Source organism: Scatophagus argus, chromosome 19 (assembly GCF_020382885.2).
Source record: "Scatophagus argus isolate fScaArg1 chromosome 19, fScaArg1.pri, whole genome shotgun sequence".
NCBI lineage: Eukaryota > Metazoa > Chordata > Actinopteri > Scatophagidae > Scatophagus > Scatophagus argus.
In genome coordinates this window covers 11,878,256-11,938,093 of record NC_058511.1, presented here as the reverse complement: position 1 = coordinate 11,938,093, position 59,838 = coordinate 11,878,256, and the positions used below count along the sequence as shown (strand labels likewise).

At 40.5% G+C, this 59,838-nt stretch overlaps 3 protein-coding genes and 1 long non-coding RNA gene across 8 annotated transcripts; 2 read left to right on the top strand and 2 right to left on the bottom strand.

Moving 5' to 3' along the window:
- Positions 1–27,546: 27,546 nt before the first annotated feature.
- On the top strand, positions 27,547–39,053 carry tmem63a (transmembrane protein 63A). Of its 5 annotated transcripts, none has more exons than XM_046372885.1 (23): positions 27,547–27,686; positions 29,289–29,455; positions 30,071–30,150; positions 30,314–30,383; positions 30,759–30,796; positions 30,921–31,063; positions 31,861–31,903; positions 31,999–32,107; positions 32,321–32,391; positions 32,513–32,593; positions 33,037–33,157; positions 33,373–33,506; positions 33,801–33,944; positions 34,856–35,009; positions 35,100–35,206; positions 35,585–35,671; positions 35,966–36,031; positions 36,331–36,493; positions 36,597–36,702; positions 36,867–37,034; positions 37,531–37,646; positions 37,732–37,782; positions 38,266–39,053. In XM_046372885.1, the coding sequence occupies exons 2-23, from the start codon at positions 29,291–29,293 to the stop codon at positions 38,398–38,400; spliced, it is 2,352 nt and encodes a 783-aa protein (XP_046228841.1). In that variant the 5' UTR covers positions 27,547–27,686; positions 29,289–29,290; the 3' UTR covers positions 38,401–39,053. The 5 variants fall into 5 exon arrangements, with proteins under 5 accessions (XP_046228841.1, XP_046228840.1, XP_046228844.1 ...); XM_046372884.1 differs by having other exon boundaries at positions 27,565–27,686; positions 29,261–29,455; XM_046372888.1 differs by having other exon boundaries at positions 27,594–27,715.
- Positions 28,926–45,243, bottom strand: LOC124050402. Its single transcript, XR_006841610.1, has 4 exons — positions 44,913–45,243; positions 36,345–36,470; positions 29,238–29,469; positions 28,926–29,123 (listed from the first exon to the last, which is right to left on the bottom strand). It is a non-coding gene; the product is annotated as an uncharacterized LOC124050402 (long non-coding RNA).
- A 135-nt stretch (positions 45,244–45,378) lies between these two features.
- rsph9 (radial spoke head component 9) lies at positions 45,379–48,493 on the top strand. Its single transcript, XM_046372890.1, has 5 exons — positions 45,379–45,746; positions 45,837–45,993; positions 46,407–46,536; positions 46,740–46,886; positions 48,240–48,493. The coding sequence occupies exons 1-5, from the start codon at positions 45,520–45,522 to the stop codon at positions 48,398–48,400; spliced, it is 822 nt and encodes a 273-aa protein (XP_046228846.1). The 5' UTR covers positions 45,379–45,519; the 3' UTR covers positions 48,401–48,493.
- Positions 48,494–48,582: 89 nt separating this feature from the next.
- Positions 48,583–52,254, bottom strand: mrps18a (mitochondrial ribosomal protein S18A). Its single transcript, XM_046372891.1, has 6 exons — positions 52,050–52,254; positions 51,404–51,435; positions 50,045–50,149; positions 49,803–49,926; positions 49,232–49,304; positions 48,583–49,103 (listed from the first exon to the last, which is right to left on the bottom strand). The coding sequence occupies exons 1-6, from the start codon at positions 52,195–52,197 to the stop codon at positions 48,959–48,961; spliced, it is 627 nt and encodes a 208-aa protein (XP_046228847.1). The 5' UTR covers positions 52,198–52,254; the 3' UTR covers positions 48,583–48,958.
- Between the last annotated feature and the right edge of the window lie 7,584 nt (positions 52,255–59,838).

The window sequence follows — 59,838 nt, the reverse complement described above, 5'->3', positions numbered from 1 at the left end:
TCTGCCCGGTTGCCATGGCGAACGCGGTGAATGGAACAACGCCCACGTCACAGCTGCAAATCGCTCCTTCTTTTCGCTCCGTTCCAAAGGGCTCATTGGGGCCGCGCGCTCGGCCGTCGGGACAAATAATGGGGGGCGAGCGGAGAGGGCAGCTCGGGGCCAAAGAGAGGAGGCTGAAGAATGGATCCTTCAGCCTACTCTGCGCCCACCGTAAACTTTGAGATGGATGCACCCGCAGTGGCACGCGAGGATTGGTTTCCCAAACCTCCTACAAAAAAGGCCTTCGGGAATATTAAAATACTGCTGATAAGAAATAATCCAGCAGTGTATATTAATTTTACACTCAAATCCTGTTTATTTTGCATGTTGACTATTTTATTTTCAATATTAAAACTGTATTTTGTTGATAAATTCAAAAGGTTTACATGCATTTAGGCATTATACTGTGATATTTACTGATAATGCAGTTTTGTCATCTCTTGGTTCTGTTGGCAAAAAAACAGAGGATAATTCATTGGCCCTATCTTTAAATGAATGCAATGATACTGAAATTAAACTAATCCTCATTCTGCTGAGTCCCCCCCCCCCCCCCCCGAAACCCTTTCAGACCCCTGGGGGGTCCCTGGACCTACTTTGGCAACTACTGGTATTTAGGAGATGTGATTTTATTGGCTCAAAGTGGGACACAAGTTGTAAAACATAACAGCTATTAAGAGGTTAAAGGAACCTCGAAGGACAAAAAATATGCAAGTTTCACCTTCAAACAGAGGTGCTGTGCAAGATCATGGGCACCAATGAAAATATGCGTACATTTTTTCTTTTTTGCTAGTTATACAGTCATAGCTATACCCAATGCACACAAAGACAATACAATTTGTCTTGTATTGCTGATTAATTAAAGACCACAGTAAAATAAAATTCCACACAGGAAGTGATGTGCTAATTGATAAATACTTTGAATCTAATCAGTCTGAGGATGCGTAGGCATAAACTGACGCACATTGAATTATGGGGATCGAAAGAACACTGGTTTATGATTAGGGTGTAATTCTGAGAATTACCAAATGTGTCGCCAGGGGCTCTGGCTAGCCGTGTGTTGAGACAGGCAAAACATATTACACTAATAGACTAATATGCAAACTACTGGCTGCCCAATTACAGGACTTAATAATGCATAAACGATGCGAGTCCTGTTCTTACAAGACGAAGAGGTCACTGTTAATTCAGTCAAAGGGCTGGGTATGCTGTCAACACATGCTGCGGTTCCCCACACATACTGTCTGTGTTTCCTTGTCCCTCGTTCTGTATTCAAGAGTGGGAGTTAATGATGGAGAATCTGAGCGTTAAATTAACAGTAATTATATGGCCCCAGTGCTGTAAAGATTCAATTTCTTCCCAAGTCTAATGGGCCTAAGTGTCCCTATGCGCTGGCACAACTCTCTATGAGATATTTATGGTTGAAACGCACACAGACGGAACAAAAACAAACACACACACCTTGTGAACACGCCCATAGAGTAAAAGCATCTATGGGTTTTAAGATGTCCATCTGAAGTGTGATTTTTTCTCTGGTGTAGAAGTATTGCACTATCATCATGTTCAAAGCCAGAACTCTTCAGATCCAGATGTGAAAGGCCACTTTTTTGCTGTTGTGCAAATAGTGACAGTCGCTCTCCCACATTAGTGTAAGAAAGAATGGTTCAAGTGTGAGGTGACTGTTTGCAAGCGAACCAGTACTCTGGTTGCTTTCACTTTCTCCAAGCTAGTGTGTGTGTGTGTGTGTGTGTGTGTGTGTGTGTGACCGGCCCGTGTCCCTCCCCCTATGGGAACTCCAACACAGGGGTAACTGGGGCAAGGGGGCTTCTTTATGCTGCTGGACACAGGGAGATAATGGCCATTCCTCCACAGCTGGCCCACACAATCAAAGGGAGAGGGGGCTCGAAGGATTCCAGCTTTAACCAGACCATTGTCTGGGCTAATTACATCTGAATGAAAGACCCCAAGAACTCACCTCCCCCCTGAGCACAACCTGCACAGAATACCCCAAACAACCCTTCAGGGATGAGGGAGAGTGCACACAGACACAGAGCACAAACACAGAAATATATAAACCCGGGACTCCTTCATTACCCCTAAATGTAAGCACACAAGCATACACACGCGTGTGCGCGCACACACACACACACACACACACACTGGACTCGCTCATTACTCATAAACACTCACATCCCCAGCAGGCTCTCATCAAAGTCTTGTTTCTCTCTCACAAACACACTCACATGTGGCACTCGGCATTAGATCAGATCTCAGCTTGCTGCTCTCAGAAGAGATGAGGAGGTCTTAGAGGACTTAGGTTGAATAGAAAACACGCTGAAGAGCCTTTCCCCAATGCACCCCTGTAATCCCAATCTATACACTCCCTCTGCCCCCCAACCGCCGGTGCTTGGCTCCATCTGTAGCCTGAGCTGTGTAGCCTCAGCTCAGTACAGTGCAGTTTGTGTCTGCATAGACTGCAGAGCGATATCAGGATGTTGCAGGATGGTGCTCAGTCTTTTGCAGTCAGAAGATACATCTGCTTGTTTCCTCACACTCACTCATACATTGATTTTTTTTCCTATATGATGAGCACTGCGGTGGGTTTGTTGCTGTGCAAGAAAGAAAGTCGTGTAGGACAGTCCTTAGGATATCCAACAAGAGACTAAAATTTAAGTGTGCTGGCTTTTTGATGAAAATTTATGAGGTCTTAAAATGTTAATTGTTCACATCTGAGATGCTGAATGGGAATTTAAGTTGAAGCACTTAAAGCAGCTGAAGTGTCAGCTGAAGTTTAAGCACAGAAATTTAGATTTTAATTTAGCAGTGAAAGCAGTTGAACTGTCATTTAAAGAGTAAGAGAAAGAATCAGTAAAATGTCAGTTGAACTGGAAATGATAAAGCTGAATATGCAGTTTTAATACAGTGTAAATAGTTGAAATATAACAACGGACAAGATGAATTCTTGTAGACACTGAACATGCTGTCTGATTTCCATTTGGTTTACTGTAATGACACATTTGGGCTGTTTTTTTACCTGCCAAAGTAAGCAGCGATCACGCTGTTTAACCTAATTTCACCACTGAACTCGCAACTGCAATATTCTCAGATTCCCTGACCTGTTGAGTCAGGAGAAACTTTTCAGCAGTGAAACTACGATAAGAAACTCTTCATCATTTGCTCCTTCTAAATGCAGTACTTAAAACTGTTTCTTTCACTGTAGTGTGTTATCAATGTACTGGCCTGTCAGCCACTCCATGTCTTGTTCTCTCTACCTGCCAACATTTACCAGTGTTTTAACACCTTGCTTTCAACTGTTTTCACCATTTACACTAAATTTATGAAAGAAGATAGCACTTTGTTGTTGGTAAACGTGTCAGATTTTACAAATTCACCAAACAGTTAACAATATAGGCTACTTTTTTGTTGCAGGCAGAGAAAGTGTCCAGAATGCCTTATAAAAAAATTTGCAAATTTGTGAATTTTTCAGTTGGATGAAACTTTAGAAACTTTGTGAAATGCTATATTGGACAAATTATTTTGACTATCTTGTGAATGTGGCAAATGTTATAGGTTAAGTTATTTCTTTCTTTGTGACATGCCAACTTGTCCCAGCAATGTATGTGTTTATCTGCACATTCGAATGTGAGCTGACATACTTAGAGTTGTCCACTTGTGATTGGATCATCCTTGTTTACGCCAGGTGCAAACACGGCCAGTGTGTCTGTGGACACTGAAAGAATGAACAGTGAAAGCAGATGAGCTGTCAGGTAAAGTGTGACAGATGAAAGCAGTTGACAGTTGAAGCGTGTGTACTGTAAATAGTCGGAATGTCAGGAAGTTCAATAACCGAGGATGAATGTGTGTGACGAGTGTGATGATGATCACAAACTTAAATATTCTGTGCAACACGCACAAGTGCAGAAGCTGCCCGCCCAACTAGCCCCTATTTTCCCTTCTCTTAGCTTGTGTGTGAGTGAAGGTTTGCATGGATATATAGACTTATACACCATTTTCCCTGGACACGTTTCACATTGTGTGTGTGTGTGTGTGTGTGTGTGTGTGTGACACTTTCAGGGTTAGGAGGTCTCACTGGTGCTCAGTTTAGCATTGATTTATTCTCTTTCTCCAATTTATTTCCCCTTCGCCTGATCTGCCTCTGGGAGGACAAATGGAGGAGAAACGCCAAGCACAGTAACCATCCCTCACATACACACACACACACACATTCACACACATTCACACACGCCTCTAGACCGTGTGCACAGTGACGAATGTTTCCATAAGCATCAATAAACTTAAATTTGTATTTCTGCAAAGGGTTGGCAAGAAAACTCTCTCTCTCTCTCTCTCTCTCTCTCACACACACACACACACACACACACACACACACACACACACACACACACAATTTCTAACATTACTGTGCTGGACCAATAGCAGTGGTGACCATTCTGTAGAACTATAAATTCACAGCACTCCCCAAGTCCCAAGACACCGGGTCTCCTATAAGACTTCCCATGTTGTCCCATATAACTGTCTTCAGAGAACCCATAAAGACATAAAGGGACGCTCCTACCTCTAGGTGAGTGGTCGTAATTCACAAGCAGGTATTTTTACCGTGACATTGCTGTCGAGGTACACAGATTCATCTCGTCTTCTGCTTTATAATGTCCAACACAAACTCCAGATAGGAAAAGTATGAGTGCAGTCATATTTTATGGGCAGCTTGCTGTCACATCCTACTGTAATGGTGTTGGTGGAGAGGTGTGCTAGAAGAGGACTGTGTGGGCTCGTGGGTACAAGCCTAACACCTTGTGTCACTTCTGCTTTGAGATGTAATAACAAACCTTTCCCTTTCCTTCTCAAGCAGAAAAAGAGGGCGGGAGGAGGGGCAGGTAGGCCGTTAAACCCACTTGAAAGCTCAGCACCCTGATCGATAGTCTTGGGCCAAGCAGGGATTAAAATCAGGCTAAGTCTGTTTCAATCAATACTGATGGCTAACCCTGGGGTTAAAACAGGAGTAAATCTCCATACATGTCCATACACAAGTCTGCACTGTGGCCCAGAGTACAGATAAATCTACAGCTATCCATGCAAATGGACACACAATGGGTTACCCTGTGAGTGTACTCGATAAGAATGAGTACACTATAGGCCTTCAGCAATGACATATCTAGGAGGACATACACTCCATCTAGTTAGGAGACTGAGGGCAGTAAATTCAGACTCATCAGCGGAGATGAGCAGAGTGAGTAAAGCTCTCATAAATGTGTTTGAAGAGTTGCAGCGTGTGTCTGTGTATAAGGAACAAACAGTAATGTGTCTGCAGTTATACACACAGCACAGCAATGATGGAGGGGAGAGTGACTTATAGACAGAGAGCTGACATGCATGATTGACTGCTTCACAACCTGATGGAGGACGGACATCACTGCTCAGATTGATCTTACAAGCACAGGTCTGAGTATCAATTTCCGATGCTGATCAATGTAGCTGCGGACAGACAACAGCAAGGAATAACTGTTGTACATCTATACTGTGATCAGCTAATTCTACCAATGCAGAGGTTTATATCTCTTTCTTAAATGGTTATCTGGTTATCTGAATCCCTTAATCATCATGGGCAGATTTCTGAGCACAAAACAGTCCCTAGCTCAGGAAAAGTGCAATTGATAATGTCGACAAATGCAGTCATTCGCTTTCTTACTGAGATTTACATGACAAAATTGATTCCATTCTCATGTCTGTACACTGAAAGTGAAGATACAGCCGGTAGTTATGATAATCTTAGCTTAGCATAAAGACTGGAAACAGGGGAATACAGCTAGTTAGCTAGTGTAAAACCATAATTTATGGTTTTTACTCTGCTCACAGACTAAAGGAAAGACATGTTAATGAGTGAACTTCAGAACTGCTGGAAGGCAGACTATGTTACTTTTGGGTAGAGCTAGGCTGACCGCACAGAAACGAGCCTTGATCTTCTCATGTGACTCCAAACAACATTGTTGTAACGTGTTCTGAAAAAATGTAGACAGTTTGTCCAACATGTATCAACAGTAAATTTCAAAATAGCGTATTAAATAGACCAGGTATCGTTTGTGTGTTTTCATACATTTTGTGTCTGAACAGTTTACATGCTAACACCTGAACCTGAAACACAATGACACAAAACCTGACACCCCTGTCGCAAACCCTTAAAACCTGTTCTCCCAAAATACAAGCACGTTTTCCGCTTTTCACTCAGACGCCAATGCTAAAATCGCACTTTCAAATCCACCCCACAAAATTCACCACATTTGGCACAATCTTCATAACTAAAGTCTGTTATGCTCATACTGACAGCACTGTCCTTCAAAATGCTGAAGCAAAATGACCACACTGATGGCTCACAGGTGCAAACACTAGTTACTAAATTGGTCAATTACACATCAGAGAAGGGGCTGAAGGGTGAGCTCTCCTGTTTTGGAGTTGAATGGATGGCAATGCTGCAGTTAGTTATGTAGGGAGAGGACAGTCAGGGTGAGAGGAAGAAGAGGAGGAGGATGGCCAATAAAGAGGAAGAGGGAGCTGTATCTTGTATGAGGTCCGGGCCACTTCAGTTGATTATGCTGTCACTGACAATTCAATGCCACTCCCATTATTTGTACTTCTAAAAGCGAGAACACTGTACACAATGTGATATTTTACTCATAGGCTTACACAGTTTTCTTGTATGTATTGTAAATGGAGCATATTGTTGGGATTTGGTAGGCTGGTATTTTTGTTTGTATTAATGGTCAATAGTTTGTATGTGTCGATTGTTTTTATGTCACCATTGTTGTATACTGACATAAAGCTGAAATGAATATATACACTTTCTGAAGTTGAATATGTGAAGCTGCATTTTATCTCTTATTTAAGTTTTCAGGTTTGTTTCTTTCACCGCTACAGCTGGAGGTTGAATCGTGTTGCCGTTCAGCAGATATCGTCATGGAAATAGTCTGGAAACACTCAGGACTGTATGGAATTAATACACAAAACAGTGATGACTGAAGAATAATTGTATTGTAATTTCAAGCTTATCACTAAAAAAATTAAGGAAAAGACAAACACACTATCTTCTATCTTTCATAATTCTCTAACAAGTTAGGTAATCATTGGCTACTTTCCAAATAGAGTAAAGAAATGTTAATTCCCGGACCTCCTCGCAGAGAAGCAACAGGATATAGGAGATAATACAGAAGAATTAATGTTTTTTAAATCTGCAATGTGTTTAACGTGTGTCTGCATTAGCCATGTTTTTCATGGTTTCACTTCTCCTTCCCCTCACCAGAGATTCCAGCTGTCCCTCCATCACATTGCGTCCTCCATTTTTCCTACAAGCTGGGGGGGCAGGGCAGAGGGAAGCCTATTCAGTGGACCTCTCACTTTTGTGTTGCCTCACGAAAACACAGACCCCCTCTGCCGGAACATGCAGCACCCATGGCAGACCTGGCAGTTCGGAGAAAGTAAGTCATGCTCTCCTGAACTGATAAGAAAACTAAAATAGTAGTTTTCACCTCACTGACTGTGAAAATATGCAGACTGAAAAGTGAAGATGATAAACATAAAGTACTTAAAGTTTTCCCACATCGCATTATTCTTACTTAAAATAACCTGAGCACGTCATATTATTTATAATAAATCCCAGTAACCTTACCTAAGTGTTTGTGAGCATGAGGTACCTTGGTTATTAAGTACAGTACCAAAACTGTTTTTAACCCATTTTTAACCCTAAGTCAAGATCAAGGTCAAATGTGATATATAGAGGGTGCTACCCAATAATGACAGCATGAGGCTTGTTTTTTTTTATTCACAACTGCATTTAAAGACCTTGAAACTGAGCCAAGATGTATGTCCAGGGATTGAACCAAGATAGATAGCGGGGAGACCTGGTTGTTCTCAGTGTGGTAATCAAACTAATCTCTGTCTTCCTCTCTTAGCTGTTTTCTATCTTTAACACACAAGCAGAAATTGAGAATTTCTCTTTCCTATCAAGATATCTTCTTCCCTTTTTTGTTCTCCTTGCATTGCCTCCTCTAAATGTGTCTTTACTAGCAGCAACAGATTTCAGGAACTCATATTTTCAAGGTATAGTCCCTCAGTATTTCCAGTCTCTAGTTACCATGGGATACAGATTTGCTCAAGTTCATTACAGCATCTCTCAGCACATGGAATTTGTGTGACTCCTAATGATCATACTGACTAATTCACCTTCAAATACTGAGTCAAAGCAGTGCAGTAGGTGCAATATTTTGGTTGGGGGAGTATTTTATATAGTCCTGACTGTGATCCTATGTATTATTAGCCTATACGATCATAAAATTAAACACGTACAACGAAATAACCCCTACTCTCCTTATATGAGTGGCAGATGCACATAAGTGAAGGAATGAAAGCAAACATTGCTTTTGTGAAGAGCAGTGCTTTACATGCCTTTTTCCCCATGCATACCAAATGTGCTTCGGCAATGTGAAAGCATAATTCAGGGTGGAGGGAAAACAGAGGAGCTACTCTTCGAGGCAACCTATCCAATTAATTTGCAGCTCAGATCTCAAAGCCTCACTGGAGAGGTGCTAGGCTACATACCACTAAGCTAATTTGTGTAGCAAGTCCATATTAAATATATGCATGAGGCTAATTCAGTTAGCGTCGTAGCCCTGTAGCTGTGGTGAGTGCGGCGCTAGTTCCCATTAGCGATGTTTCTGCCTCCAGTGAAAATCAACAGAAGTCAAAGCAGACGCCGCTTTTTTGCATAAAGCAAACAAAATTAAATTTACTTCGCTAAATCAAAGTGTAGTGTCAAATGTGGGTCTCTCTCACTCTCTCTCCCTCTGTATGTCCGTCTGTCTGTCTCTCTCTGAGGGATAAATTACTCCAGAATCATAAAAGAGTGGAAAAAAAAGAGGGAGGAAAAGAGAGATTTCAGTCAAGTGGGATTTCCCCTCCCAAACAATCCCTGCATGCTCCTGCTTACTGAGATGTTGGCTTATGTGTCTTCGGCATGTTGTGAGTGTTTTTCTGATTTCGTCTGTCTGTCAGTGCATATTTCCCTGCTTGTATTCACAGGATTTGTGTGTTTTTATCAGCCCAATCTCACAGGAAAATTACCACTTATTTGTACAAAAATAAATGTCATGTTTTGTGTGTGATGTGTACAAAAAACAGAAGCAGATGGTTAGATCTCATCCAGGGTGCAGTTTTACTTTTACATAAATTAATCCATAACCAAAATGTGATCCAGACTTAAACAAATGACATTAACCAAAATATTTCAATATGTAATTTGATTTATTTGATTTATGACCATAAGATTTTTCTGCCTTCTTTGGACTGAATATGTTAAAGTTAAAGTTGATGGATGCTTGAGAATGTAATTTAATCGTGCAACTATATGATAATTCAGGCGTAATTTTTTGTTGTCAAATTCAGAGATCAGAGACTGTGTGTGTAAAAAGAGAGTATGTAATGCATTAGTGTGTGTGTGTGTGCATGTGAGAGAGAGAGAGAGAGAGAGAGAGAGTTCTTTGCGATATACTGCAGAGCTAGTCTGTGAAAAAAAGGGCCCGCTTGGCTGTTCCTATTGAACTTGACCTGCGGGCCAGATCAATGTATGTGTGTGTGTGTGTGTGTGTGTTTATGAGTGTGAGAGACAACCCGTGTGTGTGTGTGTGTGTGTGTGTGTGTGTGTGTGTGTGTAGATGCGTGTCCACAAGCGTGAGTGCACGCTGCCAGATCAATGTGTCTCCGTGTGCCACGGAATGAGAGAGCACACTGATTACCCAGGGGTGGCGGGTGGGAGGGGAGGAGGAGGGGGGGGTGAGGGAGGTGGGAGGGATGAGAGGATGGAGGAGGAGGAGGATGATACGGGGTGGTGGTGGTGGGGATGGGGGGACGGGATTGAGCAGAGGACAGAGCTGAGACCAGGATCAGGAGAGAAGCTCAGATCATTTCATTTTCATTTTCCCTTCATTCAGAGTTGTGTGTCGGGGCATTCCACGTGGATGAGGTGCCAAAATTTAGATGTGCAGCCAGATGGCATAGATCAGTTGGGAAATAGCAAGACAATCTGAATGGAATGGGGTGGTTGGGGAGGGGGGGGGGGGGGGGGGGGGGGGGGGGTCTGTGATCTATGCTCCTGTCTTTTCTTTTTCCTTTTTTCCCTCTGTTTCTCTAACACAGCTGCACATTCATAAACTCCAAACTCATACAACCAAGGAGACGTGATTCTAGTTTACAAGGTAGACATCAAACCTTGCAAGCCTCGAGGCCACTGACAGTATTTCTTCATGTTCATATCAAGACGTTTGCTGTCTGTGTCCTCGCTTGTGTGTCTCGTCTTCTTTTTCGATGTTTTCATCATTAAGAGTATGAAGGACTGTGGTCCAGTCCTTCAGCACTGTGGGGGCTACTCTCATCTCTCTCTCGCTCAGTGTAGTTCCTGTCACTAACAGTTCTGCTTGCAGACCCCTGCCCGTGTCCAATCAGCACGTAGTCAGTGTAAAATGTATCCCTGTATCCCTGTGTGTAGGAGGGGGGGGTGTCAGTGGATAGTCTGCCTTCTTTTTGCAGGGCTATAATTCATTTGTGATGTATTCTGTAGGTGTGTATACAGCCCATGAAAATTGTACCCCACATCCTAAATGTATAAGAATGTAACAATGTGATTTTGTGTGTGTATGCAACCCCTCAACCTGTAGGAGAAAAAGAATTCCCAGATATTGCATTAAAGGGCATCGTGACCTTTCACCAGGCAAATGCACAGCGTTGTGGAGGGTAAGACTGTTATTTTCCAAACCAACTGCACCAGCCATAGAAGCAAAGTGCCATCACTTTTCAGCTAAATTAAGCCTTGACTTACAAATACATTGTAATGCATGGGGATCCCAGGCCACAGGATTTATTTAGTGGTTGTTTAAATTCTACAATTAGCTGCTTGACGTATTTCATCTTGTACTCTTCCTCACACAAATTATGGATGCTTGTGACTTTACTGCAAGACGTTTATATTAAAGCTGCTCAGGCTCTTCCTGAGGTTGCTGTCTTAGTTTAGATGAAGTTGACAAAATTGTGATTTCTGGCCTCAAATGTAGACCAACCAATGACCGATGAGATCATGGTGATGTCAGAGCGAAGGAGAGAGAGCACTGTCTGTCATCCAACTACTTTAAGAAAGTGTGTGAGTCAAAATCATGACTTCTGACTCCTGGACTACTACAAGCTATAAGCAATAATGAATCTTTCAGTCTTTGAAATGCGGCCTTTTTACAGAGGGTGGCGTGATTGTGCATTTGATAAAAATCCACTATAGCTTACTGCTGATTGGAGGAGCTTTATTGAAGCTTTACTGAAGCTACACCAATCAGCATACACACACACACACACACACACCTGTAACGTGTGTCTCTGTACCTCTGGAGGAAACTGAATTGGAGAGATGACCCTAGCTGACATAAGGCAAGCACCATTGATTTTTATTGAAACATGAGCCATCGATACTGAAATTGCTTTTGATTCACAGTGTATTTGTTTCCCCAATGAGTGGATTTGTCATTACAGTCATCTGCTGTCATCGTCTGAGTTGTGGCAGACATTTGCAAGTAAATCCCACATCCCATAAATTATTACAGGAACCATTTCAGCTTGTAAGTTAATATCAGATATTTAAAAAATAAAATCGGATTGGGTTCCAGTGTTTTTGCATAATCAAATGAAAGTACTTGACAGTAATAATGTTATTTGCCACATGTAACTATGAACTATGAATTTCATGAAGAATGAAAAAATTTATTATGACCTTGAAAACCACAGCTGAAAAAACGGTTTTACCTCAAGCTCAATTTCATAGCAATTCTGGAGCTTTCAGTCCTATCACATTCTTCATTAGAAGATGGAATTTGCTCTGTGTTATGAAAATTGTCAATTGTAAAATTTAGCCTTATCTTAAAACATTTGAAAGGACATATACTGCACAATTCCATGACACTGAGCAAATTTCATTCCTTCATTTGAGTGGACCATGGTGTGAGAAATGTTACGTCATCAAATCCAGGACAAATTGGCATTGTGACATTCTGTGGATCTAAAATGATTCTTTTTGAGAATTTTGTTAATTATCATGCTGCTAACAATTCAGTAGTGCAGCTAGTTTATTTTGTGATCTATTTTATTCAGTTCCAAAGTGTGGTTTTCATTTTCAGTCTTCTTACACAGTTTAGATTCAGTAACTGGATTAAGAGGAGAAAAGGGTATGCAACTTTTCACAGAATTCCTTCAAGAAACACAAATTTCCGTATCCAAACTTTGCTGTCCCATTAATCATCTTGTGAACACGCTGATGTACGACCTTACAACCTTTTGACTCCCGGGTTGGAAACCACTGACTAAATACTGTCATGCCTCTTGAGAGAGAACCTCACTATGCTGCTATCAAGAGTGGGGAGTTGGTGAGCTCCATACAAACACAGAGGCAGATACAAAGACACAAAAAACACACACCGAAAATCTAAAATAATTACAAACACGCAGTTCAGGAATTTAGCATAACACACACACACACACACACAAGCACACACACACACACACACACACACTCGACTGATGAAATCCAGTGCAGAGAGGCTGTGGTGGTGCATATTGATGCCCAGCCAAGAGCTCTCTGCTGGGCTTAGCTTGATCCTGATGCACAGCTGGTTGGCTTTGCAACTCTGGAGACCAGCTCTTTGGTTAACCTGCAGCATATATCCACATACACATACAAATTCACTCACACACATACACACACACGCACTTCAAACATAGCACTGCGAAGCTTTTGCTCTGGTATGCTTTATAGTTATGAATTTGGCTTTCAGCACACGGCCACAATTCATTGTCACTAGAGAACAAAGCACAGCAACCTGTGTGTGCATGTGTATTCACTTGGCTCACATACACGTACTGTAAGTGAGCAGAGTGTGTGTGAAGCTGTCAGTGCTGCTTGCAGTCGGGACTCTTTCCCTCTCTAACACATGCTGATAGACACCCATATTTCCTGTGGTAACAAGCGTGAAAATGGCCTCATAAATCCAAAGTGGTTTTACAGAGACCACATCAGCGGTCTAAAGAAGACGTATTATGTAAATAAAACAACACACCATCAGTAATACTGGCTTGTTGCAGCCATCGGATCATAATGACTCAGTGGGAGACTTTTAGAGGAATACGGCAACAGTTCGATTAGGTGCGCTGTCATACAGTGTATATGTGTGTGTGTGAGCCCTCACGCAGACACACTCCTCAGCTACATAATTTGATATTTCATCATAACTCTCCATCCCAGCATGGCGTGACTCTTTGCAGCCTGCCATGGTCCAACGATCTGTCAGCAGAGGACAGGGAAGGCAGGGCCAATCCACTTCCTTGGTGTCACACACACACACACACACACACACGCATCAGTCACACTGTTTATTAAAGGTGAAGGGGTTAGGAAAGGTGTGTGTGGCATGTGTGTGTGTGTGAAAGCTTGCAAACAAACATAAAATGGACTCATGCGCACACCAGGTATTCAGTGTGCGTCACAGTGGTACTTTGATGCACGAACACAACTGAGACTCACATATTCAGTCACTCACAAACACGCACACAACACACACGCCCTAACGGCTCGCCTCGCTCCGACCTGTGATGGATTGGCTGCACTCCTGCCGTGACAGACGAGCGATGGATGGAGAACTGAGAAGATGAAGGGAAGAAAGGGACGGAGGGGGGAGTGTGTGTGTGTGTGTGTGTGTGTGTGAGGGCGTGTTGGAGGAGAGAAAAGAGCTGAGTGCAGTGGTCTTGATGCCAGGGAGGATCTTACATGGGGCCAAGCAGATCATTTCCTCTTCGGTTGCACGTGTCATTTCCTCTAAACAAACAGTCCTTCTGTGGACAGGAGAGCGGATGGAGGCCTGGCTTGTCAGTCTCTCTCTCCACTCTCTCCTCTGTGTGTGTGTGTGGGAGGAGGTGTGTGTGCATGTTTTGTGCCTCTGAATACCATCTATGTGTGAATACAGTATCAGCACTACCATGGCAATTGTTCATGAACTTTGGGGTTACATTGTTTTTTTGCTCTAAAATGAATGCTGAAATCGTGAACTCAATTTTGAGACTGGTTCACAGACAGAAATTACTAAACATCTTTGATTTATTAAAGGAGCATTCCACCAACTCCACTGTGACTCACAGCCAAGTATATCCTAGCCTCTTCATTTCAATTTCTCCTGTTTTTATTCTGTCTGAGTCTCCTAACTTTTTGGAAGAGGAAAAATAAACCTCTGGAGGTGCACCAGGCTCTAAAGTACAACCATCACCAATGTACACCCATCTGTGTCAGTATGATACGATCACAGAAAGCTACAACCCAGTGTAATTTACAAAGCAAGAAAGTCCCAGTGCGGTTGGGTACTGGGGCTGATTGGCAGGTCACACACACAACTTTCATTCATGAGACTGGAGTTATCGTCCCATGTAGAATAAAACCTCATCAGTCTTACCGAAATCTAATCAAGAATCAAGTATTTTTTGTGCCTAAATCGAACCAAAGTGATGTTTCACCATGTTTTAACCAAGTGTTAAAAATGCTTTATGCCAGGAAGGTTTTATTTGGCTTATTTGTTAATGGAAAACAATCTCGCAGTCATATGCAAAACTAATACATAAGACACGGTACGTACGTGCACAGAGAACCTCCGTGCGAGTGCCTGTACCACCTGTGGTTGCAGTAATAGCCATGTTAGGCATTGTGTCAGACATGATTTGTGTTTTCCAGCCAGGAGTGTGTTGTGTATGCAAACCACCAATTACATTTGCTCCTAATTACACACTTAAAGATGTAATTAGGTCTGCCTGTACCATTGCTACAGCAAGAGGTATCACACACTACACCAAGGCACTCTGTGGAGGGAGAAGGTTCTCACACGTGTTTTAATTAACATATTAATCGTGCACACTTAACATTTACCAAACGAACTTGGAAACAAATATAATGGCTCGTTAGTTGCTTCATATGGGTTCAGTTCTAACAATGGCCAAGAGAACTCAGTGCACTGCAACATAAAAAATACATGCAAATGAGTAAAAAAGAAAAGGAAAATGCCCTCACTACTTTGACAAAGTAAAAAAAAAAAGCTGCAAGTAAATAAACAGAAGCAAATTAGGAAGTGCAATCACATGCGTGACAACAACACAAAGAAATGCTTTGCAAAGACAGGAGAAAAACAAGCCAGCCAGCCACTGATCAGATACTGATAGATGCTGGATATACAATATTTATTAGCATGTTTGTCAGAATGTTATTCAGAATGTCTCAGAAACAATTGTGTTGTAATTCATTTCTGTGACTTGCACTTTCTGTATTTGTTTGGCTTTTGTATTTGCAGAATCATTATTTAATGTGATGTGTTTTTATTACTTTTTAGCCATTTTGGAGGCAGTAGAAACACAGGATTGACATATTACTACCTTGAAACAGTTCCTCCTTGTCTCTCCTTTAGCTGCCAAATGTTCCACTATGTTCACCAGCTAGTTGCTAACTTTATCTGTCTGTTGTTTAGTGCTGGCCTTTTCACCTTTTGTGGCCCAAAAAAGCTGCCACTGTATCTGTAGATGACTCTGCTCAGACTGTGAGAATTAATCAAATTGTCAGTCAAAAATAATGAGCTGAAAGACACTAAAATGCTCCTCAAAGCCGAGGGGAACTGCAGGGCTTTGTGATAATTCTCTGTGAGTTTCTCACCACGAGCCACACCTTTCATACACACAGTACATTTCATCCATTTTAAAGATAAAAACATTGATTGAAGCAGCTATGAAACACAGTCCTTTAAGCTCCTTTGGTCACCTGAATTTCTAACAAATTGCATCATTCAGGATGCCCTTGCATGTACTGAGCTAAAGGTGGACGCTTTATGCTTAAACCTCCCCTTCTCCATCTTCTCTCACATCTGTCTTAACTATATCGTCTAATAAAAATGTCACCTCCTCACAAAAATAACTTAAAAAGTGAATAAATGTGATCAAAATAATGATATGACATTCTGGGAAATCACAGACGTAAGTGCAAACACACCTAATCGTTACCTCAACAAGCATGCTGGGGCATCCAAGGCACCAAGCTACAAGAGGAATGAGGCGCGAGCCTTCGTCTGAACCTTGAGATATGAGCTGTGTGTGTGTATGTCTGCGTGTGTGTGTGAGTGTGTGTGAGTGAGTGTATTTAGCAGCCCTCACTCTCTAGCTGGCTGCTTAAGAATCCAGTCACATCTCTTGCTAGCAGGCAGGCAGTAAGGCGCTTTCACGCTCACAGGTTTGCTTTGGTTGGGTCTAATACCCTTTCTCTCTCTGTATGTGTATGTATATGTGTGTGTGTGCACATGAACATGTGCCTAAATCTGACTGTATGTGTGTCTTACTCCCCACTTCTTTGTTTCTTTCCTCTCTGTTTATGTGTTGTGTGTGTGTGAGTGTGTGTACAATTGTGTGTTTATGTTCATGCCATGTAAGCGTGAGCATGCGTGTGTGAGTGTGTGTGTGTGTGTGTATGTGTGTGTTGGCTCTCAGCAGTACTGATAAACCCACTTAGACTCTCCCCTGATCTGTTCGCTCTGGGCTGGCAGCCCCCTGCCTTGGCTGACACAAGCACACACACACAGACACACACACACACACACACACAACCCTCTGCTTTAGCTGCTAGCTGATCTGTGACGGCCTGCCACTCAAACGCAGCTCCGCTGAGACACTGCACAAAGGAGGAGAGGAGGCTGGGAGTGGTGGAGAGAGGAAGGGTGGAGGTGAAGGGGGAGTGGAGAGGGGGAGTGGAGGTGGGGCTGGGGGGTGGGTGGGTGGGTTGGGGGGTATCAGTGTCTTTCCTTTGGGTGCCTGCTAGCTTCCACTCTCTGGCTGTCTCCTTATCTCCCTACTCCTCACTCTCCTCCACCTGACTGGCTTTGGCAGCTGCTCTTCACTCCCCAACTCCCCTCCCCTTTTCTTTCCCTCTACTACCCTCTCATTCTCTCTCCCCCTATTTCTATTTCCTCCTGTCTTTATTTTCCTACCTGAACGAGTGCCAGTTCATCTCGCCCTCATTTACTTCTCAAGATGGGAAGACTTAGCAAAAGATGAAAGGGAGAACACAAAGAGAAGCAATTTTTGTGTGTCTACACTGGACACACTGGAATGCTGCTAATGTACAGTAAGCGATTGCCAACAGCTCAAAACTGGTCATGCTGTGCAGAGCTCGGAGTTCGATTTTCTACAGCAACATCGTACATCTACCTCTTTAACATTAAGTAAATGCACAATTAACTAATTTGTGTGTATAATTTGTGTGCACACAATCCTGGTGCACACAAATTACAAAAACTCATTTCTAAGGTTGAGCGAGTACTTTGTTGAAACAAATATCCGGTACAGATAATGTGCTTTATATGAATATTATTTTGTTTGTGTCATGTGAGTAAAATGTAAAATGTGTCAATATCCATAATCATCATGAAGGAAAATCCTTACTGGCTTCCTGACTAAAGTTCATCCAAATCATGCTCTGTAACATGTTCTCTGACTGAAAATATTGATCTGAAACTCAATTCTGAGACTATACTCTAAATAGTTTTCAAAAAAATAACAAATCTAGCAACTTCTAATCAACCCATATCAATTTCAGTTTGAAATTAAGACCTTCAAGTTAAAAACACCCACTTCCAGTGAGTACTTACAGATAATGGGGCACTTGTTGATCCCTACTCATTTAGTGGTACCTAGCCATGCATATGGTTTTGGTGTTATTAGTCCTGGCTTTAAGCAAATGTCATTTGTCCATGCCCTCTAGACTGAACATAGAGGCATCCTCTGATCTGATGCCCCTGATGGCAAAATGACATTATTTGCATGTATCTCCTAAAACAGTAACAAATCACTTTTGCCATATAAATCTGATTTATCATGATTGAAGTATGGTTAGGTTTAAGCTGAAAATCCACTAGTTAGGTTGATGGAAAGATCGAGTCAAGTACTATCAAGGTTCGGAGAGCTTTGTTGTCATGGCGACGATAATAAACACAAGAAAATATGGTATGATCATAATCATGCTTAAAAAAAACAGTCTGACTGTTAGCTGGAAGCAGGAAATGAACAGTCTCCTGTTTTAAAGTCTTGCGTTTTGTTGATCTGTTCTTCCACGCTGACCTCCACCATGTGAATTCTGCTTCTGCCACAACACAGTGGAAGTGAACTGACTTTCGTTTGTGACGGTCACACGGAAATTTGATAGCAATTGTTTCTAGAAACAACATGGTTAATTCACAGAAAATAACTGTAAAATGAGTCAGTCGTAAGGATGAATCCACAAAAGTTTTTGGCCCAGATCTGAAGCTCTCTTTAGTGTCTCAGAACATTTTATTGACTTTTAGCCTGTTAATTGGGTTTTCACACCCCACAACTTTAAACTCTGGTTTCCACTCACAGCTCTTAGAGCAATTTTTTGGCTAGCAGACAGTTGTTTTCTGCAAAAAGAGCAACACTACTAAGTTACTGACTAGCTCGTGAACACAGTGGAGAACAGCTAAAGATCTACATACTCCCCTCAGGAGTCAGTGGAGACCAAAAGCAGAGCTAAATGGAGAATGAACCTTAAACTTTAAATGAATGCTAATGCTGCTCTGTGCTGGATGCCTAAACAAGCACTTACATGTTTACTATGAAAACGTATTAAAGTGATAATATGTCAGTGTTGTACGACTTCTTTTGCTGCCCCCAAATGGTCAAAAAAATCAATTAGTGCAGGTTTAAGGGAATGAAAAAAAGGTGTTTCTGAAAAATATGGAGTCTATTTGTCAACACAACAGCAGCTTTTGCCACTGTGTTTCATTAAGGTGAAGATTGGGTGAAAGTGACAAAACAGCAAGTGACAAAACAATTCTGATAGTGGAAGCTCCTATATGTGCCGGGCCAAAGGAAGAACGATAAGGGAAAGACATAGTGGGATAGAACAGGAAAGCAAAGGACAAACAGAAATTGAGAAACCGAAAAACAGGGCCGTGATCCCCAACAAGCCAAGACGAATGACAGCAAACCAAAGTTGGTGATAAGATTGAGGTGGAGTAAAGAGACAAAGAAAGAAGTTTGTGGTGGAAGAGAAAGAGCGTGCTCAGCAATATGGATCCATAGCCCTGGGTTAGTGAAGGCAGAGCGAACTCTTCATCAGCACCTCGACTGCTGCCGATATCGCTGAGTCATCATCTCTACAGCTACAGGATAAAAAAAATGGCTCTAACATCATCACCTTATTGGTATTGAGATCATCACACACAAGATAAAAGCGTCAAGTGTATCATACAACATGAGAGAAAAGGCAAAATATTCACTTTTAATTCACTTTCTAAATGAATCAAACTGTTGGTGGAGTTCATCCCTTTAACTATTCTTCCCAAAGCCTAGTGGGAGACGCCTGGGGCAATTGGGCATCTTTCCCGGTGCCAGCCTCGCACCTGCCCCTGGCAAAAACAAAATAACTATGCAAAACTCACTCTCGCTCTTGCAGGCTCCTCTCTTCTTCCTAGTTTTCTCTTTTCCTCTTTCAGTTTTTAATTAAACTGAAGCAGAGGGCTGCAAAAACCTGCTGCTAATTACACAGCCGCTGCCTCTCTCTCTCTCTCTCTCTTTCTCTCTCTCCTCTCTCTCTTTCTCTTTCTCCCTCTTTCTCTTCTGTTTGCTTGTTTCTCCTCTCCTCTCCTCTCCTCTCTTCTCCCTTCCCTTCGCTCTCTCTCGCCTCCACTCTGAGCTGGGCTGGAGCTCCGCCAACAGCCTGTGGAATCACTTACCAGCTACAACAACGGGGGAGAGAGAACGTACACACGTCAGCCTGTGCACTCACACACACACACACGCACACACACACATACACATGCACACACACACACGCAAACACACCAGTGAAAGAATCACGGGCAGACTGCACAGATGCAGACAAATCCATTCAGAAGTTCAAATGTGGAAAAATCAGACTACCGAACACACACACACACGCAGGTCACACTCCTGATACGCTCATGCTTACCCATTTCGCAGCTTTGTTTTCCCGCAGTAAATGTGTGCGTGTATGTGTGTGCGTCTGTTTGTGAGTGTCGCAGGCACGAGGGTGATCAGCTCCCTAATGAGAGAGAACACTAATCATATTTCACACTGACACAAACACAATCACAACATCTGTATCCACTGTGGCCCGCCCTCTCACCCCCCCCTTTTCCTCTGATGCACTGTAGCTTCCCTCAATCCTCTGCTTCCCCTTGCATCTTTTCCATCATATTTTCATCTTTCTATCACTTCCTTTTCTCCTCTGTCCCCTTTTTCATTTGTCCCTTCTTTAGTGATCAAGCAGACAGTGAATACACAGGAAAAAAGCTTGTGACTGTCACCCCTCTCACCCCACTCTCCTTTACTTCATCTCTTCCCTGTCTCCCTTCATCAAGCTATGCATCTCTTTTCCTCTCTTTCTCTCTCTCTCTCTTTTCCATCTTACTACAGCTTGCTCTTATTTAAGCTTGTGCTCTGAGGGTGGCAGCAACACTGTAATTTAACAACGGGCCATCCAGTCCAGTCCAATCCATCACGCAGACAATGTACACACACTGCTGCCATGCATCACCTGCAGCCGAGTGTGTGCGTTTATAGCTGTGGTGTGTTTGAGCAAGAGAGACCAAAGGAGTGAGGAGCAAAAGGGGCAAAGGAGGGAAACAGAGGGGGGACAGAGAGAATAAAGGGGAGGAAATGATGGCAGAGATAACAAAGTGTAATATAAAGGCAAGTCTAGAGAGGAAACACACAGTAATGGCCCTGAGCAGTGCTGTACAGAGGAGGGAGTGATAAAACAGGAGTGGTAGTTTGATGATAGGAGGTGGAGGGAGCAGACAGAGAGATGCAGCTTTAGCTAAAGTAGCTGGACAGCAGGAGTGGGCGGGACACAGCAGCCCCTTCTGCCGCAATCAAGCCTCTGTCACCATCTGGACGCCATTTTAAAACCATCGGCTCTGGCTCCCCATGTAAACAAGGGCACGACCCCTAACATGCTCCCCTCACTAAATAGGCTCTTTCTGGCAGCTGCAGACCCCAAAATGGCTGACTTAGTGGGGTGAGGACTCGAGCCAGAATGGCTGGTTGACTGTATTACAGGGGAGGCCGTTCTGTTCTTCATTAATGCAGCATCTCTGACAGTGTACAACAGATATTAGGTTGTCATTTACCCAAAACGTGTTAGCAGCAGTGAGCTCAGCGCTCTAACACTCCCAGAATGGATGACTTTTAGCAAAAGGGGGGGAATGGTGAAATGAATGAATTTTACATTTGCTCAAATCTGGAGATGTGATGGATGGATTAATGGGACAACTATAAATACAGAGCCAAGTAGCTATTTATTTGTATTAAACTAATCATGAAAATTAAGTTGATAACTTGTCTAATACTAATCCAATCTTTTGGGCATTTTTTATGCAATTTTCCTCCAAACACTGGCACAGTTCTTTATATTTAGCCAGTGATAAAAATCAAAGCTGCAGTTAACAATTTCTTTTGTTCATTTTTAATAAGTGAATTATTTTTGTTGATTAGCTCTTCTGGTCAATAAAATGCCAAAATAAATAAATAAAATACTGAAAAATGTCCATTTCAATCACAATTTCATTAAGGCTCATTTGAGAGGCAGGCAAATATTTGTATATTATATATGTTTTTTTTAACTTTTTGCCTAAAAAACTGGAAAAGTCACTAAAATGGTAGTTGTTCTTATAGATTAATCCATAAACAGTTTAAATGGAAGTTAGTTTAGTCACATTTCACATAACTAAACAAAAATTCAAAATTCTTACTAATACAGGTCAAAAAACAAAACAAAACTTTCTCTAAAATACAGTGTTAGCTATTGTCATCATTCCACCAACAGGTTGACTTTAATTGGAATTTAGATTAATACAAACAACTAAGCAACAAACAAACAAGGATCATGAATGGCAGATTATTGAGAATTATGATGTGCTTACATGGTTGTGGGACAGAGATAGAGAGATAGTCTGTGACAGTGAAAAACAGAGGGAGCATGTCAGGGGGATGTGTGTATTCCTATGGGGGAGTGTGAGTTTGTGTGTGCGTGTGTGTGTGTGTGTGTGTGCATGTGTATGTGTGAGCAACACAAAGAGAAACAGTTGAAGATCTGATGCAAAGTTCAGACACGCACACATGTGTGCATGCACACACACAGACGCCCATCGCAGGCAGAAGTATGATAATGACATGGAAATGATATGGTAATGATATGGTAATCTGGCAACATTATTCTGCCCACCAGAGACTAGGAGGGAGAAGAACCTGCCACAAAAACTGCACAAGCACACACACGCACACACACACACACACATGCAAACACAAACACACACACACACACACACACACACACACACACAGGGATAAGGAGAAGTGAAATCTGTGGACTGACATGGCAAAGGAGAGTTAGACCAGTGTGGGGGAAGGTGTGTGTCGTTGTCAAAATGTTGATGAAAGAAAGTATTTTTGGGTGATTTTACACACACACATACATGTACACACACATGCGCACGCGTGCACACACACACACACACACACACACACCACAAAGTGCACCACTTTGCAAAACTTATGAAAGAAAATTGGTGCCGTGCTGTAAAAGAAACCATAGAAACTCCATCTGCTGATGAAGTGCCACAAGATAATCTCACAAACAATAATAATATATATATGTGTATGTATATACGTGTATAAACACAGACGTATATAGCTCAAAAACAGAGAAATTGACCATAAAGCAGAGGACAGTAATAAATCTTATCCTTATTACAACTTTTTACATTGAATACAACACTGCCACCCTCTGGACAAATCTCTACACTGCTGTATTTATAAAGTAAAGTGCACACAGCATAATAATCCCAAAAATGAGGAATAATTGTAACTCGGATGGAAGTTGAATGGAAGTTGCTTAGGACTTCAGATGAGTTTATCTGTATGTCTGTGAGGCTGTGATTTTAAAGTGATTTAACTGTACTTTATTGAATATGTAACACTATTATAGCTTTGCTGTCCTCTTTCAAATCGACTGGATTACTTTGTGGAATACTTAACTTTCAAAATAACCATTCCCAAGTATCTAAAAAAAGTGTGGATGATTTATTGATTCATCATTTGTCTAAAAGGTAAAGCTAGAAAAATGAAAGACAAAAGAAATCAACAGATTGTGAACCAAAAACAAACCTGAGCATGAAAATTCAGCCCACATATCTTTCACCAGAGCTTTTAACCATCTTGTGGTCTTCCACAGCAGATGGTGTTTGCTCAGTTGTTGTCATTCCAGAATGATCATACAATGCATATAGCCTACTGTTTACTATTTATGAGCAAACGCTGAGGAAGACCACAAGTTCTCCACAGCCAGTAATTAGACCTTGAATTAGTAGTTTTTTCATGAGAAAAAATAGAACAGCTTCTAAAGATTGTGCTACTAAGTGCTGCTAAAAGGTTTAGTCACCAACATTACCATTCCTTATTTCCTTTCCTTCTTACCTTTCTCTCTCTCTCTTCCTCGGTGCTTCCCTCACTGCTCCCCTTTAAGTGGCTGTGATTGACAGGTGGGCTATATCCATGCAATATCACCCAGCGCACGTTCCTATTCCCTCCTGGAGCCTTCATCCACCGGTCAAATTAACCTTCCGTGCCAACGGGAGGGGGCCCTGCGTGGGCCAATCAGCAGGTGATTAGGCCGGGGGTGGGAGGGGTGAGGGGTCACTGCGATGGGGCCATCGCAAGCCTGATTGGTTTCAATCAGCAGCCAGCCGCAAGGACAGCTGGGAGCTGAGCCGCAGTGAGCACTAATCAACGCGTCCCACAGTGAGGCATGAACAGTCACCACACACGCACAACACACACACACACACTGTCACACACATACACACAGGTAGATTGATGTTGGTGTATACACACTGACAACACGGACATCACTGTGTGTACACATTCACACAGGGACAAGAAACACACAGAAATACACACAGCAAGACATGGGAAGCAGAAATGAACAGTCAAGACCACAACAGATAAACAGAAAATCCCGTAATGGAAAAAGAGAAAGAAAGGGAGAGAGGGAGGGAGACAGAGAGCGAAAGAGAGAGAGAGATAGAGAGAGATACTCAGACCAACCACAGAATCTCACAGTAAATTGAATGACTAATTGCATTGGATTCGTTAATTTGACTACTGGCACATCTGATAGGGGCCCGTGACATTGGTTAGCAATGCCCTGTCCTACAAACCACGACAACACCTCTTCTGTGATGTCTCAGATGTGGAACGATTCAGATTCTCTCTGCTATGTCTGATGCTATGCTAATTCCTGTTCAAGTCTCGGTAAAGCAGAGCATTGACCAGTCCCTAATCAGATGTGGGAGAAGTCACAGAGAGTGTATTATAGCTCATCTTCGGTGGGTTGAAAGTGAAGACACACTGATCTGCTCTGGTTTCTATGACTATTGCTGTCAGTGTTACTGATTGAGTGGAATGCAGAGCTGCAGGAGGACGATTTCGTTGTGTTTTGTTCAATGTGTGAGACTTGCTTTAAGTTGTATTTTCAAAGGTGCCAGAAATGTAAAATTATCAGCCCCAGAGAAACTGGACCAACAACTATTAATGCCTGACCATTTACGTCATTGTCTTGTACAACATGCCACAGTGTTTCCTTTATACTTCCTTTCCTTTATACTTCACACAACAGTCACTCTTTTACAAGAAAGAGGAACATCTTTTGTCATCAGTTTCACTGTTAAAAATTGAAAAGATGCCAAAAGAGTCTCTTTTTCTGAACATTGACTATAGGTAACAGATAACAAGTCATTTTCCGTTCACCTTTTTGGCCTTTATGAAATTACAGCATTTCTGAGTCTGTAATGTTGTAAGACATTTAAATTTTATTTACCATAAATATGTTTTGTTTCCAAGACTAATAATTGTCTTTCCCTCACAAAGGCTTGTGTGAGATCCTCTAGAAAGATGATCTTTACTCCCAACCATCACATATATTTAAACAGAACATAACAGAAACAATAAACCGGGATAATTCAAAACAGCAATGGAATCACAACAGAGTACTGATTCTTGTTGAAATGGCCTTCAACCACAGGCATTTCCATACACAAACTAAACCACAATTGAGTGGTAAATATATGACAATCAGGGCAAGATACCTGTGACAGCCAGTATTTTATTTCTTTAATTTTTGCACTGTTTCTTTTTTTATTTCTGGGGACCATGAACTACTGTACAACATTTTATGGGGATACATCCAATTGCTTTGACATAATCTGGTCTGGACCACACTACTAGATATGATTGTTATATGTTTTCTGACTGCTGGTCCTAAAATATAAGAATATGGATAAGGAATGCTTTCTTAAAGTGAAAATCCTTATAGTAGGTTTTTGGATTGTTATAATAAGCTATTTATATATGTATCTATACACACAAGTGTTTAGAAAATAATAAAGTTCTTACTAAATGATAACCAATACCCCTTTTCTGTCTCATATTGAAACTGTGGTTATTCTGCATCCTGGTGAGCTGTTGGAGACTGGAGCGCTTGATGCCAGATCATCAGTGGACCTTGATCAGTCAGTGGATCTGATCACAGTAAATTTGACACTGGTGTCTCCACATCTAAAGCAGGGATTTGGATCACTTCAGAGGTCATTAGAAATGAACCAAGGAACATCCTGGCAGAATGCGCTTTTCATGTTTACTTCCTGCTTGAACAGAATAACATAAAACTAAGCTGAAAGCTAAGCTGAAAATGAAGACAATCTCGACAGCTAAAAAATACTGTGGCACTGACATAAACTTGGCCAAAGATGGTCCAGCAGATGAAGTTAATGAGCTAAGTTAATAATGAGCTTCTTCAGGGACTCTTAATGCCATGGTTGAACTCAAAGGCCAAGGTGTTTTGAAACAACTTCACATGTGATTCACATTTTGTTTTCATATGACTTTCAAGTGTCTATTTATGCAGATAAATAGCAACTTTAACATTCATTTAGGATGATGTTTCAAGCCATTTGAGGACATAAATCTCATACTCTGTCTCATTTTAGCTCTGTTTTGCTACCCACCAACTCATGGGGTTCTGTGTGTGCAAAACTGCCTGCTGCAGATGAAAACGATGCCATCAGAGCAGTGAGAGTCAATCAAAGCAGTTAAGCTGCAGGGCAGAAAATCACAATAATATAATATACTATAAAGCCCCATAGAGCTGAGAGGGGCTGCAGTCAGGAGATTTGCTACAAGGGATCACATTCATATACATGAAATCATATACTCCAGTATTAATGTAAAAATATTGATTATATCCACTGTAGTGGTTTCATCTTGGAAATATCTGTGTGTATCTGTGAGTATTCAACTCCTGGACACTAATACCTGGCTTTCCTACAGTCCCTGTTGATGCCTAATTTGGTTAAGGGACATTTATTTTGCCCAAATGTGTGATCCACATTATCATATCATTCATATAGAAATTTCACTATAATGTGCCTTCACTGCATTCCTTTATGGTAATTTTACGTTATTTAGTTTTGTGTGTGAATTTGTAGTTTTCTTGTGCTACCATTATCCATATACGTATGCATCCATATATATCTTATAGTTAGATTTCCCTTGTTTTGATATCAACAATGTATAAAATTAGTTAAATAACTTTATAGGTTACGAGGTGTAAAGGAAAGCCCTGGACTGGAATACAGCAGGCACATTATAACGGAACTGCTATATGAATGTAATAACAATATGGAATATTATGGGTTCTTAATCCAAATGAGGTCCTTGTGTCAGGTAATATAGCCACGCGAGCCGAGCAACGTCATCAAAACAGAGGGACTGGTCGAGGGAAGATAGACAATGGCAGTGATTGATGTGGACTCGTAGACCAAAGGAATGGATTGCTAAACCACAAGCATTGTTTACTAACCTGTGTGGACGGATTATAAACCATAGACAGATATTTGTAAACCAAGAGCACAAATTTACACAATATTATTTTTGTTCTCACCTGACCCCTATTTTAACAGGCTACTCACTTCTGTACTAAAGTAAAAGATACTTTTAATACTTCTACCTCTTCTGCTTTTGTGCTGTAGACATTTTGTCATTATTTATTTGCTCCTCATTAGAAATCAGAGGGAGGTCCCCCCTATATTTCTACAGACTTATGGATCAGTTGGAATCCCAACATAAGGCTTCTCCAGGTAGGTCTATTTAAGGACACGCAGTAGGATCTACTGCAGGGAACGCCTACTTCCTGGAACACTCTTCAAACGGTCAGTACTTGGTTAGTTTCAGTCACTGAATATACTTACAGAAAAAACTCAGGGGGCGTGTCGTGTAGTGAAATAGGCGTGTCGTATAGTCCGCGACACTGCGCACTTTGCTGCAGCCTTTGCGCATATGCAGAACAACAAGAGAGAAGTCGGCAGAGACGGATATAGTCATATCTCAAGTAATTTACAGTGGCAAGAAGATTCGTTCTCGGCAGCATAAAATAAAAAATACAGGTAGGATAGTCCACATAGCACACCCTGACGTAAGTAACCTGAAAATGTGATTTCTGCTACTTCCAGACTAGTAAATGAAGTTATGTGGGCATACTTTGTTTAGAAACTCTTACTTAAGTCGGTTACCTCTTTAGCATTAGCAAACTTTTCTCCTAACTTGTGTACACTGTAGCTGTCGCGTAACTGTTGCTTCGGACAGCCTGTTATACAAAACACACTAAGCTTTTGTATAACTTTGAAGCTTGGTGGGTCTGTTAAGTATCATAACACAAACGTTAAACGCTTGTCACAGTGTACAGTCAAGCTGTCACAGTAGCAAACAACTGTCAGGAAAAGCAGAGGTTCACGTCATACTCAAGAGGAGACATTCGCGTTACGTGACAGCAGATTCTTTATTGCACTCTCCGTGAAGTTGTAATTTCGCTATTCACTTGTTTTGATGTCCGAAGGAGAAGCCAAAAATCAACGGCCATGTCAAAAGCATAAGTGATAATACTGAGCCCGCGTGACTCGGAGTGTGGTCCGTGTATTTAAGGGGCGGTGGGCCGCGACGGCTCAGGTTATGGCTTGTGACGCGGTTGGGATTTGACAGGCAGATGTTTTCTATTTGCTTCAGGACAGGTCTTGGTTCAGACAGTATGACTAAGTGTCTTAATTCCGAGTTTATCTTAAATAAAACCCACAAGCATAATTATGTTGCAACGGGTCTTTAAAAACACTCAATTAACCAAGCGATGGTGTAGGCTAATGCGCCCAAGCAAGCCTACATTTGCTTTAGTACTGCACTTGGGCGCAATGGGAATAAGTAGTTAATAAGTAGTTACCTGAGTACTAGCTACAAAAAAATCTTACACAGTATAACATAATGAGAAAACTTAAATTACTTACTTACGTCTTACGTGATACTAAGATTAAGAGTAAGAGTATTTCTACACTGTGATTTTGCCACTGTAACTGGAGAAAAAGATCAGAAACCTCCCCCACCAGTGGAACCAAGAGCATGTTGGCTTTAACAGTAGCCAGAGACAACACCAGATCATTTTCACAGTTCCTCACTGGAGCAAGGTAGTTATGGGCCCCAGTGCACACACTTATGATGGGCCCTATAGCTCACTAGTTACTGGTTATGAAGCACACACACACACACGCAGTGCTCGAAATAACCTATCTAGGATCTAATAAGCTATTGGTTAGATGACCATAATAATTTATGGTGCATAATTGGTGCATATGGTGCATAATTTATCCAACCTGTGGCCTAGTAAGCCTATTATAATGTATATAACTTGAAATCAAATTCATTTCTAACACAATAGCAAATTGTAAATTTTTATAGATTATTTTTAATTTGGCCCTGTGATTGATTGGCGACCTGTCCAGGGTGTACCACGTCTCTCGCCCGTAGTCAGCTGGGATGGGCTCCAGTTTCCCGTGACCCTGATCGATAAGCAGTATAGAAGATGACTGTCAGAAAATGTTGACTACTGAATAATGCTTTAGTTATTTGTTACTTCTTATCACTATGGAAGCAGCTCTTGGGGGACATTTCACAAGTCGAGATGTTCTGTGATTAGCCTCTGCAGACAAACTGCTGGTTCTCAGTGATGTCTTCTGAGTGGTGGCAGCAGTGGCCCCTGCTGGTCAGAAATGGTAGCTCTCCCATCCTGGACAACAGCAGCTGCTTCAGCTCCACACAGAGTACCGTACTCAAGGGAGTCAACTTTGGAGGCGTGCCAGTTGTTCTGCTGCTCGATTTCTGCGTCTTTGTGGTATGTCCCTCTGCCTGTGATGACTGGAATTCTCGTGACAGCAGTTATCTGTGTTTTTTTCTACATTAACCTTATTGACAGTTACTCACAAAATAGTTTATATTTTGTTTGCATTGCTGTAAAAATTGCTTAAGAACTTTTTTCTCATTATTCAATATAAAACTGGCAATAGACAAGTTTTAACCTATCATGGAGTAAATGTTTATTGCCCAAAGTAATGGATATAGAATATTGCTTCCTTATAAACTTTACTTTTATTATGCAATTTTGTCTGCCAGAGGGCACAAAATCTCCCAGGAAAATGAAGGATGACTGGCGATCCAGTCAGACTGGCAACTTGGCACCATTTTCACTCCCATTTCATTGTTGGTACTTGACATTGAGCAGAACAGAAACTGTGCTGGTTGACATAACGACAGCAGTGCCAACATTAATACCACACTGAAATGCCAGAGGGCATCAAGTTGTCTATTTGCACATTAAGCAATACACTAACTGATATATTCCATCAATTTTTTTTCCCAGGCACTGCTTAATCCATACCAGGGAGTCAGAATATTAATTTAATGTCATGAGGTAAAAACTGATTGGTTCTATTTCTCCTGCCACCTACAGGCATTGCTCACCATCTTCACCATTGTCAGGAGGAAGTTCTGGGATTATGGACGTCTGGCATTAGTTGCAGACAAAAAAGGGTCAGTTCACACTTCAGTGTTCATTACTAGCATAACAGGCGAGCAGTACCAGTAACATATTACATAGGACTTTTGTCAGATCTAAAACAATGACCATGGTAATGAGATTAATCCTTTTCTTGCCAATTCGATTAAGCCCTTGACACTGTGCTCTGTGTATTAGGCTCACAGAGACAACACACCGTCACTATGGACGCATGTCATCTTTTGTAGATGACCCTGAGTATGAACTGGTATGTAAAAGAACATCTTTGTCATCAGTGTACACACCAGAACCATTGTTCATAAAGCATAAAAGAATAGCCTCCTCACTGAGACAGTAGCTACTTCAGATATACTGCGTATCACATCATGACAGACCAGCTTTATAAACATGGCTATCTTAAGACGTCAGTGAAATGCATTTTATTAATCATTTTAAACCACACTTAGTTAGACTATAAGATCATTTGATTTCATTGACTTGATGTACTATTCTACTAATGGGATTTTAGTCTCAAGATAATTTCAAGACCAGACTTGAACTATAAAGAATTTACCAAATATTCTTTATCAATATTATTTTCACTGTATGTTAAGTGTAAAAAGTTCTCTCTCACTCTGTTAAGGGATGCTGCTCTTGGCTGCCTTATATCATCAGAATGGAGTGAGTAGTTTGTTGTAGTTTGTTCAGCTGGTCATTGTTCCTGTTCAGACAATTGTATAAATACCTTCTTGTGATGACCTTCTGGTGATTTCTTTTAATCATTGTTTGTGTTTTTCTTTTCCAGTGAGGAAAAAATCAAGGCCAGATGTGGCATGGATGCTGTTCACTACCTGTCCTTCCAGCGTCATCTGATTGCCTTGCTGATAGTAATAAGTGTCACCTCCCTTGGAATCATACTGCCTGTGAACTTGACTGGAGACCTGCTGAGTGGGTGTTGTCCTATTCTGTCTTTTAAGCAGAAAACTACAAGAGATTGTGTTTTACAGCGATACAGTCTAGCACTACAAATTTCTGCCATAGTGGTGACAGCCAGTGTCTGTTAAAGGCTAAAATTACAGTTATCTTACATGGCTTTAGGCTACTTTATGTGCAGATTATTGACCAGGTGCTTGTTCAGTGTGTGTATAATGACTGACACTTAAAATGTGAAGGCGGCAATCAAAACTCAGAAACCGCTCCGTCCACTTGATAATCAGTGACTGGTTCCTAAAATGTGGACTTTCTTTCATAGTCATTAACCACATCTTTGAATAAGTCAGGGTTAGGGAATTTTTTTCTGTTCATATTCTTGTCTGCTCTTGATTACATTTCTACGTTCTATACTTTTTTGAATGCTGTTTATTAGTGATGTATGATAGTATTTGCATGACATTGGAATAAGCAAGTAAAGGTTTGAAAATTAAATATTGGCATAAGCCTAAAATGATAATTCTGTAGATATGATAGGCCAATAAGATGAAGCTTCAATTATGTACTTTGTTGAGCCAGCAGCTTTCTTTATTTCCCCCGTGAATGTGTGTTTTGAAAAGAATTGTATTTCTGCACCTGTCAGTGGGTTAGTAGATAATAGATAGTAGATAATAATCTCTAAAGTCTGCTACAGGACAGACTTGATGTTCATGGCTATTTGGTGGAAAAAATAGTGCACATATCAGTATCAGCACTGGCAATTGTTCAGAATGAGCTGGAAAATATCCTGCATCCCTACTGTTTATTTCTTTCAGATAATGATTTTGGAAGGACAACTATTGGGAATCTTCAGCACGGGTAACTACTCTATAAGATACTTAAACAAAAGTCTGTATTTCAAAACAGTGACAAAAATGGCCATGACAAAAATGCATATTGATCTGTCATTTTAGAAACCACCTGTTATGGCTGCATACAGTGTTCGCAGTTCTGTACCTGATCCTGACTGTTGCCCTGCTGCGACGCCACACCTCACAGATCAAAGGAATGCGCAGAGAGACAGTGAGTCTCTGATTGCACAACATTATGAACATCCTCGCAAAAGTGTGAACTGTGTCCACATTGCTTGTTTTACTGGCTCTGTGTATTTTTCATTGGATTGCCCATCTGTGAGGAACTAAAGACATAATGCCAGGCCAGATTACTGTGTTTAATTGCATTAAGTGGATGCTTGCCTTTGGTGGTACCTGACTGATCTGTCATTTGTGTTTGTAGGCCAGAAACACCTTGTTTGTGAGTTCAATCCCTGAAACAGCAACGGATGAAGCTATAAAGACCCATTTCACGTGAGTTGACTTCACTGTTTCCATATTTTGTAAAGTCGAGATTTGGTCTTCATGTAGAGCATATTACCATAAATAGTGGCCCCCTGCTCCATTATTCAGTGTCAGCGCTGTTTTTGTGTAGAGAGGCGTACCCTTCCTGTCAAGTGTGTGCCGTGACCTTGGGCTATAACGTGGCAAAGCTCATGCATCTCGATAAGGAAAGGTAAGAATCAGAAGAAACATTAACTAAAAAAATCACATGATTATTGCCCTCTGTGCCAGCTTCAAAGTTATGGCCTGTAGAGCCACCATTTCTGTACAGTTTGTTGTTGAAAATTGTTTTTTTGGTGTGTGCTGCTAATAATTTTTTTTTAATAATATATCTAACTTATCTAACTATTTGTAGTGAGAAATAGGTTTGTGCAGTGACAACCTCATAGAGAGAATTGTCACCTAACTCGCAGTTCTAGTAAATTTTTCTGTCTCTTAAAGTGTGTTTAAGTTTAACCCCCAAAATTTGTGTGAGTATTTAGGTTGCAAGCACCAGCATATGAAGCATATTCTAGGCTTGGTATTTAAATAGCTTTAGGATATTTAGCTGTATTTGTACAAAGTTAAACCAACTTGTATAATTTTCTTTTTGTTTGCTTGTTTTCTTCACCCCAGGCTGCGAGCTGGAAAAAACCTGCACTACTATGAGCGTGTCTTAGACAGCACAGGGGAACGTGAGCTGATTAACCCCCAGTTGTGTGGTCACCTCTGTTGTTGTTGTGCCAACTCTGAGAAGGTGAGATGGACCAGATAAGACATTTTGTTCAAGGTGTCTGGATGCCTTTAGTTTTAGCTTTTAGTCTTTGATGAAACAATTTAGGTTAAGAAATGTAAATGCAAACACTCCACATAAGCTTGTTATGAGTACAAAGCTCCAAATCTTGTGATAAAATGAATGAATGGTTGTTTCAGTGTAATTACTGTATTAAATCTGTGCGTGTGTGTGTTCAGGTTGATGCCATAGAGTACTACAGGACTAAAGAGAAAGACCTGTTGGAAGAGGTGAGGAAGCAGGCAGAAGTGGTACCACAGCACCCCCTGGGGATTGCCTTTGTCACCTTGCAGACAGAGGCTATGGCAAAGTAGTGAGTACCAATTTCAAGGTTTCTTTTTCTGTTGTTATCTGCAACTCTCTTTAGAGGCGTAGTAAATTGCAGGAATGATTGGTTGGCATATGTATTTATTAATATGTATTTTCTGTCATGAGTAGCACAGAAGCAGCAGTATTATGCCCGATGACTGTACAGTGTATTTTTAAGGCTCTAGTCTGATCTTGATGTGATCTATGGATTTTTCCACATAACTTTTGTACTGGAAGCTGGTTACTGTTTAAAGCTGGTCAATGTATCTCTCTAACAGCTGTTGTTTACTCACTACAGCATTCTGAAAGACTTCAATGCACTCGAATGTGGTGGCACAAACTGCTGTTGTGGGAGGGTACCCCAACCTTCATCCAACAGTAATACCCTGAAAGTGAACAAGTGGAGGGTCAGCTTTGCACCCCATCCCAAAAATGTGTTTTGGTAAGGTCTGAAACAGCAGACCTCCACACAGTATGTACTCCTTGCAGAACATATGATGTGGTACTTGTGCCAGTAAGGCTGGGCAATAATTTAATATTATCATTAACTGACATTTAGCAGAATCACATGGTGTTAGTGGTTTACAGAATTCTGATGGCCAAATTGATGTTTGAACTTTTAGTTTTTTTGTACATTGTAATGCATAACAGTCGAACACTTTTCATTACATTGATCACTAATTGGATTATTTTACATGTGGTCTTTCAATATGACAATATTAATATTCTTAGTAATATTGTGACCATATAACTCAAAATGAGTCCTTTAAGAGTGGGTATCTGCCGATTTCAACTCAATTTCAATACATTACCTAAAATATAAATCATTCTCACTGAAATAACCAGTGAAGATGGTTATTGATATAAAAGAGTCATTGTGACTCGTGAAATAGACATGAAGTAACCTATCACTTCTCTTCAGTTTTTTATTTTTTTTTTTTTTGAACAACAAATCTGTGTGTCCACCCAGGTATCAGAACGGAGTTAGTTACTGGTGGCAACAAATATATTTTCACATTCGCTCCGTTTATTTTTCACTGGCAAAAGAATCTAAATGCTCACAGTAAAGAGTCCAGCTGTTTAATGAGAGCAGCACTGCAACACTAGCAGGGTTAGTTGGGCAGAGCACAGTGGAGTACTTTAAAGAAAAATTTGGGAAATGTTTAAAATGTTATAAAGTAAAATGGCACATGTAAAACATTTTAATTCAGTTCCCTGAAGGAAATGAACAGAAATCTATGCAGGAGGAATTAGAGCGCACCCCATACTGTTATGTTTTCTCCAATGTGCTACTCCTTCTTTGCCTGTAACTGTCCTGTTGCTTCTGTTTTTCCTATCATCCCCATCCTACAGGGACAATCTCTCAGTGCGGGGTTTTTCCTGGTTCACGCGCTACATGATGCTCAACTTCTTCCTTTTCTTCCTGCTCACCTTCCTCACGACTCCCTCCATCATTATCAGCACCATAGACAAGTTCAATGTAACTAAGCCCATCTACTATCTCAATGTGAGTCTTACACATGCACATGACATTCAAACTTGTCACAGTTCTGCTTTCAAAGTGTGGAACCTACAGTTTGTTTTGTTTGTTCTGCAGAGTCCTATCATCAGTCAGTTCTTCCCCAGTCTCCTGCTGTGGTCCTTCTCTGCACTGCTGCCCACCATAGTCTACTATTCAACACTAGGAGAGGCACACTGGAGCAGGTATTACATACACACACACACAAACACAGTCTTGTTTCCATCACTGTTGGGGACATTACGTAGACTTACATTCCTTTCCTGGAGGCTTAACCAAAACCTAAATATAACGATAAACATTACTTGCCTAGTCCTAATCTTTAACCTTATCCTAACCCTAACCTCAGCCTAACATTGAAGCAAGTCTTCACTCTAATATTTAATGATTTACATTGTGGGGACTTTAAGGCAGGTCCTCACAATGTGACTGTGTAAACAGATTTTTGTCCCCATAACTACAGGAATACACATCCATACACACAAAAACACACATTGATGGTGCAGTGATTGGTTTCTGTTGGCAGTGAAAAGTGTTTTGATGCAGCGCCGTCTGTGTCTCAGGTCTAGTGAGCAGCTGAGCATGATGCGTAAGCTGTACTTCTTCCTGCTCTTCATGGTGCTAATCCTCCCTTCGCTAGGACTCACCAGGTAATTTGCTTTACCACCCCTTTGAATAGGCAACCGATTACCCATCATCAACGTTAACTGTTAATTTACTGAAATAATTCAGTTGTAGCGGTCAGTGTATGTCAGATAGAATAATGAATGGGCAACAGAAAAACGTAGGAAACGAGGAGCCATAAGATGTGACTCATTAGCATGTTTATACAGTAAAATGCCACAAAAAAGTGAATGTCAGTTGGCTGAAATGGATTCTCTCATACAAACAGCAGATTCGGAGAGAACCTTGCGTAACTTCATGCACTTGTTTTTCTCCATTAGTCTTGCAGTGTTTTTTCGCTGGCTGTTTGATAAAGAGTTTCTCTCAGAACGAAATCTGAGGTTTGAGTAAGTATTCCCACGTTTTATAATTCTAATCCAAAATGTATTAACCAATCAATTTTCAGCTCTCACACTTAAAAAGAGAGAAAAAGTCACATTCCAGACTACAGCAGTTTTACTGTCAACACACATCGTATAAATTCAACTGGATACATGTTTCATAAAATATTGATTGTAATTCTATTAAAATAATTTTTTTAAAGTATTTGTTGAGTTTAACAAAAATATTTTATACATTTGCAATAAATTTTCACCTTTTATAGTTCTCTTTTATCTTTTTCTTTTCCTTTCGTTCTGGACACAAGGTGTGTGTTCTTACCTGACCAAGGTGCATTTTTTGTCAACTACGTGATCGCAGCAGCCCTGGTGGGCTCTGGGATGGAGTTGCTGCGGTTGCCAGGGTTACTGCTGTACATGATTCGCATGGCGTTTGCTCGCTCTGCTGCTGAAAGGAAATATGTCAAACAGGTTTGTGACGGTGTGGTCCATTAATGACAGACCTAATAGTCATCACTGTATTTTTCTATAGTAACATTTTCAAGCCAGCCACTTTTTTGACTCGTGTTTACAGAACCAGGCCTATGAGTTCGAGTATGGAGCTATGTATGGCTGGTCCCTGTGTGTGTTCACTGTCATTATGGCTTACAGCATCACATGTCCTATTATTGTGCCTTTTGGTGAGTATTTAGGAGAGCTGTACACAAGCATGTAATCACACACTCAACACATTCAGTAGATCCAGTCACTTCAGTGTCCTATGCACACTTCTCCACCCATATTCAACATATTTCCATTCACTTCCATTGTGAAATTTTTAATGCTGTGTTGTGTGTGTCTAAAGGTCTCCTGTACATGATGCTTAAGCACCTGGTGGACAAACACAACCTGTACTTTGCCTATCTACCCGCTCGCATAGACCGCCATGTCCACTTGGAAGCTGTCAACCAAGCTCTGGCTGCACCCATCATCTGCCTAATATGGCTCTACTTTTTTTCTGTCCTCAGAACAGGTTAGAAACATTGTCAACCTTCTCCAGGTACCTGAAACCTGGAGATGGTTGACATCAGTAAAGTGACCCAATATTAAATATGATACGTTAGAGACCTGTAAATAGAGAGGCCATGCAGTTTCGGGATGTTGTATGTGTTCATACTGTACACAGTTTTTAAAATTTTACATGCATAGAATTTAGGCTAAGATTTCAGCCTCAGTGACTGAACATACTCAGTTTTTAAACTGAGCTCATGCCTATAATACTACTGAACTATTTCAAGGTAAACTAAAAAGAAGAAAAGGCTCAGACGGCATGTTTTTCTCAACACTATAAGTTCCAAACTATGATTCTTATGAGTGAAGTTTTATGCTGAATTAACTAAAAATGTGTGAGGAAATGTCCACCCTTGCTATTAAACTACGTGTAGATGATTGCTTGCATGCAGATATGTCAGATATTTATAAAGTAAAATGTCTATGTCTCTGTTTAAACTGTATGTGCTGTGTTTCAGGTTTCTGGGCTCCCACATCTCTATTCACACTGGTGGTCCTGTGTATCACTGTCTTCATCTCTGTTTGCCACACCTGCTTTGGCCATTTCAAGTACCTCAGTCCGCACAACTACGAGGTGAACGTTGTGTGCTTGTGAGTACATATGCTGTCACTTCTATGTCACCTTTCACGCTGAGCCCTCGTATTACGTTGTTTTGCAGGTGAAAGAGGAGGATGAGGAGGCAGCGGATGGCGTGGAAGAAAACAGCACGGTACTGTACTTGTTCTATTAAAAAATTCCACTTTGCTCTAAATTCTGTCACACTATTTGTCATGCTTTTGCATTGTTCTTCATTCGCAAAGTAAAATACCAGAGCTTTTAAAGAAAAATATCACACTGTGTCAGCACATCAACTTAGGTAATTGAAAATGGAAAGACCTTGAAGCAATGAATATCAGGTCAATGTTGTTGTCATTGATTTCTGAAAAATATGCTAAAGAACTATATGTTCATGATGACCTGTAGTTTCTGTGAACTATGGTTACCAGTCATTCTCCCAGGCCAAGTTCATTTTGCAAATGTCTTAGTTTCAGGATTTTTCCCAGATCTTTTCCAATTCTTTTGCATCATATCATACGTTAGCCATTACATGCACGTATTGAATCACACACATCTGGGGGAGAAATATCCAAAAATGAATATTGAGAAACACTGTCAAGAGTCCTTTCATCTCTTTTGTGTTACATAACTACAGGTCTACCTTCCCAGAGTGCTTAATCCCAAATCGCCTGCCAGCGTCCCACAGGAGTCGGATCCCCGGAAGTCTTATGGCACTACGCAGGAGAGCATGGTCTACAGCCCAGAGGAGAAAAGCATGTCAGATGGCTGAATCAGTGTATTTCAACACCGAGTCAAAACTTTGAAGACAATGATTTCAGCATTGGAATCAGAGTTCGAATTGACCTCGTTGATCAGTCTGTTCCACTGAGAGAAGACCTCCAGATGTTACTGCAGAAAAGGTGCAACAGATTCCAAAGATCATACAAGCTTCTTTTGGAATTATATACTGTAAGTATCAGTGAGGTCAGCGTGAAATTATTTGCACTTAATCAGCATAGGGCACACAGCCATGAGAAACCAGCTCAGTCTTCTATCATATCCATTATAAAACACAGTTACTTGTTCTTTTTTCTGTATGAGGCCTCTCCAATAAGGACCAATTTACCAAGAAATGTTAAGTCGAAACCTGCCATTTCAAACAAACTGCAATGATTGCCGGGAAAAAATGCTGGAATTATTTTTTTGCACACGCCAAAGGTAATTATGCAAGTATTACTGGAGCAAGATAATCAAACCAGCAAAACTGACCCCAAAGACAGGAGAACCAAGTACAGCTTGTTCTTTTTTTGTCCAGAGTTTAAATTTCTTCACAGTGCCTTTCTGATGCTCAGAGGACAAAACCCGCCAAGGGAATAATTTATTGTCTACTGTTAATAATGCAGTTTTTGTATCATGAAAGGTCTGTCATGTGTTTACTAAAAACAGCTTAATGTTTTTACTTTAATTTGTATATAATGTATTTTAATACTTGAACGTGCTTTTTTAAATGTGCATTTAAAAAAAAAAGGCAAACTGGTATCTTTTAATGCTTGGTAATAAAATCATTGAAGCTGAATGTGAAATGTCTGGAGATTGTTCCAAAAGAACTTCGCCTTTGCTTCCTATGTTGTCATGTACATTTCAGTATGAAGCAAAGTCACATGAAGTTTTAAATACTAGCAACAGGAACAACTTTACAGTTATGAGCGTGTTTTGTCATTGGAGGGCGCTGTTGAACTGCAGTGGGGAAGCTTAACCTCTTAAATATTCATACAGCGGTGACAAAGAACAAATGCTCAGTGTTGAATTGAGGATTTCTAACTTATTCTGACATTGGTATGAGCCACTTTACTGGGTGACAATTCTAGTAGCTCCACCCCCTCACCTGATCTTTCACTATTGTATCCCTTTCTGTTCCCCTTGTCTTTTGCGCTCTCTTTTTCCTACCCTCTTCCCCTTTCTCACCATGGTACCTGCCTCAGCTGAGAAAGACCTCTTTTGTCATTTGATGACTTGTAGCACACTGTTTTGATTAGCAACATTGTTAAATATCGGCAATGAGGTGCTAAGCTAACAACATAGTATGTAGGTTATTAGCTATGGTGAAAAGCAGGTTCTGGACTATTGGATGAGGATCAATGTGTTTTTGTTTCAGCAACTACTGAGGCCCCATTAGGGTACTAATGGGGCCTCAGTAGTTGCTGAAACAAACAACAGTCACCGGAGTGGTTCTTAATAACTTAACAACAAAAGGGTTCTTCCTGGCTTAAGTATGTGACACACTTTTGCTTTTTTAATGTTAATATTTTCACTTACGGGCCTTACAAACAGACAAAACAGTCAAAATGTAGTAAAGAAACTCTAAAATTTGTCACACTTCAGCTGCTGCCAACTGCATACTTAGTCAGTGGTCACAAAGTTTACAGATTGCTCACAAAGAGACTTTGAAAAACACATTATTACATTATTTCATAACTATATAAATTTTGTAATATCTGAGAGCAAAAAGGTTATTGACCCCTAATGTCGGACAAAGATTGAGTATTACAAAATAATCTCTCACTTGTTTATTCTTTCTCAAGAATTATTTCATTTGTGTGTGTGTGTGATTAGGCAACAAAGAAGCTATTCTTACTGTTTAATGATACCCAGTATGCTGTAATTGACAGTAAAACCTACCATACTGTTTTTTAGGTAAATCAAATAACCATGCGAACATATACTGCATGACTCCCATGCAAAGAGCGTTGGACGCAGATTAGAACAGACAATCCCTTAACAAAGTCACATGAGAAAGCCACGCAGCACGATGCAGGAGCACGAATAACTTGCATGTTCCCTCAAGTGGCGCCAAGGTTGAGCTGGGAAAGAGATGAGTGTTTGATATTGGACACCTGTCCAGGGGTGGTGTGTGTGAAATTAAGGTTTAATGCACTTGCTGCTTAAGAGGACTGTCTTCTGCAAGCTCACTGGAGCAGGAGTACTGTGTATGTTTGGGCTGCAAGGAGCCTGGGAAGCAGCTATGTCCAACAGCAGCAGCTTTCCAGAACAACACACCAAACTTTGACCCCATGTTAAACACACCACAGATTCACTGGCTCGGTTTTGGCCCATCTGGTTCTGGGCTTCTATGTAATGGGTGTGTGAAAGTCTGATCTGAGGTTTAATCCAATTACTTGCAAAGAAGAGAAGTTTCAACTAAATCCAAGTACATATTTATTCAGAATTAATTTATTATTGGGAAAAAATGTTATTAGATTTACTACTCCTTTACAGTGTTGTCTGCTTGTTGCCCGCTGTGCACCAAAAATGACTCTCAAGGTTACATCGGTATTTCATTTGAATTATTTAATAGAAAACAGAGCAGGGTCTCTAGTTTAGGCATGTATGTAATTAGTGCCTAATTACATAGACGTTTTGGGGAAATTTCTCAGAAATTATTATAGACCAGATTATTCTTAAATTACATTAAATTCCTAGGCAGAAAGCAAATAAGCCCATTTCCCATGATGGCAAAGTATTCCTTTGCAGAGTTATGACCGAGCAGTAAACTTGTCAGTGCTCTCCGATGGACAAAAGATTAATGATCGATGTTTCTAAATTCTTAAGCAAGAATCCCAAACATGTACTGGAATTTGTTTTTGCCTACACACTGTCTGCAACAAGCTAATATTGGCTAATATTTTATCTCTGTTCATAATCTATTCTAAACTGACAGAAAGTATAGATACTGAATAGATTTAGAAAAGTAAAAGAGAAGAGTTTTAAGGAAAAACAATAAGCTTTGTATTTCGTAGGTCACATGAAACAGCTGTAATTTCGTCTGTAAGATAGTTTACACCACACACCCGATACCAGATCAAGACTTTTATCCAGTCTTAATCCTAAACCTCTGCAAGTGTGTTTAGGTGTGCAACCCACTGAACTCAGTGCCCTCAATGCATTCTTGGTATTGTTGTCATCTCTGCTTTTGTATACTGCAGACACTATTATTTAGCCACTTCACTCCCTCGCTCTCAGTATTCACTTAATTCTGCACTCTCAGGCCACTGAGCTTAAGAAAGAGCCTCTGTGTTTGTGTGTGTGTACATGTATGTGTGTATCAAACAGGAATTAAACCTTTTTAGGGTTCTGAGGTTTTGGGGTCAGGTTTCCTTCATGTCACCACCAAGATCGATGGATGTGACCTCTGACTGCTCCAATTTGTATATAAACATGGCACTAGCCAATCACAGCATCGCGTGGGATGGTGCCAACCAATCAGAGTGTCTGGCAGCATCGTGCTCTGTGGCACTCCCATCTTTTGTCCGTCAGGATTAGTGCCGTGGCAACGCTGGTCGCCTGGGAGGTGAGTTTCCCAGAGCAGCGGGACCAAGACAGAAACAGACCACTTCATTCCAAGTATTACTTCCTTCCCAGCCAATTGGGAAACAGAAGTGGAGTGGTGTGTCTGTGTGTGTGTGTGTGTGTCACTAAGACTTCCAACTCCAAAACTTCCACCTAGACTGCCAGCTCTAATGAGGTGCCATCCTGAGCCACAAGCTCAAAGTGTGTTTGTCTGTGTGAGCGAGTGGGTGGGTTGGTGAGGGGCTGTCCTTGTGTGCTCTCTTCTGTGTGGGGAACTCTGTAGAAAAGTCACCCCACTCTCCCTCCCCTTTCTGTTGGTGGACTACATTAGCCAGAAGGGCAGAGGGCCAGACAGCTGAAATCACCACTGCTGATGAAGCATGTGACTCCAGACCGAGGCCCTTTTGTTTGGACAAGCTACAGCCGACACACAGAGTTCTGGAAATGCAGTGGGTCGAAGAAATAGGCAAGCATGGGAATTATTGGACATTGGCAGTGATTAAAATCTGTTTGCGTTTTTTTCAGATTGCTGTTCTCAAGTGGAGCTGCTCTTCCGATTTTCATGAAATCAAACCTGATTTTGTACAATTTTTACAATTTACACTCTGCATTTTCTCTGCAATAGTCATTCAATGTATTTACTTTTTTAAAATAACTCTTTAGATGGGTTAGTTTTAATTGTTAGTCCACCATTCCCATGATGGTGACCTACTTGCCTTCATACACTCAAAGGATTAACAAGACAAGTAAACCACATTTCCCACTTGCTGCTGCTTTATGTTAACTCAGCCAGTTAACCACCGCAGCAGTAGAAATTGCTGGATTTCCATTAGCAGTAACTTTATACAGCGCTGATACAACACTGAGTGAGCAGTAAACAATAAGGCTGATGTCAGCGAAATAAAATTACAATGACTAGAACTGCTTTACATACACACTTCATTTCCTGTGAATCACCCAGGCATGTGAAAGAAATTTGAATGGCAGTTCCTGCCAGTAACAATGACAAGTGTTTTATAAAGAGGTTATTACAAATCGAAAATGTAGCTAAAAAATACCAACCACAAACAGTATCAGAGTCAAAGTTTGATTTCATTAAAATGATATGTGTTACCTTGAAGTGATGAGGACATGTGGTGTAGAATAACAGCAATAAACCACCATCCAGCATGACTGAGAACATTGTTCTGTTTTGTGTTGCGTTTTGTTTTTGTGCATTTAAATTGCATCTCTAATGTAGAAACCCTAAAATAGTTGGATTTCAGGGGCATTTAAGTCCTAAAGCAGGCTTAAATTAATACAGCGGGAGCCAAGGCTGTCAAGCAAGCTGACAAAAATAAGACCACCAAGCACAAGATTAGTCCAACACTGACTGACTGTCCAAAACCACTTGTTGGACAGAGTCCAATCATGTATTTCTAAGTGTAACTTAAGCCAGCTTCACACTGCTTACACTGCCTAAGACTGCTGGATCTGAGCCAGGATATACTAAACAACTGATGTCAATTTAGTGTCTTTTGGATTTGCTCCATGCAATGCACAGGAGAATCAGTGAATCTGGCAATACTCAATTCATCTGCATATCCAGAATAGACTGCTACATGTGTTGAGCTCATGAAGTTAAATCAGCACTATGAGCAAAGAGCAAAGGAGCTTTCTGACAGCACGGGAATGGAGAAAATGAATGAAATACTGGAAATTTATGAACGAAGAAAGTAAACCTCACCAGTAGGCACTCACATTTACCAAAGTTTGGCAATACTTTAAAACAAACACTAGACCATTTTAACATCACGCTCCCACCCAGTTTCACCAGACAGGGAATCACATCACAGGCACCCTTTGCTATGTCACCCTTGAAAAGCAAATATAAAAGTGAAAAACAGATTTTAAAAAAAAAACAAAAAACTGCAAATATTCAACAATGACAAAACCACACAGCATACACTGATGCCTATCCTATCCTTCCTGCTCTCCCATGCTAGATCATGTTTCATGTGTTTTTTTTGCTATTTCAACTGTGGCCAATTCACCCCAGCAGCCTCAGTCCTAAAACAGACACACAGTTCCACACGCTGTACACACACTGTGCCTTTTTTCTCATTTTCCGGCTCTAAACCCTACTCATGAAATTGCAGTAAGCCCCAAAAAGACAGCCTCCCGTATGCTGTGAGTTCATGTCACAAGCCCGTAAGTTGCTCTGAATTATGGCTGTGGGAAAACTTTTAAATTAACCTCACATTATGATCTCCAATTATGTATTTGTTAGTTATTACCTGCTCAGCTGAGCACCATCACTCTCTCATGCTGTTTCCATTCCATAATACGCAGAGAAACACAGATACGCATGCAATGATTGCAATGCACTTGGAGATGATTTCCAAGCAGTATCCACCCCTATTCCCGTGTGCCATGCAGTCATGTTAGAGGGATCTAAGCATGTATCCTGCCAGCTGTGCAAAGGGCTTAACCGATTCTGTCTTCCAAACACTTTGGTCGAAACTGCCAGAGGAAAAAAAACTGCCCAACTTTATGGCTGTAAGGAAGAGGAAAGTTACAGGATTATTCCAAAAACTACACTATAAGAGTCAAAGCAAACATTAGCCTTATCACAGTGGGACATTAATGATGACTACGTTCAGTTTAGGTGTTCCCTGCTATTATACATTAAGTGATATGTCCTCACTGTCTAAGGACACTTAAGTGGAATGGTGCCAGTGGAATGGAGCCGTCATGAGAGGTCTAGTTACACCTGTGCTTTTCCTGCTGTCATCTGTAGAACCATTATCCTAAAATTGTTTTATGTTTCCAATACTGATTGGCAATAACAAGATATTGTGTCTGATTTTAGTTATCATAATAGTGACACGTTTTTAACTTTACATGTTGTTCTATCTCAGTGAAATGAAAGTTTGTACCACTACTTAAACACCAGCAGTTTAGTTTATAACTTACCAGTAGCCTGTGGGATGAGACCGGAAGCTGTGATTACTTTCACTCCTAGCGACAATTTAAATAGAGACCATATTTATGCACTCTGTCTGTCTTCTTCTTTCAAGCACACTCTTGAAAGGATGGGGCATTACGTCAGACCAAACTCGCGCGTGGTCTGGTTTGTATAAACACCACAAACAAACACACCCAAAATGAAACGTTAACAATTTCGTCTTGTTTCTAATTTGACAGTGATATTTAGCTGCAGCATTCAAAACAAAACAAAAAAAAATATTGGCAAAAAGGGGGAAGTTACTGTATTCAACTTTAGGCTATAAAATGGTTCTGTGGCTTATTGCGTTGTATTGCATAGCAATTAAAGAATAATGCGACACCTGTACATTTAACGTGTATACGTAACATCATGCTAATGCCAATAAAGTTATTTGAAATGAACTCAGAACACACAAAAGCAACGACGCGTTGCTATGACAACCATTGCAACGACGTTTGTTGTCATTAGCGTTCAGACCTGAAAGCTTTGGTTAGCTAGCTAGCAATTAGTTTAAAACGCCAGATAACGTTAAAGTAACTAATATTGACTTTAAAGTAGTTTATTGCATAAAAAATGGACTCAAATTCGTTGTACTATTCGTTGGAGCTCGTTGCCGGTAGTGGACATACTTTAAGCGTTGAACAAAGAGCCGCTTTACAGACTTCCCTGGTGATCCTGAAGAAAAACTATAAGTTCCATCGAGTTTTGTTTTGGGGCAAAATATGGGGATTAAAGGAGGATTATTTTATCGCTCAGGGGAGAGGAGAAGATGAGTTGCAGGACAAAAAGAATTTCTATAGGTAAGATAGCCTCAGTTGTGATTATTCTGCATTGTAGCTACTATTTATTTGCTCTTAATATCTGTATGTGGTTTTGTGTGTTATCTGCAGTTTCAACTGCATGGACTGGTTCTTGCTCCCCCCAGCCACAGACTCTATGATTGAGGACATGTCCAAGGCTGCAAAGGCTCGCTTCACAGGAGACCCCTCATATGTGTATGAACATCCTGAGATCCTCAGGCGAGGAGAGAGAGATGAGGAGGTAGTGGTAAGTGTGATCAGATCTGTGAAGTTGCAAACTGAGTGTAGTGAAAACATTAGGCTGCCAGATGAAACTCAAAGTGATTTCAAGTCACACGTACCAAGTGTTGTCAGAGTATTGTGATAGAAAGTGATAAATTATTCTTTGGACAAATAAGGATCTGGGACCAAAATTAAGCATACAGTAAAAAGAAGAAAACAAAGCTGTAGAGACAATGTCCTACTTTGCCAACATATATCTTTAGGTGCACAGTACTTCAGGTCAGCTACCTCTGCAATAAACAACCATTTTTATTCATGAAGAATTAGTGCAAAAGAGAAATGCAGCCTTAATTTCATAGCTGACATTTTTCAGTGATTATATTTTGTCTATCTATGCAGTCATGAAGTGACAGCGTAGTGACGGGTTCTTGGTTTCAGACCAAAGTCAGCGAGGAGACGAGACTGGCAGTGGCAGTTCATCAGATCGATGAGGAAGTGTCTGTGGTGCCCCGTGGCGCTTTTCTCAAGAGTCCACATGACCTGGTCCAGATCAACCGCAGCTTTAGTGGTAAATGTATAACACTCTGCCATGTGTCACTGTGGAGCATTAACATTAGCTGCTGCATATGAATGACCCTGAGGTGTTTCATAAAGTCTGGTTAAAATGTGGTATTTCACTGGACGGATATGAGAATCATCATTTTTAGGAACTATTTCACAACACTTCTCAAAATTATTTGGTTAATTTATTAGCCCTGCTTTGTGTTTCAGGTCTGTCTTACTCAGAAGCAGGAAAGCTTGACAGCTTCTTTCACTTCAGCAAACCAAAGAATTTGAAGAAGAAATCCATCCTGGAAATGGGTGAACTGAACCCAGCTATTGACTTCTTGGACGTACTGAGTGATGACATACCCAAAGGTGAAACCATACTTCAGTCTACTCCACATTATAATGTGTCACCAGCTGTTTCCTTATATATATACACTCATATCTACATATTTATACATTAACACAACTTCGGGTAAGAGGTTTTATAAGGAAAACTATATGGAGAACTATGGACCCATTAACGCAACATTAGGTTTTTCTTATATTTGTCTTTGAGCCATCATGCTGCATTACAACTTGATGAGGTATGATTTTTGCCCAAACTGTTACATAGATTTAGTTGACTGCTAGTGAGAAGCGTTTCTTCCAAGTGAAAACACATGAATCATTTTTAACAGTAAAATGATTCAATTAAGTCCTAAAACTGCTGATGTCAGCATATTTGCACAAGGGAACAGATTTCCTGGGAATATGTTGACAGTATTTCCCATTAATTTTGCCAATCATCAAGGTTTGTCATACAGATGGGTTTTTCATACAGATTTTGCAGATAAATCTGAGGTTTTACCCATGAAACCAAGGCAGTTAAATGGTTACTCACAACTATAGGAAATCCAACTAAAGCAGTTCAAGTAAGTTAGTTGGATGTACTCCAAAGCAAGATGAATGTGTACGAAGTGAGGCTGTGTGTGTGTGTGTGAGAGAGAAAGAAAAAAGTTTGTGTCTGTAACACATCTGATTTAAGAGTGCTCCCACATGTGTATATGTTTGTGCGTGTTCTTTGAGTTAATACGAATGTCAGCAGTGTCATCACTGCAGCAGACATGACACAGCTGTCTTAATGCTACACTCACTGCAAAAGTCTGAACAGGAGATCACACGCACATGCTAAAAGGAGAAAGAGTTAACATTTTCTTTTAAACAGGGCCCAGGGGAAAATTCAGTATGATGCATTTCCAGACAGGCACCAAGACAGGTGCTTTCCTCCAAGACCCTCAGTTGGGCTTCCCTTCTGTTCCACATCTCTGCAAAATGTCCATGTCCTGATTTATGGCTTTAAGTTTTTCCTCCTGTAGTTTAGTTATGACATGGACACCACGTTTGATATTACACACCAAGCTTCTAGACGTTTTTACTTTTAGTTGAATTATATTTTGACAAATAAGTACAAAGACGATAGTGTGGTGCAAAAACTGTCTTAATTTAACAGAATCATCTCTGGGTCTTCCTGCTCACACCCAAACATACTGAGAAACAGGTTAGACTGCAAACAATAAAATCACAAAGGGTTGATTTATTGGAGAATCCCTTGGGAGCCTCTAGCATGTGAAGAGTATAATGTTGTTGGACTGAAAAGAAAGGTTACTGCAGCCGTGGCTGACGTGGCAGCCTCCTGTGTTTAAAATCAATTGCTTACAAAAAGTCTTCTTTGTTTGTGTGCAGGATCATGGAGTCTTCAGTTTGAAGGGGCCAGCAGAGTGTGCGTGCTGCGCAGCCTGTTGTGGCTCGGTCTGACCTTCTACCATATGCCAATGACACCACAGCATGGATACATCTATATCGGTGATGGCACTAAGAATTTGGACCTTCCTTTCATGCTCTAAAGAGAGACATCTTGCACTTTACAGCTGCAAATTCCTCATGTTTGTCTGTTAGTCAAATCAACCATCAAAATGTATTAAATGGAATACATTGCAGGCCTTTTTGTTTGTCTTATTTCAAAACAAATAAATTTAGGATGTATTGTCATGCTCTTTTTGCTCCATTTAGTTCACATGCAGAAAAGTTACACAGTAAACACACACAGGGCATTTTATTTATGCATCTGAGCTGCCTTGAATGTACACATTCAACATACCACCAACTCTGAAACTGTAACACTAACCCAGCTGATGCTCACATTAAGTTGTCAGAGTTTGCTTCAAGGGATTTTTGAAAACCAACAGAGACAGAATGGAGAGTTCTGGGTGGGGCTGAGCATGATTCATTAAAAGCATGACGCAGCTTCATAAACAAAAGGCAGTTTAAATACAGATGGATGAAGCTTTTAGGCCTTTATCCTGGGAGAGTATGACAAAAGTCAATCCAGTTTGAACTGCACCCCTTCCATAAAAAACGGCCCACCCACAGTTACTGCACCGATTTGTCAGTCTTTCTGTCCTTCAGTGTTTTGTGTAAAGAGGTTTGACGCCGTAACGCACATTGTTTTTAAGTGCTGGGTGGCCAACACTCATGCGCTTCTTACACCACTTCAGTCCAGTTTTATAGATGGGTTTCACCGAGTCAATGGACCAGCGGGTCAGGTATCTGTACAATAAACAGCAGATGTGGAAGACAAAAATATTGCTAGCTTCAGTTTCACAGTGACTGGTGCTGACATTTGACAGGTGATAGCTAGAAACACACATATAAGCAGACACACATGTTGACATTACCTGTTAAGCTGTGGCTTGGGCCTCTTTGTGACATGGCCTTCTGGAAGTTTGGGTTTGTGGTCAGGCAGTAGCCCTTAAACACAGAGAAAAACAAAAGTTACATTCATGTACCAAATTTAAACCACCAAGGGCTAGGGTTAGTACAGCAGGTCCAAAAAGGTCTATCTAGTTGAACCTCATTACTTGTCAACAAACTGGATAACCGCTTAAGCTTTTCCCAAGAAAAATGCCAAAGTAGTGCCAAGTAAGTGTTAATTGTAGCCTTGAAAAATCAATATATGTATCACCATGGCAAAAATGACAAAATATTATTTTGTATTTTGTATGTATTTCTGTCTACAATCAATACATGGTTTAGAGATTTTTGGCACAGCCAGTACACTTTCTTCCCATCTTGACAGTGTGGAACACATTACCAAAGCCTGTATATGACTTTATTCGCTTATCTACAACACTGTACAATATTTGGATTTGTTTTGAAGTAAGACAAACAAACCGTTTTAAATTTGTAAATTAAGTTAGTCATTGTCAAATGGATAATCAACATCAACAACCAGGAAGCAACAATCACCTGCTCTGTGGGCCATCTGCACACAGATGGCAATCTTGCGATGTTCCTCTAGACAGAGACCAGTGATTCTCCTGGGCAACATCCCGCCATCTGACCTGATGAACTGACTGAGCAACAAGACATCCTGGAGGGGGTGGAAAAACAAAAGACAAGAAAGAAAACCAGGAAATATTAAAACAGATGATACAGCTCCTGTATTGTCTGAGATTATGTGGTCATTACAAGCCAGTGGACCCATTTACCGTGTAGTTGTATTTGTGCTGCAGGTTCCATCTGTAGATAGGACACTTGGCTGCTGGGTTTGGAGGCTGTGGTCCCGCTAGAATGTCCAGTATTTGTGCCTCAATCTGACAGAAGATTAATATGACAATAGTTGGTACAATACCAATACTGTTAGGTTGGTCAGGGGTGACTGAGTATTCATATGTGCAGTACGAGAAAGTATTTGTTATCAAAAGCCCGTCTCTCCCAAGATCCTATCTAAGTGTTTTTTGTGGAGATCTTCCTTGCCACATTTGAGACAACAAAAAACTTTGTATTTCATTTGGCTGTGTGTGGTTTCGCATGACATAGCAGTGCACCCTTCCGTTAGTTTCATGCTCTGAGTCCATGTTGTTTGCCTGTGTATATCTGATTTCACATCTGTGTCCATGGGCAGTTATGGGAGAAATTTGCAGACAGAAGTCTATAGAAGGATAAAGTTTAGTTCAAGCAGTACAGGATGAATGTTTGAACACAGGACAGGGTTTATATCCTCTGTAACACCTGACTTTATTTTTAGACTTTGTAAATTTATCATTTTCAGTGTTTTTTATTTTTAATATTTTAAGTTTTCAGTTGCAGTTTTGGTTTGATAAGGAAAAAGCCTACTCAGTCAGGTTTACACAAGAAAGCTAGTTGATGAGGGTTAGAAAAAGACACTGTATGGGGTTAATAAAAAAAAAAAAAGAAAAAAAAACTCAGACACTGTTGACTTCTGGTTTCATATGAGATATGAACAGCTACAATTAAAGAAAAATTGTAAAAACATCATCTCTGTTTGGAGTTACAATTAGGTGCAAGGTCTCCTGCAGGTTTAATCTTGGGTTTAAGGTTTGTTAGTTTATCCAAAAAGTGACAAGATGACCCAACGTGAGGTGACGAGCATATGCATCTCACACACAACACGTGTATGGAGTCACCACATTTGAGCCTCTGATATGGAAATCAGACAAAGATACACTCTTCAGACAGTGCAAAACGAGTGAACATTATTTACGTTATTTATATCTGCTGCTCACATCCTTTATGACAGAACAATTGTTCCGTTTGTGGTCACATCATTATTGCAAATATCTACTCTGCAGGGTGTATTTCTGCTCACCCCTAGTTTAAATGTAATAAAATGTTTCACTTCATACCTTTAATTGTTTTTTAAGATTTGTTGTCGTGATGCATAAAAAAAAACATCAAATTGTGCTTAAAACACATCACAGAATACAAATCACACAAAACTGACAACAGGCTCTACACAGTATATTTAAAAACCTAAAACACTAGAGAAAATAGATTGCATTTACAATATCATTATCAGTTTCACATCATAGCCTGGTGTTACGTACCGTTGTCGCATTACCCTCTTTCTTCTCCACCACTGTGAAACAGACATTACATGACGTTAGGTCTAAATCACAATTATAGATTTGACTATTTTTCTTTGCTGTCTTCATACTATTTGAAAGACATGTTAAGAGATTATGGAGTTAAGTGATAACATCCTTGGTTTTAATTAGTCAGTAAAATAACAGTAAAATATTTTTTCTTGCTAATTCTAGCCAGATCACAATTTACAACTAGGAGTGTTTTCAGTGACGGTGATTGAAAATAAGGTTAGATGAGGCTGAAGGCAGTACCCCCTTCTATCTTAATTATGCATAAGCAACCTATATACACAACTGTCTACAATGAAATCAAATACTAAATTCTGAAACGTTACAAAAGTGCAGAAATAGGTTACTAAACTAAACAATATAGTGACACAAGAGGAAGAAGCCACCTCACTGACAGCTACTTCCTTTATTTAAATTTGTTGTTGCTTTGGCAATAAGGCAAGGTACTTTTTTGCAGATGCATCATACGTAGGTCTTTACAAGCTGAGACAACTGTGCTTAAGTACCACTCATCACTGTCAGTGTCTATACGTTGCTAGCTAGCTAGCTCTCCTCCAAGTGCTGGGCTAAAATCTTAACGTTAGTGGACATGTCTCACCTTGGCGGATTCCTCGGCTCTGAATGGCTAAAGCAGATATCTTGGGTATATTTATCCCTCGTTGAACGGTCACGCTGGTACCTGTAACACCCAAATTTAAGCCCGAAAATGAAGCGCACACCGATTTCAACAAACTGCGTGCCGCCATGTTCAATTCTTGACCTTCGCTGTTCCCTTCCTGTCTGGTAATCTCGCGAGAATGGAAAGAGCGACACCCATGGTGGAGAGCTTTCATTTCATCGACGCCGGTAAAGACCAATAAAAGACAAATGCCATTATGAAGTAGTTTACACAAATAAATAAACCAACTTGAATACCCCGTATGTCAGTGACATTTGTTTGTATTTAATGAACTGACTTGATAAAAAATGGCTGCATTGCCAAAAAGAATTTTCTTTTCAAGTCAAGATAAAGCCTTGGTTTTATAATCGTTTGTCAAAAGCTTTTCCTCAAAGGACAGATACATTATGAGCTAAGATCCAAATCTAATTAATTAGTTTTCAACAAAACAAATTGCACTCCAGCATCAAATAGAATTAAACAATGACTAAATGGCATGTTAAAAAGGAGTATGTAAGGTTAGAAACAGGTCATGGAACAGGTGGTTGTGACATCCAGATCACAGAGCTAGAGCGATTTTTTAAAGGCCTGAGAGAATTCAGTATAAAACTAGAATGCATTTCTCTGCCAGATTTGAATCGAACATGCCAGTGCAGCAGAAAATAAATCCTGTCGTCTGTATGACAAACTGCTGCATGAGTCGTTGGATCCCACAGATACTTTAATCCTTCTTTTGCTCGTGTTTAGATGTTCAGAGCTCATAACAAAGAGTCACTGTTCATACCTCTATTCATACCACACCGATCAGATGAAAGTTTGAAAGGCACCTAGAGGAGCAGTGTAGGAACATGCAAGACTTTTGTTGCAGAAAGTAAAAGATACAGGTGGATCCTCCATGCCCAGATAGAGACTCAGAGAAGATAAAGAGCTTGATGTTTGATAGTGTTATCTAGAGAACACTATGCCATTGTCCAGTTTCCACGTTTCTGCTTGTTTTTTTGCAGGTTTTATCTTATGGCTTCATCTGTTTGCAAAAAGAAAGCATTAAGAAAACCAAAGCTGCAACAATAGAAAATTTAAAATTCCTTTCTTAGATACAATGGAAGACATTTACCAAACTTATTCTTGTGCGAAGCTGAGCGTTAAATTAAATCTTAGTCACATTGAAACATAGCCTCCCTTTGCAGGATCTCCTACAATTAACCAGATTTATTGGAAAATAAAACATTGTATATTATTCTCTGGATAGGCCTCAATTTTCCAAACAAATTATGGAAATAATGATGTAATATGTAATAATGATACACACAAAGAAATGTACTCAGCATGGGTATACACAATGTATCTTGGTTGGAAACAGATACATGAAACCGAAACTTTTGTTTGTTTGGAAAAAACTTAGAGCATCTATAAGTTTTTATTCACATCTTGACTGCTTATTTTCAAATACTAGGAAAATAAATTGTGATAAATGCAATTTTTCAAATCTGTTACTAAACGTAAAGTGAACATTCACCAGCTGTAATGTAGATACCAACTTTAATGTGACACACAGTAGACATGAATTTTTCTCCTAGCAGCTTTAGCAGTAGTTCCAGAGCCTGACAGTGTCTCCTGTGTGCTCTTCAACAGTTGGTTCAGCAAATTTAATCGTGAGTACGGCTAAGTAAATGCGCGAAGGACATGTCTGCATCATGCCCAACATCATCATGTTTGGTTCATGGCCAGAAATGTGAGTATTTTCTCAAATACCAACTAAACTGTGGAGTCTGAAAGAGCTGAACACTGAAATGCAAATGCACTTCAGTGTTCATCTCATCCACGGAGCGAAGAGTAGGTAGACAGAGATTACCGTCAGCCAGCCACCACAAAGGAAGGACTGTGTGAATGATCAGGTCCCTTCGTCAAGGACACTTAAGCAGTCACATTCCTTGTGAGAAGCCCCAAAAAATGGCTTTTAAAATGTCTGGCCACCTCCTTACAGGCTTTGATATTCAAATGAAACATGGCCCTGTACAAACAGGCGCCTCAGCTGAGGAAGAGGGAGGAGAATAAATCAGATAGGATTTCCCTCAGATGAAAAGAGCTCGTCTGACATTTTCACAGCGAGCGCTGAGGGACACTGAAGCAATGTTGGTTCGATGTCATGGTGGGAAGTTATTGCTGTGTGGAAAAGGTTAGCGTTTTCACCCCTGCTTCCTTGGATAAACTGCAAAAACACAGCATGGAAGCAGAAGAGCTGAGACTGGAGGGAAGATGAGCGGGCATGGTCACACCACACAAAAATAAATCCAACCCACCCCAGTGCATTCCCCTTTTATTGTTACACTGCTCAGTTTGTTTTGCCTTTAATGTTTTGGTGATGACTGAAGAGCCCCTGGTGATGGCTTCTGCTGAAGAGTCTGAATACAAAAAAAAATGCAAAAAGGTCATAAGAACAACACAGTGGGATCTGAAAAGCTGAATTTGGGGGGTGGTACCTTTAATCAAAATCACTGAATTACACAATCTGACTGTTAAAGATTTCTCTCAGTGAGAACTGAACGTTTTTCAACAGGATGTCTCATTCCCATGAAGATGGAATGCGTGGATTTGCTGCCATCCGAATTGATGGGCACAGTCTGGTATGTAATTAAGGCATAGCTGTCACTAAGAGGCTTTCCTGGGTGATTAACTTGTAAGGGCTGTTGCATCCAAGGAAGTCAACTGAACACAATTAGCCTATTTCAAGGGAACGAGGTTGGTTAAAGCCCCCCCGCTGCTTGTAAAATGAGGTGAGAAAGAAGAAGGTTGGCAAAGCAGACAACTGGAAAGCGCAGATTTTTTTCAACCAGGAAGAGAAGCTCAAGGTTAAGAGTGACATCCAGTGCGCATTTGCTGCTCTGATGTTGGGTAAAGCTTTCTCGCAAGTGACATGAATCTGCATCAGTCCAAGTATCGACGAGCCACCCGCCTCTTCTGTTTCTCAGCCTCCTCACTCACTACCCTCCCCACACATATTTGGGTGTACGTGCTAAATGGCACTGACTTCTTCAACAAATTTGCTGCTCTTTGAAGAGGCTCTTATCCCCATTTCTCCTTGGTTTGGCTGTCTGACAGCACCAGCTTCTATCCTCCTCACTCACGCACATACACACACATACTCAGCATGCACATAAACACACATACACACACAAACACATGCTTCCCTGCATCCTCTCCTTCTCATATGGACACTTTATGCATGACAAGCAGCTCCTAGAGTCAGTACAATTTTCATGCAGGTTGCATTGCCCGTGATACAATAGCTCCTTGACTAATGAGTGGTCCTCTACAAGTGTTTGAAAACAGTTTGTACTCTCTTCCGTCTTGCTGGGATGTAGTTTTTGTTTTGGTTTGGAACTAGTGCTGCACCTCCTGAGGTCCAGTCTCCTTCGGTTGAGTTGTGTTTGTCTGACCTTTTAAAGGGTCACCCCCAGTGACTAGGAACAAGGAAGTCAATTAATGCTGGGAAAGTGTGTGTGTGTGTGTGTGTGTGTGGGGGGGGGGGTTGTCCTAGCAGAATGAGGAGACAACCAACCACTAAAAATCTGACCTGAAACTTTTCACTCCATCTGTTTTAGATGAAAGAATCATGTTTCACCTGTTGGGACAATAATGGAAAAAATGTGACTGGTGATTCATGTAACCCCTGAAGGATGTTGTGATGTGATATGTGGCTCATCTCATGCTGTGTTGATATGTGCAGCACTGCCAAGATCAGTTTCCTACCATGGCCACCTCTGCTCTTAACTTCCTCCTTCCTCCTGCTCTCAGCTTCCTCATTGTGCATGTTGCCATGACACCTGCAGCTGCATTCTCATATAGACCAGATGGTTTCCAGTCAACTGCATTCCCCTTTACTAAAATATTATCTATATCTACAGGTGGTTATGTGACTTATGAATAGAGCATTTACATTAAAGGAACTGATATTTTGCTGGAATTGCTAACATGATATCTGGCTTGCAATATATTCATGATTATTTTTTCTCTTCAGGTTGATCTTAATATTACATTTTATTATTAATTTAATATAATATTAACTGAAATGATGCTGATCAACACTATAAGAGTGAATAAAAACATCACGATTGTGGCTTGGAAAATCAAAACAATGAGCTGAAAGATATTAAAAAGCAATGAAGAGTAGAAGGACTGTTTGGCACTATGACAAAGATATGAAGTAGAGCTTTACTGTAGTTATATTCTCTGCTCTAACATGACAATTTGAGCCAAATGTGCAAGAGTTTAAGCTCTACAGCTTTTTATGCCTTTGAACCACTTTTATTTGTGTGATGTGTTACTATGGCTCTAAACAAACCCATGATTCTTGGCTGATGTTGTCCCTATACTTATAACCAGGTGCCACTTCATACTGATGTTATTTTTGTCGCTTGATGTCCGCAGGGAATGAGTTTTGTTGACATTTCCATCTCAAAGTCTTGAGCTTGTTTCACCACTGCACATTTCATCACCACCATGCTTATCTTAGCATGGCCTCAATATGTGCTATTCTTTTTCTCTTTGTATGGGTGAGAAATTCACGTCAAAACCCCATTGTGAAATCTGTCAGTTTACTTTAATGTCGCCTTATCTGACTTAACATACTTGCTTCAGCAAAATGTGAACTGGTTTACTTGCACTGCTTGCGGTCTTTCCGAACCACAATACACAATGTGGTTTGTGGCTTAAAAGTTCATATTTTATTGAAATCATGGAGCTTTGTTAACATTTTCACGCAGGATTCACCAGTGGATAGTAACACTTGGGGCTGTCAAAAGGTCACAAGTTGTGTGAGAAACCTTCAAATCCAACATATGATCATGGCTGCTCTGTACCCCTCCTTTATATGAACCCCACCTGGCTTGTAAAGAAACCTGGTGTTACACAAGGTCACTTCAGCATTTTCTTAAACCTCATTAGTCTGTTTCCTTTTCTCTGACTCCTATGGTAACTGAAACCTGATAAATATATAGGAGTGTGGAATGCACAGAAAGCTGGCAAAATTGTAGACAGGTGGAGCCCAGCAGGGGGCAGTGGCGATTGTCAGGTGCAGCTTCAATCGAATGATACTGTTTGACCACCTTCCACCCTCTGTGGACAGAAGTGGCCCCACAGCAGCAGCCAGTCAGTCAGTGAGACCTTGAGACATCCAAATGGACATCATCAAAGACAGTTTTCACAACTTACAGGCCAAGTGGGCTCAGTCATTACATCTAACACGGCAGATGAAGTACTAGTCAAATACACCGTACAAGTCTAAACCTTTAAAAAACTGATCCTGTACCAGAAATATAAAGGGAATATTTTTAATGAAGGAAAGTGTCACCTATCTGCACTTAGAGTAAAATCTGAGACAGTTAATGATTTTTCCTCCAGAGCAACATGTTCTCAGACCTAAGAAACCCCCTCTTTCACCACCAAGACATGTTTTGTGGGCTCCCTGATGGGAAACATGATCTTTGTCCCTTGTTCTCTTCCTCTCCCAGTTGGAGGTTTTTCATGGAAACAACTTGAGACTGTCTTTTTTCCTTATTTTTACTACCCTCTTTTTTGTTGTATTTTTTAACACCATGTCCAATACATCTTATCCTCTGAATGAGAATGTTAAAACCTTACTTGTGTGTGTGTGTGTGTGTCCGGTCTGCCATGCCATGGTGAGAAGGAGTAGTACAGTGAACAGCAATCAGTCAAGAGTTTCTCCAGTCTTTATGCATTGGGCTTAATTAGGAGACATTTTCAAAACACAAAGAGACATGATGCAACAAAAGAGTGGACGCTGAAAAGAAGCAAACCTGAAGTCCTTCCATCTCCCATTCACTCGTATGTATAAAGACTGGGCAGTCAAACACAGGGCAAACTCTTCAGTAAAATTCCATCGCTGGCAAACACAGGACTGAACAGTCAGAGAGAAGACCTACTTTTTCCAAAGAGCTTTGTCAACCAGTGGCAGCACACTCATATGTTTAATTCTTTCCATTCACATGAAATAATAACATTTAAGGGAAAATTTTTAGGCTTTTTTTTAACCTAGTGGTATTAACAGGTGCCATATTTCAGTTTTAAAAAAATCCACTGCAAGTCAGATTAAGTGTACTCACTGACTGACTAGGATATTTACCAGATGACTGCATACTGAATTTCTGCTAATTTCTCAAAAGTATCTTGAGTAAGTTGCTGTAAACAAATCATCCTTAAGTTGCCTAACTGAGAGCAAGTGGAACAGGATGTCTCTTGAAGCACTGTACAGAAAAGCACATATGACAAGCTGGCATTACCATTAGTGAGCTAATGTGCTAACATTTTGTACCAGGTTAACAAGCTATTATTCAAAGTTATGATAAAAACCAAGTGGCGTTGGTTTATATAGTAAGGCCATAGAAGTGATATCCCTCAGTGTACTGCATTGCGCAATCATGTGTTTTATTACTTATGAATTTAACTTTTCATTTGTTAGAACCAAAGCAAACCCATAATATCAGTTTACTGGCTGAAAAAAATAGTACTGTAGTCACATAAAGGTATTTGCAGTTTACATAAACAAAATAGGCTACACTATTCATCTGTGCTGCCATTTTGTTATGTACACTGCATACAGTAAAACTCATTTTAGAGCATATTTGGCTGTAAATCAGAGACAAAGCTTGTATACCTTGGACTACATTAAAGAGATGATCATTAAGGGATTTCTGTTGACTATGCTGTTTTGCAGATCATTCATTTTGAGTTGTGGTCGCAATACACATCTTCTTAGGTGTTACAGATGAGCTTTGGATGGAGGCATTTGGCTCATTGGTTTCCATATTGTCATCCAGATATTATTCCAAATTTCTTTAATAAATCTGACTATTTTACCATATGCTGTATATTTGTTATTAGTGTTGGACTGCTCTTTGGGTTTTGCTACTCGTCTGGTTGTGTAGATCAAATTGTCCTTGACACCTGGGCATACTGCCACTTTGGTTCCTCTGGCACTGACTTTATTTTATGCTAATCGATTTGAGACACAGTGAAGGTGACAAAGATGGATCTGCTATAAACACTTTCCCAACTTTTCTGTATGATATATCACGTAATTATCATTGATTAGGTGCTATGTTCTCTTGTTGGCAACAATGTGAAAGCCAAACCGAGGAGTTAAAACTTTATTTCATTTCTTTATTTTGAATATTATATATTTGAATATATTTGGTCTTGGGTCTTAAAGTGTTACACATCCATTTGATGAATTTGACATTCATTCCCATTAAGGAGAAACAAGAAAGAAATATTCTCCAAGGGACAAAACCTGGAAAAGAGACAAGTCAATATTATGACTAATAAATCCCCTACAGCTCACAAGAATTGTAGTGAGTATAAAGGAAATCTTTGAGATCTCAGTCAGCACTCACTTATCTGTAAACAGACACAGAGGACTTGCATCAGGGAGCTTAGGAAAGTGTCAGCGCTGTAAAACACTGTGAAAATCTAATTAGATCTGATTTGATAACTCATTTCACTCTCAGCCCACAGTGTTGGTTGCTGAGATTCAGAGGAGTAGACTTCCTTTTCCCTGCTGAAATGCTTGTTTAAAAACCTGTCCAACTGGCCAGAGCCCATTTACAAATGTGGGATGTTTTCTCTTTGTTGTGTAAAGCACAATGATCCCAAGCACTGGGCGCTCACAAGAGACCTTCATGGACTGTGATAGCAGAAAGAATAAAAAGGG

What these genes read in the sequence shown, in the direction of transcription:
- tmem63a (XM_046372885.1), top strand. Translation starts at nt 29,291, where the DNA reads ATGTCTTCTGAGTGGTGGCAGCAGTGGCCCCTGCTGGTCAGAAATGGT. An exon ending in CTTGACTGGAGACCTGCTGA is followed by an intron (nt 31,064 to 31,860) that starts GTGGGTGTTGTC and finishes TATTTCTTTCAG; the next exon opens with ATAATGATTTTGGAAGGACA. An exon ending in GCGTGGAAGAAAACAGCACG is followed by an intron (nt 37,783 to 38,265) that starts GTACTGTACTTG and finishes ACATAACTACAG; the next exon opens with GTCTACCTTCCCAGAGTGCT.
- mrps18a (XM_046372891.1), bottom strand. Translation starts at nt 52,197, where the DNA reads ATGGCGGCACGCAGTTTGTTGAAATCGGTGTGCGCTTCATTTTCGGGC. An exon ending in AAGAGGGTAATGCGACAACG is followed by an intron (nt 50,150 to 51,403) that starts GTACGTAACACC and finishes ATCTTCTGTCAG; the next exon opens with ATTGAGGCACAAATACTGGA. An exon ending in GCAGATGGCCCACAGAGCAG is followed by an intron (nt 49,305 to 49,802) that starts GTGATTGTTGCT and finishes TCTGTGTTTAAG; the next exon opens with GGCTACTGCCTGACCACAAA.
- rsph9 (XM_046372890.1), top strand. Translation starts at nt 45,520, where the DNA reads ATGGACTCAAATTCGTTGTACTATTCGTTGGAGCTCGTTGCCGGTAGT. An exon ending in GACAAAAAGAATTTCTATAG is followed by an intron (nt 45,747 to 45,836) that starts GTAAGATAGCCT and finishes TGTTATCTGCAG; the next exon opens with TTTCAACTGCATGGACTGGT. An exon ending in GAGTGATGACATACCCAAAG is followed by an intron (nt 46,887 to 48,239) that starts GTGAAACCATAC and finishes GTTTGTGTGCAG; the next exon opens with GATCATGGAGTCTTCAGTTT.